Source organism: Apodemus sylvaticus, chromosome 6, assembly GCF_947179515.1.
Source record: "Apodemus sylvaticus chromosome 6, mApoSyl1.1, whole genome shotgun sequence".
NCBI classification, from domain to species: Eukaryota; Metazoa; Chordata; class Mammalia; order Rodentia; family Muridae; genus Apodemus; species Apodemus sylvaticus.
The window spans coordinates 95,317,750-95,387,800 of record NC_067477.1 but is presented as its reverse complement, the minus strand read 5'-3'; the positions used below and the strand labels follow the sequence as shown (position 1 = coordinate 95,387,800).

The 70,051-nt window shown below is 46.8% G+C and overlaps 3 protein-coding genes across 3 annotated transcripts; 2 read left to right on the top strand and 1 right to left on the bottom strand.

The window, feature by feature from the left end:
* Positions 1-14,197: 14,197 nt before the first annotated feature.
* On the bottom strand, positions 14,198-19,589 carry Rps7 (ribosomal protein S7). Its single transcript, XM_052186020.1, has 7 exons — positions 19,531-19,589; positions 19,255-19,338; positions 19,097-19,168; positions 17,861-18,004; positions 17,471-17,535; positions 14,770-14,920; positions 14,198-14,305 (listed from the first exon to the last, which is right to left on the bottom strand). Exons 2-7 carry the CDS (start codon positions 19,327-19,329, stop codon positions 14,228-14,230), a joined length of 585 nt encoding a protein of 194 aa, XP_052041980.1. The 5' UTR covers positions 19,330-19,338; positions 19,531-19,589; the 3' UTR covers positions 14,198-14,227.
* Positions 19,590-31,742: 12,153 nt separating this feature from the next.
* On the top strand, positions 31,743-39,222 carry Rnaseh1 (ribonuclease H1). Its single transcript, XM_052186017.1, has 8 exons — positions 31,743-31,946; positions 33,797-33,912; positions 34,819-34,980; positions 35,352-35,451; positions 36,854-36,908; positions 37,241-37,325; positions 37,763-37,887; positions 38,573-39,222. The coding sequence occupies exons 1-8, from the start codon at positions 31,819-31,821 to the stop codon at positions 38,657-38,659; spliced, it is 858 nt and encodes a 285-aa protein (XP_052041977.1). The 5' UTR covers positions 31,743-31,818; the 3' UTR covers positions 38,660-39,222.
* Positions 39,223-54,584: 15,362 nt separating this feature from the next.
* Adi1 (acireductone dioxygenase 1) lies at positions 54,585-62,258 on the top strand. The gene is made up of 4 exons (XM_052186016.1): positions 54,585-54,756; positions 57,399-57,518; positions 59,193-59,372; positions 61,386-62,258. The coding sequence occupies exons 1-4, from the start codon at positions 54,637-54,639 to the stop codon at positions 61,503-61,505; spliced, it is 540 nt and encodes a 179-aa protein (XP_052041976.1). The 5' UTR covers positions 54,585-54,636; the 3' UTR covers positions 61,506-62,258.
* Positions 62,259-70,051: the final 7,793 nt, after the last annotated feature.

The following is a 70,051-nucleotide window of genomic DNA, read 5'->3' as shown; positions in this document are numbered from 1 at the left end:
GAACGCAAGGCCTGCCCAGAAGGCCCAACTTATCCCAATGGCGGAGACTTAGGTTAGAAGAAGACAATGACCCAGACCATGACTGGGGAAGGGAGTCAGGGACATCTGAGGACAAACAGAGATTCACACTAGATGGCTTGAAGGCGGAAAAGGAAGAGAGGGAACGAGAAAGGCCAACCATAGTGGCAAGAGAAAAAGAAAGAAGGATATATTAAAAACTGGGTCTGGAAACTTGGTGCACCAGGGCCACACAACGGTATCAGCATTATCTATCCCAGGAGAGCTCTGATGCTTCCTGCCACCTATCCCCCGGGTCAATCACTTAGCAATATTTCCCAGTGCCAACCCTTCTGCTAGGCACAGTTCCAGGTGCTGGGGTAGAGAAAAAGTTCCTTTCCAGTCAAAGGAGACAGACAGGGGCTGGGGAGATGGTTCGGTGGTTAAGAGTACTCTGCACTTGCAGAGGACCCAGGTTCCGTTTTCAGGACCCCCATGGTGGTGCAAAACCACCTGTAATCTTCCACTCCAGTGCCTTCTTCTGGCTCCTGTGGGCATTGTGCATACACACATGGAGGTGTACACAGACATAAAAATAAATAAATCTTTTTAAAAAGAGGCAAAAGGTTGGACAGATAAACCAGAAGCAACAAAGAAGAGCAATCTTCCCCTGGGTTCAGGCAGGGCAAGATGGCCTGGACATGCATGTGCTGCTATCTAGAGACCGTGTGTGTGTGTGTGTGTGTGTGTGTGTGTGTGTGTGTGTGTGTGGTGTGTGTGTGTGGTGTGTGTGTGTGTGTATGTGGTGTGTGTGTGGTTTGTGTGTGTGTGACGTGTCTGTGTGTGTGTGTGTGGCGTGTCTGTGTGTGTGTGTATGTGTGGTGTGTGGTGTGTGTGTGTGTGGTGTGTGTGGTGGTGGTGGTATGTATGTGTGGTGTGTGTGTGTGTGATGTGTGCGGTGTGTGTGGTGTGTGTGGTGTGTGTGTGTGTGGTGTGGTGTGTGGTGGTATGTGCGTGTGTGTGTGTGTGTGTGTGTGTGTGTGTGTGTGTGTGTGTGGTGTGTGTGTGTGTGTGTGTGTGTGTGTGGTGTGGTGTATGGTGGTATGTGCGTGTTTGTGTGTGTGTGTGTGTGTGGTGTGGGTGTGGGTGTGTGGTGTGTATGGTGGTATGTGTATGTGTGTGTGTCTGGACATGAATATGCTGCTATATAGAGGCAGTATGTGTGTGTGTGTTTCTGTGTATGTGTTTCTGTGTATGTGTGTCTGGACATGAATATGCTGCTATCTAGAGAGGATGTGTGTGTATGAGTGTGTGTCTGTGGACATGAATATGCTGCTATATAGAGATGGTGTGTGTGTGTGTGTGTGTGTGTGTGTGTGTGTGTCTGTGGATATGAATATGCTGCTATATAGAGACAGTGTGTGTGTGTGTGTGTCTGTGGACATGAATATGCTGCTATATAGAGACAGTGTGTGTGTGTGTGTGTGTGTGTGTGTGTGTCTGTGGACATGAATATGCTGCTATCTAGAGATGGTGTGTGTGTGTGTGTGTGTGTGTGTGAGTATGTGTGTCTGGACATGAATTTACTGCTATCTAGAGAAAGGGTGTGTGTGTGTGTGTGTGTGTCTCGGGAACTGCACTCCTGGTGAAGCATCAAGAGACACAGCCTCTGCATGAATGGCGCTGGGGAGAGGCTGCCTGGCCTTGTGAGCACAAAGGAGAAACAGCTCCATGAACAGAATGAAAACTCAGAGCTGGTGTTACTGTGAAACCTTTGGGGGTCCCTGAAAACAACATAGAGGCTTTTGATCAGGGCATAGCTTTATAAGAGGGCTGCCTGGCTCTTCTTTGAGACTATTTATTGGAATAAATGGGAGTGAGGAGTCCAGATAAAGGAGACCACAGTATGCAGTGGCAAGGGCTTGTGGGAACACCATAGCTGAGGCAGAGAAGAAAGGCATAGTGGGGGTGGGTTGAGGGGGCAAGGCTGATTGGTTTTCACTGGATGCCATGGAAAATACGAGGGAAATGAGAGAGAGAGAGAGAGAGAGAGAGAGAGAGAGAGAGAGAGAGAGTGAGAGTGCTGGGGCTACTGAAAGGAGAAAGCATGGGGAAGGGTCAGGACTAGATTTGTCTTTTCCATGGCTAACAAGCTACAAAACTTGGGTGGGCAGAGCAGGGGTTTAGCTTGCCCAACTCAAACATCAAGATGCTCTGCATCCCTTCTTGACCCCAGCCGTCTAGTCATCAGAGGCAAGGGACAAACACAGCCAGTGAAACCACAGAGAACAAATCAAGGCAGTGAGGGCACAGACCAAGTCCCAGGAGCCATTACAATCTGCAGAGCCCTGTCTGGCTGTGCTGACACCCACTTTGTTAACACCAAGCCCCTGCTACATTTGCTCCCGAGGATGGGTTCTCCCCCAGATCTGTGGAGTCAAGACGTCCACAGACATACAGCCACTATCGTGTCAGACAAGGAAAGCTGTATCTGGTGATGAATCAAGTGTCCCCGCAGGGTGGAGGGACACCATGTGAAACTCCTCTTTCAGCTCTGAAAAGAGTCCCACAGGAGGTTCAGTGACCGTAGATGGTGACTGCAGACCTAACACACACACACACAGAGACAGGGCTTAAGAATGGGGTGGGCAGTTAGCATTGAAGGGTAGAGCATAAGCAGAGGTGAGGTGTAAGGATGGGGAGGCAGGATTAAAGGGTATAGTATTTAGGGTATAAACCACGAAGATTGCACTCACCGACCTTGATATCGTGTGACCTTGCTAAAAGTCCAGCGGTATATAATGAAAGGCACCTCCATCCTTCAAGGTTTCAGGGGAGGAAGACCTTGTACAGTCCAAACCACAAAGACAATGTCCTGATCCTGCAGAGCACGCGCTCTGCTGATCTCAACGCTGGTCTGACCTTAGGAGGCTGGGGTTTGAGGCCCGGCTCCCACTCTCCAACCTCCCTCACCCTGACTCTGAGCTGTTGGTGATTGACAAGGTCGTCGTCCCTTGGCATGCATGCCCATGCTCGCAGAGTGGTAGTGAAGAGGGAAAGTCAATTCATGAGATACCCACTCCTGCAATAGTCGAATCCTCAAAAGCTGTGAGGAGCCAAAGGGCAGAAAACTTGGCTGTGTGCAGAAGGGCTTAAGAGGAAAGGGTAGCCTGGGAAAGCACCGTGTTCCTACTGAACCGCTTTTATTTATTTGTTTGTTTGGTTGGTTGGTTGGTTGGTTGGTTGGTTGGTTTTCTCAAGACAGGGTTTCTCTGTGTAGCCCTGGCTGTCCTGAAACTCACTCTGTAGACCAGGCTGGCCTCGAACTCAGAAATCCGCCTGCCTCTGACTCCCAAGTGCTGAAATTACAGGAGTGTGCCACCACCACCACCCGCCCCTGAACTGCTTTTATTAAGGAGAAAAACAAATCAAGGTTTGGGAGCAGAGGATGGCACACACGGCTAGGCTTGTGGGGTAGGGTGGAAATACATACACACATATACACATACATACATACATACATGCATATACACATACATACATACATACACACATATATTTATACATACATACATATACATATATATACACACATACATATACATATATGAGAGAGAGTACACACGTGCGCGCGAGCGTGCGAGCTGAGGAAAATCAGCATGGACAGGAACCAGCACCCTCCAGAGAGGCCTGGGTACCCACGGCTCAGCTCCAGCAGGCGTGTGCATGCTGGAGCACTATTTAGACTCTCTTCTAACTTCTCATTTTTAAGAGTTACCTACACACAGCTACATGCATAAATGCATGAGAAATATAATGCTAAGCTTACGGGGGACTCGGCAGATGCAGGGGTTGTCACACATGGATTATTGCTCTGTTGTCGTTGTCCTGAAATTTCCGGCAATTTAAGAAACGAGGGATTGCAAAGCCCACGGGTGAGCACGCTTCCCCACGGCGCTCTTCACTCGGCAGCACTCCCGCTTACCTAAGCAGCCTCCTCTTCTGTAGAGCTGCAAAGGTTATAATAAGCCATGTATGGTGGAACACAGCCGTCAGCCCAGCACTTGGGAAGCAGAATATGAAGTGCATGAGTTCCAGGCCAGCCTGGGCTCCAATAGTGAGTTCCAAGCCCAGCACTTGTCCAGGGACACAATATCATCAAGCAAAAAAAGAAGGGCTTGAGGGTGCTAAAGAGATGGCTCAGTGGTTAAGAATATGCACTGTTCTTGCAGAGCTCCTGAGTTTGTTTCCCAGCAGCTGCCTATAACCCCAGATCCAGGAGATCCGACACCTCTGACCTCCACTGGCACCTGCACACACATGCACATACGCACAGACAGACACAGACACATACACATAGTTTTTAAACAATTCCAAAGGCTGGGCATGGCGGCCCCTTCCAAACACATGAGAGGCAAAGAGAATTCCTGTGAGTTTGGGGCCAGCCAAGGCTACGAAAGGAGACCCCATGGAGACAAACAACCAATCAATCAAAGCAATGCTAACCCTTGCTGCACCCTCTGTTTCTTAGATTAAAAAAACCATTCGGATGTTTGTGTTTCTCAGTGCTCCCAGGATGGCGCAGGAATGTATTCCGGAGAAACAAAGGCTCCTCCAGAGACAGCAGGCATCCAGTGAGACATTCATCACGTTCTCACTGTGAAAGGCTTTACAAAAGATCAGGCCACCGCAGACAAGCAGGGAGAGCAGAGATGCGGAATACTCCCGAGTCGGCTTCCCTACCGTCTCCTCTCTTACGGACTCTCCTGCCTGTGTGTCCTTACCATCAGTCCTATCTAAGCTAGCAGAGGTGATGGGGCGCTGTCCTCCAACTCTCTCAGATTCTGCCCCAGACCTGCCCCAGAACAGGGCAGGTGAGCACATGGGGAGGCACCATGTCCACCAGGAAGTACTGGCTCGTATTCTGGTCAGTTGGCTCTCAGGAAAGGAATTTGGTTTTATAAACGGAGACTACGCAGCAAGACCAAAATCTTTTTTAAAACAACATCCTTATCTCTTAGCCAGGGTCCAAAGACTGGGGCCCCACTTCTATCAAAGAGACAGCTTTCTGGGGAGAGATTAAATGTGGAATTCACAAAAGAAACATAAGAATGAACTGGCAGCAGATTCAGGGGAAAACACAGTAGCCAAACACACATCTTGACAAGTCCATTAAACACCTACAGTGAAGCCCTGGATCTCACAGACTGAACTATCTGCTGCGAACTGCACTGTCATTTGGAAGCCTCCTCTGTCCTAAAGTGACACTCCCATCCCTGCCACAATGCTACAGGGAGGGTCTTACCAACACTATGGTAAGGAGAGATCTGCCTCTTCTGCTGTCTCTGGCAAGGATGTCTCAAGATTGGAGATAAAGCCAAATGGGAAGGTTTAGAGCTCTGCTCTCCCAGGCAAGATCTCTCATCAAATCAAGTTCCATTACGCCATGCAATGGCCTGCAAATTTGACCATTTTCATATGGAGCTGCTAGCTGGGGTCACTCGGACACAGCAGCTAGTCCCAAAGCCTGGTGTCAGGGCACAACAAGCAACTGCCCTTTGGAGTTATTCCCCTTCCCAGGGTGGGGAGGCTATGTCCACTGTTAGATGGTTCCCCTGAGGGAAATGCCCCTCCCTCCCGGCCACTCCCCACCCCACCTAAAACCCACAGCTGAGTATGCCTGGGTACTGTAAGTCCCTGAACAGGGCTTTCTTAGCTGTTAACCCATAAATGCTGCCCACTGCAGGCCTGGAATATGTCACTCCCCAAGATTGGAGTTAGAAATGATCTATGCAAACTCCATCTCTTAAATAACCTAAATGACTATAATTCCATCATCTATAAACTGATTGATCAGAATATGCCTCTGCTGGCTTCTCGAAGATTCCACTTTTAACTCTGAGCTGAATAAACTCTGGAAACCTGGCATCTGACTTACTGATCAACCCCAGGATACTTTTATCTGAGACTGAATCCCACCTTGCCAAATTCCACAGCCCGGGTCTATCCTCCAGCCCTGTTTGGAAATTTGCCCCGCCCCCCATCTGTGCTCAACACCTGTCCAATCCTGGCCTAGTGTCCTGGGGCAGCATCTCTTACCTGGACACACACTAGGCGAAAGAGCTGTCCTGACAGTCACCGGCTGGCAGAGACACTGCTCCAAGAAGCCTCATGGCTGTTATTTACAGAGACCAGCTGCAGTCCAGCTCAGAGAGAAACCCTGCCTGGGATGTCAGACAGCCCAGAGATTCTGCTGGAGGCTGCAGCCTTATCTGCAAGAGCTTCCTGCCTGAAACCATCAGCTGTCCTGCAGGGCCCTGTGGAGTGTGGGAACTCGGCCCCTGCTGCCAGGCTGGGGGTGCGGGTGCCTGGAGAGCCCAGCCAACCCCACCCCAAACAGTCTCTGTCAGTTTTTGGTTTCTTTGCTGTTCTCCTCTCTTTTCTTTTCTTTTTCTCCAAGTAAATGCATATGCCAAACTTGGTGGTGGATACCAGCATTCCCTTGCACCCTGAAGACGAAAGCAGGAGGATTGCTATGAATTAAAGGCCAGCCTGGACTATGTAGCAAGTTCAAGGCCAGCCAGGTTTACAGAGTGAGATGGTGTCTCAAACCAAAAAAAAGAAAAGAAAAGAAAAGAAAGAAGCAAAAAAAGGGTAGAGAGTAATGGAGAGAGACAGAAGACACCTAACATGAATCTCTGCACACACACATGCACCTGCTTACACACACACACACACACACACACACACACACACACACACACTACAAGTCATTACCACACAACTTGGAGAGATCAACAAGAATTCTTGTGCTGTAGCAAAACAGACTCCACCATAAGTTACCCACTGTGCAGTTCCAGCTATAAATACTCCTGAGAGCCTGTTTGGAGGTTGAGCGGGGAAGCACAGACACTCTAACACCATCAAAGAAACAACAGTCCTCCTCCATCAGGGAGGGTCTAGGTCTACTGCTGGTGTGACGCTTCGGGACAAACCCATGGATCCGTGAGGGAGGTAGCCAGATCAACCAAACCAACTTCACGATCAATGGAGCGTGTAAAGTCGCAGCCATATTGTCCTGACATCCTGTTCATGTAAGACTCTTAAAGTGATAAAACTATGAAAATCAAGGACAGATCAGTGGTTGGCTAGGACATCGTGTGCCTCAAGAGTGACATACATGACTTGGCCTGCTTATGTTAAAATCTGGGTTGCAGTACTGTGCCAGACTGTCCACTGGGGAGACTGGGTTCAAGAGAACTCTGAATTGTTTTCTACAACTGCATGTGAATCTGTAATCTCCTCCAAATACAGCTTAACTTTTATTACATTTTGTTTCTCAAACAGAGTCTCATGTAGCTGTCCTCAAACTCAATAGAAATGGCTTTGTTCACAATTCCAAAGTTCACAGAAGTACACAGAGCTAGCCAAGAGTTCCAAGAATCCTTCCTAAGGCTTACCCAAGCATTGGACGATGGTAGTGCATGCCTTTAAGCCCAGAAGTCAGGAGGCAGGAGCAGGGGCAGGGGCAGGGGCAAGGGCAGGCAGACCTCTACGTTCAAGGCCACCCTGGTGGACAGAATAAGTCCCAGGACAGCCAAACCAAGGGTATGCAGAAGAGAAACCCTGTCCCAAAAACCAAAATAAAACAACAGCAACAACAACAACAATAACAAAAAACCCCGCCCAAGCAAACTGTCAGTCATCCTCTTCTGCCTCCTCAAGGTTGGAGAGGTCCCAGAAAGCCTAAAGATTATTTTCCCTCCAAGACATATTTTTGTTGGTTTGTTTGCTTGATTGGTTGGTTGGTTGTTTTTCAAGACAGAGTTTCTGTCCTGACTGTCCCGAAATTTGCTCTGTAGACCCAGCTGGCTTCCAACTAAGAGATCTGCTTGCCTCTGTCTACCAAGTGCAGGGATTAAAGTCATGTGCCGCCATACTCTGCTATATTCATTTTTTAAGCAATATATTCCCTAATTCAGGCTGGCGTCAAATTAGAGGCAAGCCTCTTGCTGCAGCCTCTTAGTATTGGAATGGCATGAGCCAGTATCAACTGATTCATGTCTCCAGCCCACCCTGAGGGGTTTTTAAAAAGTGCCAACAGTTTCAAAAATACTTCCCACTGCAAAACCAGTACAATTTAACTTGCTTTTGCTGAGTAGATTGTAAGTTAGGACTCTTGTATTATGAATTCCTCCACTGGCAGCAGACCACTGTTTTCCTCTGCCCTGACCCTGTAGACCATCCCATTCCCGTCAGAACAAGACTGGCCCAAATCCAGTGACTGTTTACATCTCTCTGAGATAACCATGGAGTTTGGAGAGAGAAGTCACATGAAACCCACTCTGCTCTGGCTGGGAAACTTACTGGGGGTCACATCGGACGTGCTGCAGTATCTGTGGAACACTGTTCATGAGGACATTGACCATGGCCACCTCCCCAAAGGCTCTCATCACTGGCTTCCTCGAGAGGGCACAGCACTTCCATCCCTTATCCTGAGCCCAGTCACTCAGGGATACAGAGGAGCAGAAAGACCAGGGTGTGGGGATTGAAAAGCCCTCTCCTTGCCAACTAGTTAAAAGTTCTTAACCATTTAAGATATCTATCTAGTGTTAAGATTCTGGATTACACCATTTAAAGGACAGTGTCACAGGAAAGTGGACATCATCAGATGCCCAGAGGGTCTGCCCAGATGTTCTCACAAGCAGCCTGCACTGGTGGTGCCTACAGAAGCCAGAAAGGGCTATCAGATCCCCTGGAACTGGAAATACATCCCCGTGTGAACTGCCACGTGGGTGCTAGAATCAAACTCAGTCCTCTGCAAGAGCATCAACTGCTCTTAACCACTGAGCTATCTCTCCAGCTCCAGGGCCTAGGCTTTCTGAACTGATGATTGGGCAGAGGGATCCTGCTCATTTGTATTAAATTCTCAAGGTTGAGGCAGCTGGTCTAGAGACACTTTGGGAACCACTGTCAACCTCACAGTGGATGTCAGGACACTACGGAAAGTCTACTGCAGTATCTCGGCAGCCCCATATGGGCTGGGACTGGCCTTACTCCTCACCCTTCAAGAGCCTTCCACACAGGTTTATGCTTCAAACTGCTTTACAGCCCTGGGGCAGAATCAGCAGACTGATGGGACAGAAGAGAGGACTCCTTGTTGGGTATAGTGACTGTCCTCGCAGAACCATCAGCCAAATGGTGACCACTAGGAATAAAAAACAAACATAGAAACATGACAGCATGCCACGGGCATGACAAATCACAAGGCGGTTTCCTCACATAGACAGAAAGCCAGACTAACATGTGCTCCGGGAGCAACTGTAAAGTGGACACTGTCGAACATGGACTCTACATGGGGATCCTCAGTCTTCTCACTGTCCTTCCAAGCCATCTCTGAGGAAGGTTTGAACATCTAGTGAGGTCAACAAAGGGCCTTCCCAGGGCAGCTAGAAAGTCGGCAATTCCTTCCAAAAGCATACTGAGTCACTGGTAGACTTATCTTTTTAAAAAAAATTAAAAATTTTGTCTTTGACAATTCTACTGTTGCAGGGACTCAAAACAAATGTCTACCCCTTCCTCATAAGGCTCCCAAGACAACCCCAAAGTCCAACCTGTGGAGCCAATGGGTTTATTAGGCTTACTGATATTACAGCATGAAGGAGCCTGGGTGACAAAGCCATCGAAGCGTCAGAAAGTCACACCAGCGTCGATGACAGCTTCCCCATAGAGGCAGAGATGAAGCTCCTGTCCACCAGTCTTCTACTTTATATAGCACTACAGCCCATTTTTCAGCCCTTGATGCTGTATGTAATTATGGCAGAATCACATATAGCTGGCCGGGAGGTCATATGTGACTGAGATTCACCCCTTCTGTGAAGAAACATCCGCAATCAATAGGTCTGATCCTCAGGGTCTCTTGGTAGTCTCTGTTGCTCGGATGAGGGTGGCAGCCATGCTCAAGAGGACGATTCTGTACAAGTCGCATGTATTTTACTCACATTCGTCACCCATGACCCTCTTACTCTTCCCACTCCTGACAGTTCCATTTTCTCAAATGCCCCACAGCCTCTTAAAGATTTTTTTTTTTTAATTTTGTTATAGGTGTTTTGCCTGCATGCGTGTCTGTGCACCATATGTGTGCAGTGCCTCAGGCCAGAAGAGGGTGTTAGATCACCTTAAACTAGAATTACAGACAGCTGTGACCTGCCACGTGGAGGCTGGGAAGTGAACTCCCAACCTCTATGCAAGAGCAGCCAGTGCTCTTTACCTATGAACCATCTGTCTTAGTTTGGAATACTATTGCTATGATAAAACACCATGACCAAAAGCAAGTTGGGGAGCAAAGAGTTTATTTGGCTTATACTTCCACACCATAGTCCATCACTGAAGGACGTCAGGACAGGAACTCAAGCAGGGCAGACATCTGAAGGCAGGAGCTGATTCAGAAGCCATGAAGGGGTGCTGCTTATTGCCTTCCTTGCTCAATCTTCCTTCATATAGAACCAGAAAAAGCCATCAGCCCAGAGTTAGCCCTTCCTCCACCAATCACTAAGAAAAAATGCCTTACAGATGGAGCTCACGGAGGCGTTTTCCTCTTTTCAGATGACTCTCACTTGTGACAGGTTGACAGTATTTCCATTTTTTTTTTTCCGTTTTTCGAGACAGGGTTTCTCTGTGTAGCCCTGGCTGTTCTGGAACTCACTCTGTAGACCAGGCTGGCCTCGAACTCAGAAATCCGCCTGCCTCTGCCTCCCAGAGTGCTGGGATTTTAAACATAGAGTTTACTTGCTTGCATGAGATTGGGTGGCACTGTTTACTGGAGCATGGTTAGCTTTGGAGTGGCTCCAAACTTTAAGATGATGCCTTCCTGTACCTATCAATCTCCTCATACCCAACCAACTGCTAATTGTCAGAAGCTCAAGGAGGGGTGGGGCTTCAAGAACCCAATTTTATGATCAAAATAACAAAAGTAACTACAATTCATATACTTTCCAATGTGTCCTGTACACTGTCATGTAACTCTTGAGGTCCTCACTGGGCAGTAAAAACCACAAACAGCTCAAACAGCTTCATCAGCATACGGTAATGTCTTTCCTAAAGATTTTGAGTGTTTGCCTTCATGATATATGCACCTTCTATGTGTACGACTGGTGGCCCCAGAGGCTAGGACATCAGCTTCCTGGAGCCTTAGACAGTTGGAGCCAGCCAGTAAATGTTGGGAACTGAATATGACTCATGCCTCTAATTGAACATGCCCATTCCTCTCATGGAAAAACCTCCATTAGATTTGTTCACATATTACGTCTGTAACTCTATTTGTGGTATTTCAATCCTTAGTTGTGAGGACAACTCACTGGCAATCAAACCTAGGGTTTTGCACTATAGAAACCTGTACTTTCTATCAACATAACATCCAGTAAATTAATCCCAGTGCTATGGACACAGGCAGTTCATCTACAAGGCCTCAAGGACAGCCTTGCCTACATAAAGTCCATGTCCCACACAAAAGTTTAATAAGCCAGGAAGATGACTCGGTTTTGAGTATTACAAACTGACCCTCAAGTGGACAAGTGATCAGCTCCCAGGTGTCCTCTGACTCCACATCAACACTGGGACAAGAACACATCTGGATGCCATTTTGTTTGTTTTGGTTTTCAAGATAGGGTTTCTTTGTATAGGCCACACTGGCCTTGAGATCCACCTGCCTCTGGAATGCTGGGATTAAAGGCGTGTACCACTACTGCCCAGCTTTTTAAAGTTTATTTTTTTATGATTTATTGAATTTATGTATGTGAGTACACTGTAGCTGTACAGATGGTTGTGAGCCACCATGTGGTTGCTGGGATTTGAATTCAGGACCTCTGCAAGTAGTTAGTGCTCTTAACCATTGAGACATCTCTCCAGCCCCCCTTTTTAAGGTTTTGATGGATAAAAGTAGTTAACACTGGACCTTTATTGACAAGATACTTTTGTTTGGTTGTGGTTGAGACAGGGTCTCATCATGTAGCTTTAGATGTTCTGGAAGTATGTAGATCAGGCTGGGCAGTGGTGGCACACACCTTTAATCCTAGCACTAGGGAGGTAGAGAAAGGCAGATTTCTGAGTTCGAGGCCAGCCTAGTCTACAGTGAGTTCCAGGCCAGAGCCCTGTCTGGAAACCTTCCCCACACCCCTACCCCTGCCCAAAAAAAGTATTAGATCAGGCTGGCCTAGAACTCACAAAGATCTGTCTGCCTCTAAGTACCGGGATTAAGATACTAGTCTTGTTAATATGGTTAGTTCAGGAAACTTGACAGCCATGTGTCCAGCTGTTTAAAAAGCTAATAACTTTAATCTTAAATCACCTCATCTACGAGCATTCTTGCTTTTGAGATAGGGCCTCACATTGGAGCTGGCTTGTGTCGACATGTACACCAGGGTGCCTCTGCCTCCAGAGTGATGATGGTTAGTATACACCACCACGCCACGCTGTTTCTGAGGGCTCCAACTTTTATCTTGGGGATGACACTGATGATCTTCCTGCCTTCATCTCACATTCTGGGACTATAGACATTACAGGTGTGTCAAGCCTATTCGAGTCCTAAGTATAATCTCCACATACAGGAGGCAAACAAAGCAGCACTGTCACACATCCAAGGCCAGCGTAGACTACAGACTAACAGAAGCAGAGCTAGCTGGTAAGGGGGCTCATGCCTTGGACCCTAGCAGCCATGGAGGCAAGGCTCAGGAAGTCAGTGAGGCCACACAGTGTGAACTCCACTTAGCGCTGGAGAGCACAGGGGCATGAAGGATGAGGCTGGGGGTTGGGGACACAGGGTACACAGATCTTCCCACTGTTGGTCAGTGGGACCAACTGGAAGCTTGACTTTGGTGAACTGATCACTTTCAAGGAAGTCACAATATTCTTGAGGCTTATATTAAGTTCTACAGTCACATCCTGTCTTACTAAAAATTCCCACTTAATAACTCAAATGTCCTCACAAATGTTTAAAACTGCAATTCTCCCCAGCACTGCCCTAGCCAACTCCCAGATAACCTGTTACTGTCTAAAGTATCTATCTCCGGGGTGGACTCCTGCTCACCTCAGCTTCTAGACTAACAGTAACATTCATCGGGCATGTTCTGCTTGGTAAATGCTACTTAAAGAATTACTTTTATGTGTATTGATGTTTTGTCTGCGTGTACTAGGAGCTCAGAGAGGCCAGATTAGTCAGATCCTTTGGAACTTGAGTCAAATGCAGTTGAGCTACCGTGTGGGTCCTGTTAGACCATGCGGGAAAACCCAAACCACTGAGCCATCTGTTCAGCTTTTTTTGCTTGAGATTTCCTTTGAATACCGGCTAGCCCCAAATTCACTATTATGCATGAAGAGTCTACTGCAGACCCATGAGCAGGCGTCCACTGTGACTAAGGGAAGCTGAGGAAGCGATGCTTCCCTGCAGAGGAAGCAATACCACAGTTGCAGCTCCCACAGCAAGGAGGGCAGACAGCAGGACCATCAGGAACAGTCCTTCCTAGACAGATGTTTTGCACATCCACATTTCCACCAAGATGGTGAAGCCAAGTTTAGCCACACACCAAATGCCTAAAAACTGGCCTCTAGACAGTGCCTGTCAGCTTTTAGAAGGCCAGAGCAGGAGCTGCTCCTCACAGAAGGTGCTAAGGGTCATGCCCAGCATTCGGGCTGCCTCTTGTTCCTTTGTCTTAGCACTGAGGCCATAGCGTACCCGGCTCCACCTGCCCTGCAGCCCGGGACCTGTATGTATGGGAGCTTCCTCACTCGAGGCCTTGACTATACCTGTTCCCACTTAACCGGATGGGGACTTACTAATCCTAACTTGCTGAGCTCATGTGAAACAATCCCAGGAGACCATCTTTAGGCCAACCTGCACTAGAGTGAGACCCCATTCCAAAGACAGACTTTGGAAAGTGGTAGTTAGAGGTCAGTGATCCTGCAAGGCGAGTACAAACCCAGACTGTTTCACAGCAGTGCCGATGCAGGGCAGCACTGAGCTAACAGTCACCTGTTTGCTGCAAACACACCCCAGCCCCCCTCCCCACATGTGATCACAGCTGTCAACGTGGCAGGCTTCGGTGCACTTCTCCCAGGCTTCTCTTGAGAATGTCAGCTCATTCAGGAAGCTGCGGCTGTCATGTACCTATGGCCCTGAGATTTTGAAGAAGATACAACCGAATACTATGAATGATACTTTATTCAGTCATTTTCTTTACAACTGAAACTCTGGGAATTCAAAATTAACATCCTTGCCTGTGAGCTTCTTGTACACACCAGAAAAAGTTTCAACCTGCAAAAGAAGACAGAATCCATCACTAACCTTTAAATATGCAATAGACCTGAAAGCTAGTGTACCCCTGTGTGGTTTTCCTCTTCAACAACCCTTCAATGTTTGACCTGGGCACAAGCCTAATCCCAACACTGAGGTAGGACTTTACAGCCTGCTCCTCCACACCACTCATCAACCAAGCTATTCGGGGATGCAGGGAGCAACAGGTGTCAAGACAGCACTCTTATTCTACTAGACCACTATCCATCCAAGTTGTCAGACTCTCTGTCCTCCCTAAAACTAGAGGCCACAGACCCAGCATGCTTCCTTATCTCCTATTAAGTTAAAGTGTTCCAGTTTCTAAAGTATCTCCAAAATAAAACTGACACAGAACCTGACAGGGGACAGGAATGATGGAGACCATGGACCATAAACTGCTTTTCCTAGTGGCAAAGCCTTCCTGTGAATGATAGTTAGGCCCTTACCTTGTGTTCCACGTTGTTCTGCTGTGCTTTGTCTAAATGAACTTTTATGAGCCGGCTGCCATCCAGTTTCACCCGGATCCTCTTGCCCACAATTTCACTTGGGAAGACCAAGTCCTCAAGGATGGCGTCATGCACTGCTGTCAGTGTGCGGCTGAAAAAAAATGACAAAAGTAAGCTACCTGGCAGAAAGCACCCTTGGAATAAAGGAAAACCAGTCCAGATTCCTGAAATCAAATTAACACTGGAGCCAAGTGTGATGGCTCACACCTGTGAAACAACACTTGAGCAAGTGAGATAGAATTCCCTATGACTTCAAGGCCACCTAGGAGTCCTTGTTTGAAAAAAAACACATTTGGCTCCTACACTGATAGCTATTTAGTGTCCCAGAGACTAAAAACCTGAGTGGCAAACAAGCCACGGCTGATTCCCAAAGCCCTATGCACCCTGACAATCCACATATACAAGCCATCTGAGTATGGGAATCTAGGAGGGGCGTCAGCTCATCTTTTCATACCTTACTATTTTAATCTGCAGTAAGCTCTTTTCAAGTCCACATGCAGCTAAAGTCTATTTTTTTTAAACTTCTAGATGTAATTCATCTAATCCAAACCTCTCAAGCTTTCCCTGGCCTCCAAGAGACCACTGACCTCATGTATCAGTCAGGACCAAACAAAGACAGTGTCCTATCACAGCTCTGTGATTCTGGCCCTGACATTAGTACAAGTTCCAACTGACTCTTGCTTCTCAGAGCATCCCAACCTCCCCAAGGCCAGGCAAGCTCCACAATGATGTGCTGATCTATAATCATAGGTGGAAACTTCTCAGCCAGACATTTAACACAGCTGACCTACCAAGTGCCCTCCCTAGCTTCCCAAGAGATCACCGTGGGCACCACTTATATCTGGCGATTGCAAGGCACCTGGGAGCTGTGGCTCTTCATGATGACACAACATTGGCCTAGAAAAAGACCTAAGAACACAACTAGCATCTCCAGAATGCATGCCACTTCCACACCACTGAAAAGTCAACCTTCCCTAGTTAGAAATCACCTTGGTTCCAAACTTTGGGGAGACTGATTGTTAGGGCTTTCAGTCTGAATAGCACATACCAAGTAGCAGACATTTTGCTTCACAAAGAAGCATCATCTGGTAATCAGATGGCTTCTCGCTAGTATTTCAAAGCACATTCTCACCACCCTAGTAACGTGGACACTTGCTACCTTAAAACAGAAAATTAACAAAATCAAAGTAATCCTAAGAGTTGCAAAATTCCTGCATAACAAAGCTGGAGTCTGGAGCCGTTAGTATAGGACCACCACACCCTGCCAGGGTTCTTCAAGAGTATGCACTGGGCAGTGGAGCTGCACACCTATTTAATCTCAGCACTTGGGAGACAGAAGCAGCTGGATTTCTGAGTTCAAGGCCAGCCTGGTCTACAGAGTGAGTTCCAGGACAGCCAGGGCTACACAGAGAAACCCTGTCTAAACCTTTCAGTGATTTAGAAACCACTCAAGTCACTGGGAACACTGCAGCCATGGTAGGCAGTCTTAGCCCCCCTATGCACCAGGCTACTTCAAGTACAGTCATGACCAGGCTCCAAGAACCCCTATCATGGGTTTGTTTATCATGGAAAATCCCACTATTACAGCAGCTCACCAAACACTGTGGCTTCATCTGTGACCCTGCCCCACTTCCTGCAGACACAGAATTTATCCACACTCCCAATTCCCAGCTATTTTCCAATGGCTTTCAAAACAGGACTGAATTAAGGCAAATTTTTCCATCACCACACAGGACATAGTAGCGTGCACCATAATCCAGTACCTGACAAGACAGGAGTCTAAGGGCAGTGCTGGCTGCACACAAGTGCATGGCTCAGCCTGTCTCAAAACTAGACTGCCTTTAGTAGTTATAAGGGAAAACCACACTTAGGCAGTGAGGATCTGCGGGGACCCACAGTGCAATCTGATAGAATTACAACCATCAACCGTAGGCCCAAGTCTAATGACTGATGTGTGAAATGACCATCAGCACCTTCAAACAGCAATGATACATAGCCCTGTCATCCTAGCACCAGGAAACCCACCTGCAACACAACAAAACCATCCCAGCACCTCTGGTACACACAACAAATTTTTATCCCTAGTTAAGAACTAAATAGTTAGCCAAGTGGTGGTGGCGGCATGTGCCTTTAATCTCAGCATTTAGGATGCAGGGGCATCTCACAGTTTAAGGCCAACTTGGTCTACAAAGCAAGTTCTAGGACACACGGGGCTACATACACAGAGAAAAAAGATACTTAAAAAAAAATGCTTTCTCAGCCAAGAGATGGTGGCGCACACCTGTAATCCCAGCACTCTGGGAGGCAGAAGCAGGCGGATTTTCTGAGTTCGGAGGCCAGCCTGGTCTACATAGTGAGTTCCAGGACAGTCAGGGTTATACAGAGAAACCCTGTCTCAAAAAAAACCAAATCAAAAAAAAAACAAAAAACAAAAAACACACCTTCCTCCTTTGACCACAGAATAAATCAAGCCTCACCCGTGAGGCACAGTGACCTACAACAGCATGTGTATGTGAACCCACCAAACCTTTCTACCCAGAATGGTAACGTAACCAGAGAGGACCCACATGAGAGCTGCACTCACATAAATCAACAAGCAGGGAAGGGGGCTGGAGAGCCTGGCTGAGGCCACCACACTCACCTTCTAGGGCGCTTTTGCTTATTTTTCGTACGGCTTTTCCGGGTTGGCTTGGGCAGAATCCTCCTCTTTAAAGAGAATTATAATAAAAATAAACACAAAAACAGTGAGCCAAGAAACTAGTTTAAGTATAAAAATACCTACGCCGGCACATTCACAACAGCCTAATACTCAGCACACTGAAATGACAACAGCATTCCTCTTTCCAATCATCCTGCAGACTGCACCCAACAAGTGAACTTAAAGCACTGTCACTTCCCAGCCCCCCCAGACTGCTACTCCCAGACTTCAGCGCTCACCCCACACCAGGCTTCACATCAGCGGGCCTGTCAGCATCCTCACCACCAGGTCTTAAACCCTGGGAATGCAGACTACAGGGAGCTGAGCCGATACCTGAGCGATGAAGACTACATGCTTCCCACTGAACTTTTTCTCCAGTTCACGAACTAGCCGAACTTGGATTTTCTGGAAAGATTTAAGCTGAGGAACTGGTACAAAAATTATGATAGCTTTCCGACCACCACCAACTTCAATTTCCTAGGAGGAAAAATATGTGTCACTTTTCAGTCCTTAACCTCCATCTTCCCCCCACTCAAGTACCACCTGAATCAAGGACCCAGTCCCTTCTGAGACAGTCCATGCAGACCTGGCAATGCCTTCCCAAGAGCTAGGATTAATGTCACGCTCTGCCACAACCAAGAACAACTCCCCCCTCAAGCATTTTCCTATGGTCTGGACACAGCGTAAGGGTTCACAAGTTAAAGCCTGACCCTCATGTTGAGGTTGTATGTTCTAAGGTGGAATCTCCACCCGAAGAGGTCCCTAATTGTAATCCCACAATCTTGTGGCCATCATCATAGCACGGGAGAGGTAGAGGCAAGACAGAGTTCAAGGCCAGTCTCAACTACAAAGCAAGTCGGGAGGCCAGCCTAAGTTTGAAGAGATTCTGTCTGGTGAGTGGGGTCAGACCGTGACTCTGGCCTTGTACTACCTCAGGATCTCCCAACATGCCTGAACCATCTACAAAGGTTAGCTTTAAATTCACCATGGTCTGGGCATCTTCGATGTAAGACTATTCTCCAAATTCAAAACTGTCCAACGCTAAGAAATTGACCCCCCCCCCCCAAAAAAAAACCCAATAAAAACACTATTCCTGGGTTTAGAGGTGGCGGCTGAGCAGTGGTGGTTTAGAGCACAGAAGCCAGGTTCAGTTCCCAGCACTCACAACCATTTATAATTCGAGTTCCAGGAACACACACGGCGCATGTACACCAGCAGAAACAAAATACTAATACTTACAAAATAAATGTTAAAACAGAAACAAAACGCCTGCCAAACTCGAAACCCAGAATACACCCACTGATCCTCAACCGACTGTCCAGTTTGGAGCCTTACTGGGTCTAGACATTTCCAAGAAGTAAAAGTTTCAAGCCAGTGAGGGGAGAAAAATCCAGCAATCGGGTGAAGAAACCAGCACGAACTTGAGAGAATGCCCTGCCCTGGAAGGTCCCCTGTCTGCTTGCCTTCTCTAAGTCCCTTGCTCCGGGAACGAAGGCCGGCCACGCCCGCGCCCACGCCGCCTGCCACCCTCGTGGGCAGTGAGCGCGCCCCGCGACAGTCCCCGCTCACCTTGGCTGCGGTGATGTTGAGTTCCCGCAGCTGCGCCTTGAGATCCGAGTTCATCTCCAGCTCGAGCAGCGCCTGTGGATACAGAGAACGTGGGCGCCACGCCGGGGTCAGGGGACCCGGAGGTCAAGAGATCAGGGGGACCCGGGAGACAAGCTCACCTGAGAGATGCCAGACTCGAACTCGTCCGGCTTCTCGCCATTGGGCTTCACAATCTTGGCGCTCGAGCTGAACATGGCTTCGTCCTGAGGAGAGGAAGGTGCCACCGGTCAACTGGGGCGCGGGCCGCCAGACCGGGGCCATCTACGGGCGCAGGGTGGATAATCCACTGCATCCCAACAAGGGACGCAGGGCCTGCCGCCCCGGAGGCTCCCCCGAGAGTCTTTTCCCCCAAACTCTGCAAAAAACCACGGCCACATTGCGGGCCATGAACCTACCTTACGGAGTGCCGGCTTAGAAAGAGGGACAGCTCTCGCGAGAACAGCTCATATCCGGGTGGCGGAAGAAAAGAGGTGGGAACAACGGAAGTAGATGGGTGGAAACCGGAAGCTCTTCTGAAAAGTGGTAGAACGCCTAGAGTGTACTGGGAAATAGTTCTGTACTGGGAAATAGTTCGGGAGGATGACCGTTCCGGTTTCGTTTGTTCCCCGAAGTAGTCAGCATTTGGCTAGGTTTCTGAAAATGTTTAATTAGTACCGAGCTAACTCTACGTTTCCTGCTAACAAAATGAAAAGGAATCGCAGACGTGCATTGCCTGGTGCACGCCTTTAATCCCAGCACTTGGGAGGCAGAGGCAGGCGGATTTCTGAGTTCGAGGCCAGCCTGGTCTACAGAAACACAGAAAAACCCTGTCTCGGAAAAAAAAAAAAAAAAGTAATCAGACTAGCCTAGTGTGGTGGCGCACGCCTGAGGCCAGCCTGGTCTACAGAGAGAGTTCCAGGACAGACAGGGCTACAAACAGAAACCACTAAAAGAGGTGCATGGGTAGGGGTGGGGCGGGAATCAGACTTGTTCAGTTCTTCCTATAGGGATTCAAATCAGTGAGGTAGGGTTGAATAATAGTCACTCATTCCGTTTCTTACATATATTGCTTGGTACAGCAGAAGGTTCTAGAACATGGCCAGGAACCCCTGTCTTCAAAAATATGAAGCTGCTTTGTTGAGCATTTGAGGAGAATGCTAAGTATGGTGGCTGATGCCATCTCTCAGGATTCAGAAGTGGGGGATCACTGTGAGAGAGAGAAGGCAGGCTTGGGCTACAAAGCCAGTGCCAGAGCTGCAATAGAGACCCGGTCTCAAAAAACCAAAACAACAAAAGTCCATTTACAGAAAGTACCCATAACGGAAGCTGATGGTCGGGTTAGCTCTAGAAGGCCAGGCTTCTGTCTGCTTGGGCTACCCGCAAAACAGGGACAGTTATGCCCTAAAAGGTGGGGAGAGAAGGAAATTAGGTCAGTGAGAACGCACTTCAGTGAGAACCACGAAAACAGAATGAACCTTTAATCTCAACACTTGGGAGGCAGAGGCAGAGAGATCTCTGAGTGTGAGGCCATCCTGGTCTGCAGGACAGCCGGGGCTCCACAGAGAAACCTTGTCTCGAAACCAAAAGGGGGTTGAGGGGAGGAAAGAAGACGATGCTGGGAGAGCACTTTCTATGGTGGAACAATTTCCTTTAGTGAGAACGTTATCAGAAAAAAAAAAATGAAAGAAAGATGGGTCAGGAACAATAAGTCTTAAAGATCTGAGGATGGAAAATTGCTGTGGAATGAATCAAAACAACAAATTCATCAAAGCATTATTTATTGAAGAAATGCCTACCTCTGCAGACTGTCATCTTAAATTCATGTGCCCCGTGAGCCTCTGCTCTGGACAGGCAATCCAAGAACATCTGATTCATGCATAATTAAACATGCCTGCTTTAGCCTAGAAGTGGGTTATTAAAACCAAGTGAATCCTTGCTATCATGGAGAATGCAGTTGAGTAAGGACAATATGGAACTATTTGATGAAATATTCAAGTTTTTATGACTTGCATAACAAAAAAATGTGAGAGAGTGTAAGGAGGAGAGATATACACTTCCGGGAGTTGGGAAAGGCTTTCACAGGGATGATCGTGCCCTGGGACATGAAGGAGCAGTTAGGACCCAGTCACTTGGCATGAGGTACGTTTCACCCTTACTCCACATTCTCCAGCTACAGAAAAGATTATTTAGCCTTGTGAGTTTTACTATCTGTCAAGGTTATTGGGGATATTGCTACTCAACTGCAAGCTAGATACTTTGTTTTGTCCTGTTTTTTCAAGACAGGTTTTCTCTGTGTAGTCCCTGGCTGTCCTGGATCTTACTCTGTAGACCAGGCTGGCCTTGAACTCCAATAGATCAGCCTGCTTCCACCTCCTGAGTGCTGGGATTAAAGGCGTGTGCCACCACCACCTGGCGGCGGTCTTTCTAATTTTTAAAGATACAGGTAGAGGATAGTAACAGTCAACATTAGTCCCAGAATTCAGGAGGTAGAGGCAGGTAGATCCCTGTGACTTTGAAGCCAGCCTGGTGTATGTAGTGACATTCAGGACATTCACAGCTCTTTGAAAAATTTAATAATCAAATTAAAGCTTTTTCTATGAGAAAAGGTTATATGTGTGTGTGTGTGTGTGTAATTTAAAACAAATTTAAACTTTAAATTTATTTTGATTCTATTCTTCTAATTCCTTCTATACTTCATCCCCTCCCTACCTATCCAACTTTAAGTTCTTTCTCAAAAAACTAAAATCTCAATATAATAACAAAGCCCCCAAAACAGGAAAACAACCTCCACACAGGCACACCAAAAAAATACACCAAACTGTAACGAGATAAAAGCACACACCAAACTGAGGAGTCCATTATATGTTAGTCACCTACTACTGAACATGAGGCCCGCCCTGCCCTGATTGAGACACCTAGTGTCACTTCATTGGAAAAAAAACAAATTTTCCCTCCCCCAGAGTTAACCATGACAGGAAGAAATGTGTATTTGACTCTACAGTCTTGTCTGAGCAATCCTCGTGACCGAGGAAGAACTGTGTCCACTCCCCTTACTCTATGTGCCTCCCCGAGTGGATTTTGTCTCTGTTCTTATTTATGTAGAGACTCTGTTTAGTGGGAATTGTAGCGGAGACTTCTGGGGAAAAACAATTGGTCTCTAAGGATGGTATTATTGGTTGAAAGGTTTATACATAGATGGGTGGATAGACAAAGAGATGGGTGTTCATTATTGTTAGGGAAATTCTTTCCTGTTGCTGTATTTCCAGGAAGTTTTTGACATGCATGAATGCAGGATTATATCACATTTTTTTATTTTTTATTTTTTGGTTTTTTTGAGACAGGATTTCTCTGTGTAGCCTTGGCTGTCCTGGAACTCACTCTGTAGACCAGGCTGGCCTCGAACTCAGAAATCCACCTGCCTCTGCCTCCCAAGTACTGGGATTAAAGTGTGTGCCATCACTGCCCGGCTTATATCACATACTTTAACTATCAATTAGTATTATCATGTAGATTTTCTTTGTAGCTTGTTAATATGGTAGACAGCATTGATTGAGTTACAAGCATCAAACCAGTTATCCATCTCTAGAAAAAATGTACTTCAGTCATGAAGTAACTTTGTTTTCGTGTTGGTTTCTTATATTCAGGCTTGTAAATGGTATTGGGCGGTGACTCACATTCCTTCTCTCCCTCTGTTTGATATGTTGAGACCGAGCGCCACTTTGATCTGGAGTCAGGCTGGCCTTGAAGCTGTGGTGATTCTAACTTCAAGTGCTGCAATTACAAGTGGCCATCTCGCTTGGCGATCTCTCTCCCTCCCTCTCTCTGTCCCTCCCTCCCTCTTTCTCCCTCCCTTTCTCTCTCTCTTTCCCTCTCCCTTTCTCCCCGCTCCCTCCCTCTCTCCCCTTCTCTCCTCTCTCCCTCTTTCCTTCCCTCTCTCTCTCTTCCTCCCTCTCTCTGTCTTTCTCCCTCCCTTTCTCTTTCCCTCCCTCTCCCTTTCTCCCCCTCTCCCCTCTCTCCCCCCCTCTCTCTCCCCTTCTCTCCCTCCCTCTCTTCCTCCCTCTCCCTTTCTCTCCCTCTCCCTTTCTCTCCTTCTCCCCCTCTCCCTCTCTCTCCCTCCCTCTTTCCCTGTCTCTTCCTTTCTCCCATCCTCTCTCGTCCCCCTTTCTCCCCCTCTCCCCTCTCTCTCCCTCCCCCTCTCCCTCCCTCTCTCTTCCTCCCTCTCCCTTTCTCTCCCTCTTCATCTCTTTTCCCCTCTCTCCCTCTCTCTCCCTGTCTCTCTCTTTCTCCCATCCTCTCTCTTCCCTTCTCCCCTCTCCCCTCTCTCTCTCCCTCCCCCTCTCTCTCCATCCCTCTCTCTCTCTCCTCTTCTTTCCCCCCCCTCTCCCTCTCCCCCTTTTCTCCCTTCTCTCTCTCCCCCCTCTCTGTTCTGGCTTCAATATCAAGTTAATTCTAGCATCATAAAACAGTTGCACAATGTTCCTTGTCTTCTGTTTTCTGAAAAACACTAGGGAATGGGCATTAATTCTAATTTGAGCATTTGATTGAATTGCCCTGTGAAACCAGCCAAAACTGAAAATTTGTTTCTAAAGTGTTTTTTTAATTACAAGTTCTATTTTGTTTTCTGTTTGTTTGCTTGTTTGTTTGTTTGAGACAGAATCTCATTATAGCCCAAAGTGACCAAGAAATTACTGTGTAGCTGAGAATGTCCTGGAACCCCCGATTCTCCTGCCTTCACTTCCCAAGTGCTCGGACTATAGATGTATGTAGGTTGTTTTGTTTTGTTATTGTTGTTGTTGTTGTTTTAGTGATCATTTGAATAGTTTTTTAATGATCATTTGGCTATTCAAATCTGTTTCAGGGCTAGGGAGATTTCTCAGTGGTTAAGAACACTGGCGGTGGGATTCAATACCCAGCCCTCATATGTCTCACAAACCCTCTGTTACTCCAGTTCTAAGGTATCTAATGGCCTTTTCTGGTCCCATCGGGCACCAGACACCCACACAGTACACAGTCACACATGCAGGCAAAGCATTAATCCACATAAAATAAAACATTATAAACATTCCAATTATCTATTTCCTATTAGCTGAGAAATTATAGCTATGGTTCTTTATTTTTGAGGAAATTGATGAATTCTGTAAGTTATTGAATTTATGTGTGTGGAATTGTCGATAGCATCCCCTTCTCATTCTAATATTGATAAAATTTAGAGAAAAGGCTTTAAAAAATGTTTTAAATGTATTGTGTGGTTTTGCCTGCATGTGTGTGTGCATGCGTACTGTGCGCATGCCTGGAACCCAGGGTGGACAGAAGAGGGCATTAGATCCTCTATAACTGGTGTTATAGATCATTGTGAGCCATCGTATGGATGCTGGAAACTGAACCTGGTTCTCTGCAAGAGCAGTAAGTGATCTCAATCACTAAGCTACCTCTCCAGACACATCATGACTACATTTCACAGGGTAGCAAGCCACTAATCTACTCCCTATGGTAGTCCACAGATATGAAGTACAGGATCACAGTATTGTGGAAAACTGGGTCAAACACATGGATGACAGATAGCAATTGAAGCAAACCATATCAGCAGTGGTGGCCAAGCTAGTCTGGAACCTTGGGGACACATGAAAACTTCTGCCTTTTTGTCCTTTAATAGGCACAATATGTAGGGTTGTTTGTTTTGGTTTATTGAGATAGAACTTCTTTGTCTAGGCCTGGCTGTCCTGGACCTCATTGTGTAGACAAGGCTGGCCTTGGACTCACAGAGATCTGCTTTCTGAGTGCTGGTATTAAAGGCATGTGCCACCCCTGCCCAGCTGCTGATGTATTTTTAATATGCCTGTGTGCTCATATGGTACCAGTCTACTTCATATTTTTTGGAATAAGTGGTTAGTCTGTGCCTCACTTAGGTGGTGTCCGTGTGTGTCCGTGTCCGTGTGTCCGTGTCCGTGTGTCCGTGTGTGTGTGTGTGTGTGTGTGTGTGTGTGTGTGTGTGTGTAAGTTCAGATCTGTCTCTGCATTTGCACTAAAATGGAGCCAAGTGTTGTCTGTAAAATAGAAGTTGTCTATAAAATAGAATTGCCCAGGCAAGGTACAGACTGAAAGGTTGTTGTTCATATCTAATCCCAGCACTTAAGAGGAAGAGACAGAAAATTAGGAGTTCAAGGTCATCTTCAGCTACTTACCAAATTTAAGCCAGCTTGGGACACATGAAACCCTTTCTCCACTTTTAAAATATTGTCCTTTACTGTGTGGAATACTATTAAAAAGTTCCCTGCAGAGCCAGTGAAATGGCTCAGTAGATAAAAGTGCTTGTCCCCAAGCTGAGGACCAGAGTTCAAACACGCAGACTCATATGGGAGAATTAAATGACTTCCACAAGTTGTCCTTTCACACAGGCACACACATGTACACATGTACACTCACACACACACACACATTATGACACGGACACATACACACACAATAAATAACTGTAAAAAAAAGTTTTAAAAATGCCCCTGTGTCAGTAATGTGTCATCTCAGGGTCCAAAAATCAAAAAGTCTGAGAGCTTCAAAGTGATTCCTTCCCCTCCAGAGTCGTGTCATAATAAGCTTCAGAGAGGTGGTGATGAACCTTTGCACAGGAGATGAATTTATGCACCTGTCTTTGATCAAAAGTTAATAGACTTCGCTCCCTCCGCTTGGGGCTGGCTGGGCTTTCATCACGATCTTATCAGCCTGGGATGAAGATGACAACTGTGGGATAGCAGGTGCTTAGCAAGCTCGAGGTCACTGGCCTGTATTGTGAAGCTGCAAGGTCACTTGCTCTGAAAAATGACACGAGCAAGTTCATGATCATCAGACACCAGAGCCCGTCCGGTGGAGGGAGGGTGATCACTCTTTAGTTTCATATCATAAACTGAGAATGTGCTGATCACTTACATATTCTACCAAGGAGCACACTCTCCGTGTGAATCCTCAGGACTGAAGTGAAGGATGCGGGGGCATGCGGCACTGGGCATCGGATGATGGCCCGAGAGGCATGGCACAGAACCTTAGTCCATATCTGGCCACTGCCGGCATCATTAGCTGTCCTCTGTCACAGGAGAAAGGGAACATAAGCAACTCCCTGGATCTGCAGAGCTGTCAAACGGTGGGCCTGGGAATTGAAGTTGATGCTTAGGAACTTTGGAGCTCAGGGACAGGAGAGCAGGGGAGACTGGATGAGAAACGAGCCCTGTGCTTCTCCCACACTGTTCTTCAGGGGTTGGCATAGACGGTTCCACAGCTGTCCCAAGGATGGAGTGGATGGGATACCTGATCTCCATTTTTCCAATGACAAAACAAGTCTGACAGGGTAAAAATGAGTGTAGAGAGGGCTGAGCATTCAGCCTCTGTCTTCTTGAGTGGGGACTGTTTCAAGTTCCTGCCTCAATGTCCCTGCAAGAACTTTATTATAATCTGGGTGGGATTTTTAACTAAAGTAAATCTTTCCTTCACTAAGTCTCCTTTAGTAGGGGTGCTCTATCACAGCAGGAACAAAACCCTTCTGGCCTTCCTCACTGGCAAACACCACATGCGTGCACAGGCTGCACACTCACAGACTCACGCTGCATGCATCTGTCTCTGCAGTCATCCTGTTCTTTAGAAACAATGCACATGACTGACTGTGGGAAAACACAGTCGTAAGCCTGGCACTCATGAGACTGAAGCAGGAAGTTGTCCTGGGCTACATGGGAAGATTCTGTCTGAAACAAAAGAAAACAAAAATAAAAGGATGGCCTTGTATAATGTATATTCCAAGTGTGCAAGCTAGATGGAATGGCGTGGTAGTGCATGTCTTTAATCCCAGCACTTGGGAGTAAGAGGCAGGTGGATCTCTGCAAGTTCCAGAACAGCCTGGTCTACATAGTGAGTACCTGGGCAACCATAGCTATGTAAGGAAATGCTCCCTCCAACCCCACCCCTACCCCCAGCAAGAAAAAAATAATGCTTCTATCTATCTATCTATCTATCTATCTATCTATCTATCTATCTATCTAATTTTTCCAAACAAGGTTTTTCTGTGAAGCCTTAGCTGTCCTAGAACTCATTATGTCTATGAGACTGGCATCAAATTCAGAGATCCACCTGCTTCTGCCTCCCAAATGCTGGGATTAAAGGTGTTCATTGCTCCTCCCCCCATAACACTCATTTATTAACTGTGCTATGCCCCAGATCCTGTGTAACTGGGCTCTTGGAATAAAGCCCTTAAAGAACAATGAAATATCTCCACAAACTCTAAACCTGGGCATTTCAAGACCCCAGACCATAACACAGGTTGTCAGGTGGAGCCCAACAGTCCGAAGTGGCAAGGCTTCTCCATTGGCGAGGAGGCTGAAGATACGGGGGGACTGTGGCTCTCCACAGCAGCTTCGGCCCAGAGGGTCTGTGCCATTCTTCTAGCTTTAAGCTGCAGTGGTGAGGAGATCATGGCCTTACTTTGGTTTCAACCTGTGGTTCTCAAACCCTTTGGGGGTCAAATATCAGATATACCATATATTAGATATTATGATTAATAACAGTAACAAAATTACAGTTATAAAGTAGCAACAAAGTAGTTTTCTGGCTAGGTCAGTACAACATGAGGAACTGTACTAAAGGGAAGTGTATTGCTGCACTGGGAAGGTTGAGAAGCACCAGCGTAGACAGATGGGGCCTTGGGTAGACCTCTCCAGGCTAGCTCAATGCAATGTCCTCCCTTACGGATATTTTCAGGGCCCAGGCATAGATGGCCTCCTCCTGAGGCTTAACTCTTCACTGTGAGATCCAGTCATTGCCCTAGAAGTTAAACCCAGACAAAAATCTAGATGTGGATGCTTGGATGCTGTATTTCCTGTGCATCCACTTCACAATTTCACCCTTCTAATGTTCCATCCACCACCTACACCTTCCTCTCACCAGAACCAGTAGCTAGATGGTGAAAGATTCACCCTGGCACACACCAATCCAGGCGCATTATCTGTCAAAAGAGTGCAAACTCAAAGGAAAGCCAGGCTGGAGCCTGGGGAGAAGCTGGATGTGGAGTGTGCGTCTTAAAGCCCAGCACTCCCGAGGCAGAAGCACCAGATTTCTGAGAGTTTGAGGCTAGCCTGAGCTACATAGCAAGTTCCAGGACAGCTAGGGCTACATAGACTTTGTCCCAAGGAATAATTTTGTTTCTATTACTCTCCCAATCTCCAGCACCTCTAAGGCCTGCTTACATTGTCGGTGATAAGTACAACTTTCAGGAAAAGCTTTCCTTGTTCAAGAAGCTACCGTACTTATTGCTAAATTTCAACTTAAATGAAAGCCTATCTTTTCTCCTTTAAGTGATTATATCTGTAACCAGAGTTTTATGGTAAAAGCCTGACTTTAGAAACCACAAAAAAACTATGTCTTGTCACCTGATCCAAAGTATCAACTAAAGAAATGAGCGCTGAGTGCTGGAGAGACGGCTCAGAGTTTGAGAGCACATAATACCCTTTCTGGATCCAGGTCTCAGGGCCTGTAATGCCAGCTCAGGGAATTTCTCACAACCTCTTCTGGTCTCCTCAGACAGCTTTAAGACACCCCCCCTCTCCGCTGCCGCCACCGTCACCATCCCCACCATCATCACCACCACCACCATCATCACCACCACCACCATCATCACCACCATCATCACCACCACCACCATCATCACCACCACTATCACTATCACCATCTTCTTTAAAATAGTACTGAAAGAAAGCAGAGAGAAAATTTAATGAATTTGATTCAAATAGGAAAAAACAGATAAAAGAGGTCTAATGATTCCAAAGTACATCTTCAGGGTACCATCACAAGCTTTAGCCAGGGAGGAATAAGATGGAGTTAGTTAGACCAGATTGGTGTGTGTGTGTGTATCAATAACACAATAGCCATCAAATATACTGGGAGACACATTCTGGATCCTTCCCTGTGTACTCCCCCTAGAGCCCACTAGGTAGGACACTTGCTCACTCTGCCCTCTCACACTATCTCCATAAATGCTCTTTTGTAGAGGAAGGATAAATATGTTGATATGTTAATAACATTTTTTTTCTTTTTTGTGTTTTTGCAAGACATGGATTCTCTGTGTAGCCCTGACTGTCCTGGAACTCACTCTGAAGATCAGGTTGGCCTCGAACTCAGAGATCTGCCTGCCTCTGCCTCCTGAGTGCTGAGATTAAAGTCGTGCACCACCACCCTAGCAAGGTAAACTTTCTTAATTACTGAGCCTTCTCTCCAGTCCCACCAAGGAGTTTTGTCTTCAAAACTACACATATTGGAAAATACTAACTTTTTTTACAGACTACATTAAATGTTAATTAATCTTTAGGGAAAATGTAATTTGCAAGAAAATTAAGTTGAAGTTAAAAATTCAAAGTTGGGACGCGTTTTTGCACATTAAGTTTTTTGTTGACTTTTAGTTATTTTCAAGGTCAGCATGCTTTTATTAATGCTTGCTGGCATGGGAGCACATGCCACCGCATTCCTGTGATATCAGAGGAAGACTGCGATGTCAGTTCCCTCCAAGACAATGTCTCTCTCTATAGTCCTGGTTGTCTTGGAGCTCACCCTGGAGACCAGACTGGCCTTGAACTCACAGAGATTCTCCTGCCTTTCTCTACAAAGTGCAGTGACTAAAGGCTTGAGGCAGCACACACAGCTTCCCATCAGCTTTTATTTGAGTTCTGGAGATCCAATTCATGACACCAGGCTTGCTCAGCGAGCTTCTATACCTACTGAGCCATCTAGCCCACAGCCAGCATTTATTAAGATTTTTTGCTCTTAAGTCCTCTTATCCTTTTCAAATTGTTTTTCTTGAAAAAGCATCTCTTGGCCGGGTGGTGGTGGCGCATGCCTGTAATCCCAGCACTCTGGGAGGCAGAGGCAGGCGGATTTCTGAGTTGGAGGCCAGCCTGGTCTACAGAGTGAATTCCAGGACAGCCAGGGCTACACAGAGAAACCCTGTCTTGAAAAACCAAATAAATAAAAAAAAAAACCAAACAAAAAAAGAAAAGAAAAAAAGAAAAAGCATCTCTTGCATCTCAGGCTGGCCCCCGAGTTTGTCATGGATGACCTTGAAGTATTGGTCTTCTTACCCCTGCCTCCTCAGCCAGGACCACCACACCTGGTTTCTGTGATACTCGATATATACCCCCTTTTAAAACTTTAGAATATTTTTGGCACTTTGAGGTTTTATTTGAGTTGATACCTATTAATACTTGCTACATCAAAATAAAATGAAGGGATGAGAGGAAGTTCTGGTAGGGCCTGTGCCCAATATCTGTGAGATGAGACCCCAATGTCAGTCTCCAGTGCCAGGGTTCACCATGGAGCCAAGACAGCCCTTGAACTTGCGGTAATCCTCCTGCCTTACTCCACACAGTACTGGGATTATAGGTTTGAGACACCATGTCTGGCTTCAAATATTTAAAAAAAAATAACCCTGCTGGGGCTGGAGAGATGGCTCATTCATTAGAATAGTGGCTGCTTCTGCAGAGGCTTGATTCCCATTCCAAGGGATCCAATGCCATTTCCTGACCTCTATGGGCAGAAAGTATGTCTGTGGTACAGACATAGATGCAAGTGAACCGCCCATACACATGAAATAACATACAAAAATAAACAACTGATTTCTAAAGAAAAGAGACGAGTAGAATTGCTTTACATTCTACAAACCACACTGACGTCTGGCTAAAGGGCAGACAATCAGAGGCAACTATTACAAGGAAATTTTTCCTTCCTTATTTTTTTTTTTTTATATTTAGAACTCTTTGCATACCCATGACTTCAAGGAGTATATTTTATTTTAAATTTATGTGTTTGTGTGTGTGCACACCAATACCTGCATCATTGGCTCATGTGTGAAGGTCAGAGGACAACTGTGGGAGTTAGTTCTCTCCTGCTAATGAGTGGGTCCTGAGTATGGAACTCGAGTTGCCCAGCTTGGTGGCAAGTGCCTTCTCTTTCAAAGTCATCTTGGTAGTCCCTCAGGAGTATATTTTTAAATTTTAGTTGGTTTGGTATTATAAAAGCGGTGGTGGCACACGCCTTTAATCCCAGCACTTGGGAGGCAGAAGCGGGCGGGTTTCTGAGTTCGAGGCCAGCCTGGTCTACAAAGCGAGTTCCAGGACAGCCAGGGCTACACAGAGAAACCCTGTCTCGAAAAATACCAAAAAAACAAACAAACAAACAAAAAAAACCAACCAAACAAACAAACAAAAAAAACAAACTCAAGACGGTTCCCCAGTTTTCAACAGTGACTTGCTTCATTCCCTTAATTATATGGCCAAAATGCTGTTGTATATTCATGACATTTCCTCATTCGTTGCTGGCAGAGGAAAGGGAAACCTTGTCCTGCAGAGGTGGGCAGCCTAGAATATGGGGTGTATGTAGTTTCACAGGGCCTCATTGTCTTCACATCTATTCACTCATTCGGCCATCATCCTTCCATTCCTTTTTTTCCTCTCTTCCTCCCGCTTCCAAATCAGTTTTGCTGTGCACTTGGCAGCTGGGAAGGACCTCAGTCTCCAGGACTACCACCTCCACTGATGTCTAAGAAACTACAGATGCAACCTAGGCCCCGCCCCTGTCTGCGACGGACTCCTCGTGACGTCACATCCCTGAGCCGGAAGTGTGTCGGCTCGCTGGCGGGAGGCTTGTGGGCGGCAATGTGGGTTGCCGCGCTGGCGTGAGTGATGCGCTGGCTGCTGCCTCTGTCCCGCACAGTGACACTGGCCGTCGTGCGCGTGAGGCGAGGCGTTTGCGGGCTCGGGATGTTCTATGCGGTGAGGAGAGGCCGCAGGACCGGAGTCTTCCTGAGTTGGTGAGGCGGAGCCCGGCAGAGCCCTTTATTCTAAACACCTAACAGTTTAGCCCTTCCTCGTGGCAGTCAAATCCTCCCAAAGAGAACACATTATCACTGAAGCCAGAATTTACACAAGGACTCCCGTGTTCTGATCCTTCCTGTGTGGGGTTGTTTTGTTTTTTGATAAGGACCCCACGTATACCAGAGTGCTGAGCTCATTGGTTTGGGCCACCACGCCCAGCTTCCTCGTGTTTTCCTCTTTTAAAAGGTTTTCTTAGGGTTTCTTTTCTCGAGCTGATTATATACCAAATTGAACTGGTCGTTCTGACTTCACAAACCAAATGTAGGGATTGCAGATAGGCACCGTTATGCTCAATTTTTGTACTGCTGGGGTTCGAACTGGGACTTAGTGCATTCAAGGCAAGCAGCTGAGCTACATCCTCAGCCTCAACTGTTTTTAAGAAGGAAAATCATTGCCAGGTGTGGTGGCACATGCTTGTAATTCCAGCACTAGTGACGCTGAGGCAGGAGGATCACTACACGTTAGAGGCCAATATGGGTTATGGAAGAGAGGTGGGAGGAGGAGAGGGGGAGAGTCACAAGCTAGAAGCTAGTTTTTTCTAGTCTTTGGATCCTTGTTGAAGTCCTTGGAGGCAAGATGAAGTTTTCAGTTTTACTGGCACTGGCAGTTCCCAGGTCAAGTAAGAGGCAGGATCGGAGTTTACATTCAAGTTTGGGAGTATATGATAATAAACTTCTAATATCGTCGTTTGTTGTCCCCGTGCACCTGGATGTTTCCCTAGGCAAAGCTGGGGAAACATAGGACAGCCAGTACTACACAAAGAAGCCCTGTCTCGGAAAAACAAAAAAACAAAAACAAAATGTGGATACTGAGTTGTATATTTTAAAATGAATTTTATTAGTTTAATAAAAAAATTGTAATTCAGTTAATTTCTGCTCTAGAGAAGACACTGGGCCAGACTTAGTGGCACAAACCTTTAATCCCCGCATTCAGGAGGTTGGGAGGTAGAGACAGTCTATCTCTGAATTCAGGCTAGCCTGGTCTACTGAAGGAGTTTCGGGACAGGCAGGGCTACACAGAGAAATCCTGTATTGGGGAAATAAATGTTGAAATGTTGAAAGCTATGTCCTCACCAAAAAAAAAAAAAAAGTTGCACTTAATCATGTATGGAGATTTAGTTCATTAATTGACAAACCTTGGAATCGAAGTTTCCAGTAGACCTTGGGTTGATAAAGTAATGGAATATTATGCCGGCCTGAAATGAGTTATCAAAGATGAAATAGTATGAAGAAGCACTAACTATACCCTGCTAAAGGACAAAGCCAATTGAAATGATCTGCACTGTGGGATTCCAACTATCTGAAATCCTGGAACTAATAAGGAGATTGCAGAACAAGTCAGTGGCTGTCAGGGCTTAGAACTGAGGAGAAATGATTGAAAGCAGACAGGCTCTGTTTCCTGACAGGGTCGTGTGTATCTTAGGTTGGCCTTCAGCCAAACTAGCAATAAATCAAAGATGACCTTGAACTTCTGATCCTTTCAACTTCCCAAGTACTGAGATCACAGGTAGTTTTGAGATTGAGTTTCTATGAGGCTCTGGCTGTCCTGCAACCTGCATATAGATTCAGGTGGCGTTCAGCTTGTTCTTCTCCTGCCTCTGCCTCCAGAGTGTGGGACTGTAGGCACGCACCACCCCCATCATCCTGCAGGGGGTTTTTAAGGAATGAGATTGTTCTGCATGGTGTGGTAATGTAGACCACTGTCGTCATCTGTTGACTAAACTGTAGACTTAAGGATGTAAGTTGAGGAGGAAAGGAAGCCTGGGCTAATACACACACACTTCCAGGAGTGAGTGCCGAGCACAGGTGGACCGGTTTCCTGCTGCCAGGTTTAAGAAATTTGCCACAGAAGATGAGGCCTGGGCCTTTGTCAGGAACTCTTCAAGCCCGGATGGTTCCAAAGGTATGTTACTTCACATCAGTGTAACATTTTAACCTATGAAATGCCCTTTCATGTCCAGCATCACTACATTTGTAGAGAGGATGACTGTCTATTTTCCGTGCACATTAAAGGTGTTAATAGTGGTTCAGAGGCTAGAGTTATGGCTCAGAGGATTACAGTTTGATTCTTGGCACCCATGTTGGGTGACTCATAGTCTCCTATAACACATACATATAAATAAAAATACATTAAAAAAATAATTTCGAAAGAGTGGCGTGGTTTGGCCAGGTGTGTAGTACCTAGGATTGGGAGTTTGAGGCATGAGTGACACAGTCAGTTCCAGACTTGTCCTACACAGGAGGATCCTGTAGGAGTGAACTAAATAGAATCCATTCCTGCGGTAGCAGTATTTTCAGTTCTAGGACTCAGACCTCCATTCGATTGCTCAGAAGCGCTCACAATGTCACTAGGCCATAGTCCATAAGATGACACCACTGAAGTTTCTTTGCATTTCATGTGTGATGGAAAGTACCGGAAGCTGGAAGCCTACTATAAGAGACATCAGCCTTAAAACACACGCAGGACTCAGATCAGCATGCTGACTCTATTTAGAACACTGGACAAAAACAAAACAACAAAAACAAACAAAAAACTGTCTGAAACCCAACTATCTGAACCTCCCTTGGGAGTGGGGTTTCAGGAACTTTTTATTTACATATTCATTTGTGAACTGTTAATATCTATGGGATCCTAAGACACTATGGAGCTCCTTCAGGTACCAGAGTCTGGGATGGTTTGTTCTCAGTTACTCCTTCTGGTAGGTCCACATCTAGAGTGCCCCAGTCTGGTGCAGTAATGTTAAAAACTCTTTCAGAAGTTTTGGTTCTTAACATTCATATACTCTCTGGCTTTGGAATCTTCTTTCAGGGCAAGAAAGTGCACATGAACAGAAGTTAGAGGGGAAGACCAGCAAGCGGCCTCGGGAGCCTCTGGGTGAGGGGGAAGACCCTGCAGAGCCAGGGGCGAAGCACACAAGGCAGGACACAGAGCCGGCTGCTGCCGTGAGCAAGGAGACATTTTCTTATATGGGTATGCCTTTCTTTTTCAGGGGGTGAGGGTGGTCCAAGACAGGGTTTCTCTGTCTAGTCCTGGCTGTTGTGGAACTCATTCTGTAGACCAGGCCTGGAACTTAGAGATCTGCTGCCTCCTGAACGCTGAGATCTAAGGTGTGAGCTGCCACTGTCCTGCCTGAACCTTTCCTGAGTTCAGAATTTTTAATACAATTATAAGAAATTAGAAATCTTTTCTAACTTTTTCCTACCTTTAACTCCCTTGGTATAGGAACAAGCAAAATGTGGCCACACCCCATAGTGGGAAATCCATGTTGTCTTGAACAGAAACTCTAGCAGTGGTCAGTGCTCGGCAGGTCAGTGCTGTGGCCTCACTCTTTCTTCTTACAGGAGAGTCAGTCGTTGTCTACACGGATGGCTGTTGCTCCAGTAATGGGCGGAAGCGGGCACGCGCAGGCATTGGCGTTTACTGGGGGCCAGGCCACCCCTTGTAAGTAAACACGGCTGAGTGAGCCTCCCATTCACCAAGTCTTGGGCAGGCTTTGCTTATTTATAGATTTGCCGCTTACTGATGTATTCTTCTCTAAACCTGCTAGATAAACAGTGTTGGCTAGGAATACAAGAGCCACTGACTGATTTATATTGGTGCCAGACAGCTTGGTTGTTGACAGTGCTAAGTACTGAGACTTGGTGCTGTTTCCCTGGGTCTGAACAAGTCATAAGGCAAACAATGATGCAGGGACAGGGCACCAGCTCAGAATCCGTCCCATCACTAGACTTCTAGACTTGTTTTTGAGACAGGGTCTCATTACATGGCTTTGGTTAGCCTAAAACTCACCATGAGACCAGCCTGGCCTGGCACTAATGGACATCCTCCTGCCTCTGTCTCTTCCATGTGCTTGGGATGAAAGGCATATACTATTATAGGTGACATTTAGACTTTTTAGAAGATGCTTGACTTCTTCTAAAGTCAGAGGACACAGGCAAAGGTGTGAATCTGGACCATTCGCATATACCCAGTCCCTGTGGTGAACAACATGAAGTAATATCTGTCAGCCACCCCATGATCTTACACCAGGTCTGATGTTCATCAGGAACTGTTGACAGACACAGTTCATATGAATTGTTTATTAATTAATTTAAAAAGTATTTTTATCTTTTATTTTAAATATTTGTACATACTCAACATATTAACTAATTTAGGTAATGAGGGTGGAATTTTTTGATTGTTTTATCTCATTGTGTAGCCTGGGTGGTGGTAATCATGGAGATTTTCCAGCTTTAACCTCTCAGGTGCTGGGATTAGGAAAGGCACCAAGGCAGGCAGTTGCTCCGTTTTCATTCTACTACTCAGGAGGCAGAGGCAGGTAGCTCTCTGAATTTGAGGCTAACCTGGTCTACAGATTGAGTTTCAGGACAGCCAGGGCTACATAGAGAAACCCTGTCTAGAAAATAAAAAATGTGCACCACCATGCCCAACCTAGCATGATGAAGTCTTTAAATCTTTAACTTGGATCTTTTTGATTGTTTTTGTTTTTTGAGACAGGGTCTCAATGTAGCTCTGATTGTCCTGAAGCTCTCTATGTAGACCAGGCTGGCCTCCACCTCACACCACTCTTGCCTCAGTCTCCTGAGTTGCTAAGATCGCAGGTGTGTGGTTTTCTGGGTTTGTTGTTGTTTGCAGGTGTTGCTATGTGGGCCAGTGTCTTGTGGGTGCTAGGCAAGCATACCACCACAGGGCTGTATCCCAGCCTTGGTTTGGTTTTTGAGGTTGTTGTTTATATTTAGTTTTTATGTTCCAGTCGAAAGTGAACATTATTGTTATCCATTGAGAAGAATTGCTTTGGGAGTTAGCATTGTAATTTATTTTTCTTTTTTATGTTCTAAAACAGAAATGTAGGTGTAAGGCTTCCTGGGCGACAGACAAACCAGAGGGCCGAAATCCATGTAAGTTCCCAATAAACCTGCGTCTACCTCCTTCCATGTGACCACAAGTCCAGCCTGTTCCCTTCCTCTCCTGCCTTAGGTAGATGGTGTTGAAAGGCCACAAGAAGCTTCCAGGCTAGTAACAGTCTTTAAAGACAGTAATTCTAGAAAAAGTTGTGGAATCATGTTATGTAGGTGCCATGGGCTTTTGTAGGATTACTGTTCTTCACATAGAGAAGACAACATGGTGGTCCAGAAAGAGCAGTGGGTGCTTCGGTCTTGAAACACTTGATCGATAATGTAAAACAGCAAGCACTTCCTATATAGCATGACCGTGGACTTGCTCTTTCAAGGCAGCCTGCAAAGCCATCACGCAAGCCAAGGCTCAGAACATCAGCAAGCTGGTTCTGTACACCGACAGCATGTTCACCATCAATGGTAAGCTGTCCTACACACTGGGAAGGGAAACCAGCCTTCCTTCCTAGTAGTGGGTAGTGGGACAGTCCTGGTATCATTGGACTCTTCAGGTTCAGAGAATAGGAGTCTAGGTCTGCTCTTTTAGGGAGCTGGGTTCCTTGGCTCCATAACTAACCTGGGTCAGGGTGTGAGCAACTTCAGGTCACAGGGGTGGCTGCTTAGAAGCTCATGGGGGAAGCCTCCCTGAAGAAAACCCGTGCCCCACTAACTGGATGCAGCTAGCAGGAAGAGGAAAGGTTGGGGTCTTGAGACTATGCTTAATAAGTAAGGGAGGGCACTGAAGGAGGGGAAGCATACAGGCTTTGACTCAGAACAGGAGGAGCCATTGTGAGGGGAGACTATGGAGCAGGAGAGGTCGTCCCTCCTGCCGAGTGAGCCTGTGAGCATGTGTCCCCTAGGGATAACTAACTGGGTTCAGGGCTGGAAGAAGAATGGCTGGAGGACGAGTACAGGGAAAGCCGTGATCAACAAGGAGGACTTCATGGAGCTGGACGAGCTCACCCAGGGCATGGACATCCAGTGGGTGAGTCACCTCACATGCATGGCTGACTTGGCTGAGAGCATCACCATTGGAGGGGCTTGGTGACTAGGTTAAAGTAGCAGTTTCCATAAAGTTAATGTATGGATTTGTTAGCATGTGTTAGTTACATAAGCGTGGGTTTCGTTTCAGCATCTTTGTAAATGCACGCCGTGTGTTTTAGTTGTGCTCCCCTCCTCCTCTTCCCCTCATGAGTGCAGTATGTTTCATTGGTTCCTAAGAGGAGCATAGGCACCTTGGCAGTATCTACAGCACTGAAGAAAGTGTCTGTTCCTCTCTCGTCAACCATTAACTGCCTCCACAACCATTAAAAGCCCAGGGAAGGGAGAACTTCCCCGTCTGTTGACTGATCCAGTCCTGTAGGCCTGCGCTACATGTGTTCATGAGTGCAGTAGCCACGTCTTGCTTGGCAGATAGCTTCCTATAACATCCACTCTTTTCTCTTTAGCTTGATCGTGCTGGTGTTGGGATTGTAAGCACATGTCATCTCACCCAGATTAGATGCCACTGAGGATTGAGCCCCAGGCTTCCTCTGCTACCTGAGCTATGGCTCCAGCCCCAGTGTGTGTTACGGTTGTCCCCCAGTCTCTTCTGATACATGAGTTTTTCTGGGCGTGTGCTGCACCTGTAAGGATTGGGAAAAATTAAAGGGGAATTTTTGTTTTAACAGATGCACATTCCTGGTCACTCAGGATTTGTGGGCAACGAAGAAGCTGACAGACTGGCAAGGGAAGGAGCGAAGCAGTCTGGGGACTGAGCAGAGTAGTTGCTGCACACTCGGTCCCAAGGCAGTGGCTGTTTCTGCCTTGGAGAACACATGGAGGACACAATGTAACCTGTGACACAGCTTGATGAGAAGTGCTTAAATGATGGAAAGGAAGTGTTGAGTCCCACTTTTGTGAGATTTCAGGGACTGTGCCTTTTGTGTCAGTCTTAAAATGTTCCAGCTGCATTTTAGTAGGAGTCAGTAAGACACCGGTCACTGTGTGTGGCCTAAAAGTTCCAGAAGGTTTATTTTCCTTCCAGTTTGCACAAGTGCAAGACTCTTGCCCCTGCAGGGGCCCTGGGCCTCTGTGCATCAGAGGTGATGTGGTCATGTGGGACCCCAGGGTGCCTTGGGTGGGCAGAGCCTGCACGCAGGCGACCGTGACTCCCGAATCACCTTGAAGTAACAGCTGAGACTTAAGAATCAAGATGCATAAATATATTGCTAATAGATTTCTTTGCCTATTTTTTCTTAAAAATTCTGAATATAAATATAAAACATATTTGAAATTGTTATTTATTTTTTTAATAAAAGTATACAGGAATGACACAGAACACGTCTAGTCTGAGTTACTGTTAAAGGTGAGTGTCCTTTGCTATCTAAAACTAGAAACTGAGAAAAATCTCTGTGGATGGATGGTCTGGTCAGTTCTCATGCAAGCCCTCATATTGCCCTTACGCAATGGAAGGTCATGGAATGACAGAAATACTAAGACAGTGCTGCCACTGGGCTGACTCTGAGTTCCTTAGGATCTGGGAAGCTGGGCCATCTGCTGGAGCCCAGGATGATAACACCACCTCTGGCAAGCAGTGACAGCCTGCCCTGCGGATTGCCCTGTGACAGCTGTACGTTTGCATGTCACAGAGTAGGCCTCCCAAAGTTCTCAGGAAACACTGTCTCTGGCAGTGCAGGCGGTGGCCCGAGTGACGCTAGGATGCCATCTCTGCCGACTGGGTGTGTGATCTGTGGAGTAATACAGCTCAAAGTCCTGGATGAGGGCTGCGGAGAGGTGGCTCAGTGGGTGGGAGTGCCAGCTTCATTAGCTCGGGGACCTACCCTGAGTTGAGAACCCCGGCAGCATGCAGCAAGATGGGAATGGCCAAGGCTTGCTTGGAACCCCAGTGCTGTGTGGGATAAAGACATCCTTGCAGAGTTGGAGGACATCCAGCCTGGCCAAATCTGAGCTCTAGGTTCAGCAGTGAGAGCCTGTCCCTAGGGAACAGGGCAGAAAGTGATAGAACAGGACTTGTAGTGTCTGGTGTCTTCTGCTGCACCTCCACACGCATATAAACACAAAAATCCTACTTTAGAACCCGGTGTGGTGGCACACACCTTAATTTCAGGGTTTGGGAGGTTGAGGCAGGAGGTCAGGAGTTCAAGGTCAACTTAAGGCTATTTTGCACCTGGCTGTGGTGGCGCATACCTTTATTCCCAGCACTTGGGAGGCAGAGGCAGGTGGATTTCTGAGTTCGAGGCCAGCCTGGTCTACAGAGTGAGTTCCAGGACAGCGAGGGCTACAACGAGAAACCCTGTGTCGAAAAACAAAGCAACAGGCTAGCCTCAAACTTGCAAAATAGACTAGACTTCCCCCCCCCCCCCCCCCCACTGGGTTTCTCTGTGTAGCCCTGGCTGTTCTGGAACTCACTCTGTAGACCAGGCTGGCCTCAAATTCAGAAAACTGCCTGCCTTTGCCTCCCAAGTGCTGGGATTAAAGGCGTGTGCCACCACCTCCCAGCGCCTTTTGTTGTTGTTGTTGTTTTTGGTTTTTTTTGAGACAGGGTTTCTCTGTATAGCCCTGGCTGTCCTGGAACTCACTCTGTAGACCAGGCTGACCTCGAACTCAGAAATCCGCCAGCCTCTGCCTCCCAAGTGCTGGGATTAAAGGCGTGCGCCACCACCGCCCGGCTGCCTGTAGCCTTCTTGAGGCTTGTCTATTACAGTGCACTTCCGCCTAAGATAGGGTTTTATATGTACACCCAGGCCAGTGAGGCTTGAACGGGGTTGTGCCTGCCAGAGAGCAGTCTTCCAACTAGCTACACCCCCAGCCTCTTAGTGGAGCAGTCTACCAACTAGTTACATCTCCAGCCTATCAGTGGCTCTAAATTTTTTCTAAGTTATGTCTGTAGTACTTTCAATGAGATGTCACTACAATCAAGGGCGTTTGAATGCTTGGTCCCCATTTGGTAGCTCTGTTTGGAAGGCTAAGGAAAGGTGACCTTGCTGGAGGAAGTTTGTCCCTCGAGGTGAGGTTTAAGAGCTTAAGGACTGGCACTTTTTGAGTCTGCCCCCATGGTGATTTGAATGAAAATGGCCCCCAGAGGCCTAGAGGAAGTGGCATGAGACAATCAGAGTTGTCTTGGTCATGGCATCTCTTTACAGCAGTACAACACTGACAAAGACATCCTTTCTGCTTCCTGCTTGCTTCCTCCTTGAGGTGTGAGCCCTCAGCTGCTCCTGGTGCCAGCTGCCATGCTTTGCCGGGTGATGGTGGTGGGTTCATCCCACTGGAATCCTAAATCCCAAATAAGTCCTTCCTTCTATGGGTTGTCTTGGTCATGATGTTTTATCACAGCAGCGGACAAGTAACTAAAACTTGGGGTTAGGGAGCTATGCCAGGTGCCAGAGGGGGCCAGAAGCCATGGCTCCCCGCTGCAGCTAGAGTTGCAGGTGGCTGTGAGCTGCCTGATATGGGTGATGGTGAAAGGATAGAAAAGAATACAGCCTAACTCTAATGACCCCAAGAAGTCAGAAGTTTAAAATGCTATCTCGCTTTGTTAGAAACTAGGTAAAAGGTCACATTCCTGAGCCCGCCCTTTGTTTAGACCTAGTAGAAAGGCCTTGAATAGGAGATCCTGGCCCCACAAGGTAACAGGAAATGGGCTAAGCTTATCTTGCTTCTGTAAACTGCTTACGCCATTACCCCTAAGCAGGAGTTCACGCAGCTATAGATATTCAAGAAAGTAGGAAACTAATTGGTCCACTGAGCGCTATAATTTAAACTGATTGGCCTAAAAACTATGGAGTGATACAAATCAATTGGCTCGCATTTCGCGGGCTCTCCATGCTAAGAAATGATTGGTTTGTGAGTCTCAGGCTTTGTCGTTTTTTTGTTTTATTTCCAAGACAGGGTTTCTCTGTATAGCTCTGGTTGTCCTGGAATTCACTCTGTAGACCAGGCTGACCTCGAACTCTTATAAGTGCTTATAAAACTTATAAAAGCTGTCGCAATTTGGCGCTCTTGGTCCACAGTCCGCTAGCCCTGCGTGGTGTATGGCTGTGGAACCCAGAATTCTGGAATAAAGAAATCCTCATGCTATTGCATGGAGACTGTTTCTCACGAGTGATTTGGGTGTCGCCTTCCAGGGCGTGGGGTACTAGGGCACCCTCGGTTTTGGGGGTCTTACAATGGGAACCAAACTCTGGTCCTCTGCAAGGGCAGCCAGTATTCCTAACTGCTGAGTCATTTCTCCACACCCCTATTTGTAGCTTTTTAAAAGAGGAGAGATCTTCACTGATGTGTACCCACTCCTCATGAGAAACATCTGTCCCTGCCTGTCAGGTATGCCCTATCTGTATTGGACTTCCCAGCCACCTTAACTTGGTCAAATAAAATCATTATATATTTTTTAATGGATTATTTAATCTATTCTGGGCCTGGTGGCACAAACCTGAGGCAGGAGGATTCCCGGTTCAAGGCTAGCCTGAGCAACTTAGTGAGAGTCCTGTCTTACATATAGACTAGAGGACTGGGTGCAGGAGGAAGGACGTGGTTTTGGAACTCGTGGAATGCAGCCCACGGGTTACCACAGCCACATGGGGGAACATGCATGTGGTACGGCCCCGAGGATCATACACATGTCTTGAGGACTTTGAGCTGTTATGGAGTTCTGTTCTGCTTGTTGCCCGCACATCTCTTTTTGTTTGTTTTTGTTTTTTGATACAGGGTTTCTCTGTAAACCTTGGCTGTCCTGGAACTCACACTGTAGACCAGGTGATGGTGTGTGCTACCACCGCCCAGTGAGCACATCTCTTTTTATCTAAGAATTATAGGAAAACTCTAAGGAGGCTTCCAGGTCTTCATTGGGCAGTCACAAAAATATTTCTAGAACTCAGAATAGTAATGCTGGTTCTCCTTCAGGCTTTGTTGCTGGAGCAGATTAATGATTGAATCACCACCCTAGGATAGAACTTAGAGATGTGACCACCAACCTTAGAAAGTATTTGGAAAAAGAAAATTGTTAGTGAAGCTACATTGAGTTTTTTTGTTTTGTTTTGTTTTTCGAGACAGGGTTTCTCTGTGTAGCCCTGGCTGTCCTGGAACTGTAGACCAGGCTGGCCTTGAACTCAGAAATCTGCTGGCCTCCAACTCAGAAGTCTGCCTGCTTCTGCCTCCCAAGTGCTGGGATCAAAGGCATGTGCCACCACCACACAGCTGAGATGTTTTTGCTACTGGCTCTGATGTAGAAAATCTTAGGAAAGAATTTGAAGCTCAGAAAGGCACACACTTACTAGTTAACTGAGGGACCTTTATGGTCAGGGACCAAGAACAACGGCAGCACTGGCTGACGTGACTCTCTGAGGCTGGACTGGTGACGATCGATTTCTTACACCTATTTTTTTGCCCTCAGCTTCCTGATACGATTTACTAAGAATTGCTGATGAGGGGCTGATGAGATGGCTCAGTGGTTAAGAGCACTGGCTGCTCTTCCAAAGGTCCTGAGTTAAAATCCCAGCAACCACATGGTGGCTCACAGCCATCTGTAGTAGGATCCTATACCCTCCCTAGTGTGTCAAGGATAGTATGGTCATATACATAAAATAAATTAAAAAAAAATTTTTTTTAAAAAAAGGAGGACCAGAGCATCCATACTTTTGCTGGGCGGTGGTGGCGCACGCCTGTAATCCCAGCACTCTGTGAGGCAGAGGCAGGTGGATTTCTGAGTTCGAGGCCAGCCTGGTCTACAGAGTGAGCTCCAGGACAGCCAGGGCTATACAGAGAAACCCTGTCTTGGAAAAAAACAAATTCAACCTCCCCCCCCCCCAAAAAAAAAGAATTGCTGATGAGTAGATATGCATTCTGAGGATTTAAGGTAGATATGATTATTTTTATATAAAAGTTTAGATTTGCGATTCTCTTAAGATTTTTACAAGATTACTTTTAAAGATAAATAACGAAGTAATTATTCCTTTCTTTGTAGCCACAATTTGCAATGTGCCAGCAAGAGAAGCTGGCTGAGAAAACTCCCTTGAGTGCTCACAGTTTGTTAATCTATAACAAGTTGCTTAGCTACAAATATAGTGAGTTTTTGGGATTAATTTGTTTTCTTTACCTGCACTACATAATGTTATTTCTTGTAACGGTATTGGCGAACACACTGTTTTTTTCATAATCATTTACTAGAAGAAAAGTAAGACGTAATCACATTGTAATTTTATACTGCTTGAAAGATTTTGCTGGCATATATAAGCTATGGAAGAAAGATAAAGTGTGGGGGCTGGAACACTGTTTCTTCAGCCATCGACTATGTTGGCCTCTGTAGGTATCTGGATCCACTCCTGCCAGCTGCTCTCCATACTGACCCCTCATCGGCTACCTGCCTCAGTTTACCCACCACATGGATACCAAAGCATGGGCAACTGGGGATAGAGCTCAGATAGATAGAGTTCTTGCCTGGTGCATGAGGTCCTGGTTCAGTCCCCAGGACCGCAGTGAGTATGGAAGGAACACCCTAATTGGTGGACTGAGGCAGCTGCACGAAACGGACTGACTGGGTGGGTGTGCTGGGGAGTGCACTCAGGGATTTAGACATGCTAGGAAATCCTGAAGCCGGTCAGCGATTCCAGTTTCTAATGTAATTAAGAGCCAAGAGTATTGTTCCCTGCACAGGAAAGCGCTGTCTTGCAAGCCATTGTCAAAGCAGCGTGTGGCGCTCTCTTAGCATTCCCCTGCTAATTGCCTTGCACTTTCCAGGGCGCAGCCCAGGCAGCCCGATCGCCTGCCACCTGCGCCTGCGCCTGCGCCAGCCGAGGACACTCATTTCACTCCTCCCAGTACTTGTGGCTCTCGCGGCTGCCTGCTAGAGCTAATTGCTCCTCTCACTTCCCGCCCAGGTGGGATTGACTGGAGAGCATCCGAGAGAGCCCGCTAGGGGTGGGATGGGTCTCTCAACCCTCACCATTTAGGATGCTTTTCTTTGATTAGCTCTTGGCATCCAAAAAAAAAAAAAAAAAAAAAAAAAAAACCTATCGAGTTAATATACATTCCACAGTGAGGCTCGGCCTGCCGCTCTCCATTTAAAGCCCGTTGTTTAACCTGGTGACCAAGTTTTGCTGGCTGCTTATCCCGTTACTGTCCACATGCCGCCGACACCTGCTCCCCTCGCGGCTTTCTTTGTCAGTGCTCTGTCTCCTTACCATCTACCTGGCTGTGGCTAGGGTCCCCATGTGTGCAGGAGACATCTCTGTGCGTTTGGTTGGTTGTGTTACCTAGTCCAAAGGAAAGTCCATTTCCCCAAATCCCAAAAGGCAAAAGGGACAAATGGCTCTCTTTGGTGCCCATGAAGATATCAAAGTCCATGCTGGCCTCCCGCTCCCCCAGTATCCTGACTGTTAGCTCTCCTCTCCTCCCCACCACCCTAAACCTTTCCAGCTCATGGGCTTCCTTTCTCCCCACTGTTCAGTTCTCCTTATGACCCTGATATTTTGGCTATGCGTTCTCCAGCTGTCTGTCTCTGTCCTTCCCCTCTCTGTTCTGTGTTCTCCCTCTCTCCGCTCTGTCCCTTCTTCTCTAATGGCCAGGTCCAGTCACCTGGCCATGTTCAGGCTACTACTGCTCTGTTTCTCTGCTCTGGACTTGTCCAGATGTCATCGGCTGTTCTTCCTCTCATATCTGCAATACAAACCTCCCACTTAACTCTACCATGGCATGGTCATGTTGTCAGGCTAGACAGTGTGAACTCAAAGGGTGCTTAGGGCCTCTCCAGATCTGGAAAATGGTAAGCTCCAGTCCCAGGAGTCCTTATCTTCAGTATTAGGCTACAGGTCCTTTCCATGATGTCACTTTTCTATGAAGCAAACGGTCTGGGATGACTTTGTATAAGTAGCATGAAAATCTAGCCTGGAACAGGTAGGTAGGGTTACCCTCACTCCAAGCTCTGAAAAGGCCTCTGCAGGGGAGGCCTACTGGATGGCTCAGCAGATAATGTCACCTGCTGCCCAGCCTGATGACCCAAGTTCCATCCCTGGAATCCACACAGTGGAAGGGAAGAACATACTCATTCAAATCTTCGTCTGACCACACACATGCCACGGCATAAACACACCCCTACATGTAGACACAAACAGACAGCAGACATATACGCACACACACAGACATACAGATCAACAAACATTGATTTATTTTCAGAAATTGCACCGGGTTTGAGTCGTACACATCCCACTAGTGAATGAAATATATTTTTCTTCTTCCTATGTATATTATGTTTTTCAATGGCTACCAAGGTGTTAGTATGTTGTGCTGTTTACTTTTGTTGTGAGTTATTTACAAAAGCTATATAAGCAGGTATTTATTTTGGCTCATGGTTTGAGGCAGTACTGCCCATCAGTCCATCACGGCAGGGGAGACATTGTGGAGGAATATAAGGCAGCTGGTCACACCGCCTCTGCAGTCAGGTCCAGATGAACGCTAGCACCCAGTTTGCCTTCTCACTCCTAGCTCTTAGCCCACAGAATGGGTTGCCCGCATTCAGGGTGAGTTTTCCTACTTCACTTACCCCAGACCAGATACTCCTCCGCAAACACAACCAGAGCTGTGTCACACATGGCATCCTTGTTTGGCCTTTGTGTGCCTCGTCAACAGAGCGGGGAGGCTCACCGGGAGGCTCACGCGGAATGGAGCCGGCTTCAGACGCCCTGATGGTGCATCCTCCTGACCTCTGGAGTCACTCCTGGCTTGCCTCTCTAATGCGAGTCCCATCTCCGGGCAGTTTTAAACAAGCTGTGTCTCTGCAGTAGGTTGAATCCACTCCACTAGGATTTAGACACCTCCTGTCACAGCTGAAGCCCCGCGGGGCTGTCAGGACGGTTCTGATGAGGACAGCGGAGGCTGAGAGCTCTCTGGAGGAAACTTGTGTGACAGGAAGGAAATGTCAGAGCAGGCGCCCTTCATCAGCTCGAGGGCTCCTGTTTACATTCCAGCCGCAGCAATCAGCATCTCCCCAGAACAGGGAGCAGCCTGTGCCCTCCCTGCTCAGTTGTTTCCCACGCCTAAGGGCACACACCTGACAAGATTTTTAAAACCGGGTGGAGTGAATATGGCTGAAATGTGTAGCTGTATCCAAAGAGTCCTAGTTTACAGTTGGCCAAGCTAGGCCTCTTGAAAAGTAGCCCACAGTTTGGGAGGGCCAGCATGGAAAACGACCTGAGTGCCTGCACCCAAATCTCTGCAAAGGCTGGGAGTAAAGTGAAAGGGGCAAAATAGGCCAAGGGTTTCCTCCTTGAACTTCAGCAGATTGCTGGCCTGTCTCAGGGACCAGGTCACAGAGGTAGGCTAGAGGCCTCTCACAGACTGCCCACAGCTGAGGACACGGGGGTGGGGGGGGTGGGGGTGGGGGATGGGTGGGGTGGGGGTGGGGGGTGGGGTGGGGGGGGTAGTGCTCATGATGCAGAGTGAAGGAGAAGCCAGGCAAGGCCAGGCAAAGGCTGCCTGCGTTGTACCAGGGAACTCTTCAAGCTGATGGGCTGTGTAGCCAGTGAGATAGGCTGGAAAGGGGGAGAGTGCTGTTCCTGGGGCTTCTACTTTCTCTCTAATTTTAAATTTTTGTGTGTGGATGCTTTGCTCGAATGTATGTTTGTGTATCATGCACATGTCTGGTGCCCTCAGAGACCAGAAATGGATTTGTAACCCCTCAGCAGCAAATGCTCTTAACCACTGAACAATCTCTCCAATCCCACTGTGGGTCTTAGAAGTCAGGTTACCCCTAGTGAAAGGTGACACAGTGTAGAGGATTTGAGATTAGGATTCTACTACAGAGGCTGAGGCTGGGGGCAGTGATGGCTTGGCCACCTCAGACTCATGGTGTTGGGTATTAGCTTTTTCAGTGTGGGGACCTGCTAGTCATTGACCTGGCAGCCAGGTACCTGCCGGGTGAGAACCTGTCACCGTGAGAACTGTTCTATGAAAGTTTCTGCATAATCCACCTTCTCTACCAATTACTTTTACATTCCCTTGCTTGGTTAGGACTGGGCTATCAAATTCCTCAGAGCCTCTGTCTTAAGAGTTTCTGCTTTCCTTCCATGGCCTCATTACCCAAGGCCACAACATAGGGTCTATCACAGAATATTTTGTGGAACGTTCAGAAGTAGTAGATGCCGTGACACCTCCCCAAATAGCAAAATGAACAGTTTCTTCACCTAAGGTGGTTAGACTGTCTGCCATTTCACATGTTGGAAAGTAGCACCTTCGAGAGGCCACGGGGATTAGAAGTGATCACAAGTCTGAGGCCTAAAGGTATCTGTAACTTTATGCTAATGTATTTTTGTTTGTTTATTTGTTTATTTGTTGAGACAGGTTCATTATGCAGACCAGGCTGGCCTGGAACTTACTAGGGTGGCCTTGAACCATTAGAAATCCTCCTGCCTCTGCATCTGAATGCTGGGGTTAAAGCTGTGCACCAGCACGACCCAGGGCACCAGAAGTTTCAGAAGGTGATGAAGAGACCTGCCATTTCTCTCAACTAATGTGACATGGAAATGTTTCACTGCATGTTTGGGGGACAGTGAAATCCTGACTCTGAGGACAAGTGAGGTCTTGTCAGGTATTTGTCCCAGGGGCATAGCTGATTGAGATCATTCAGCATCTTGACCATATGCCCCTATTCTTTTTTCTCTAGGAAAAGAACCTAGAGTTATATTTATGTCATCCATGTTTCCTTCAGAGACATATTATTAGGATCAGGAGGCAGCTTTTCCTTTTAATTAGTTTGAATAACATTTTGCTGAATGTGGCCTCCAAGCAGCTGTTTGTAGGCATGGCTTCCTTGGTGAGAAATCTAGCCCTGTCCATCCCTTTTTTTCTCAATTAAAAATTGCATTCATAAATGGCCTGCCCCATCCTCCTTTTTTTTTTTTTTTTTTTTTTTAATTTTTGAGGCAGGGTTTCTCTGTGTAGCTTTGGCTGTTCTGGAACTCACTCTGTAGAGCAGGATAGCCTCAAACTCACAGAGATCCACCTCCTTCTGCCTCTCAAGGTCTGGAGTTTAAAGGTGTGTGGCCCAGTTGGTTTGTTTGTTTTTTTATATTTTTTCTTTATTTTATTTTATTTTGGTTTTTTGAGACACGGTTTCTCTGTGTAGCCCTGGCTGTCCTGGAACTCGCTCTGTAGACCAGGCTGACCTCGAACTTAGAAATCTGCCTGCCTCTGCCTCCCAAGTGCCAGGATTACAGGTGTGTGCCACCATACCCGGCTCACTGGTTTGTTTCTTAATACACAGATAATAACTTAAAAATCTCATTGGGGGCTGGGGAGATGGCTCAGAGGTTAAGAGCACCCGACTGCTCTTCCAGAGGTCCTGAGTTCAATTCCCAGCAACCACATGGTGGCTCGCAACCATCTGTAATGGAATCTTATGCCCTCTTCTGGTGTGTCTGAAGAGAGCAATGATGTACTTATATAAATAAATAAATAAATAAATAAATAAATAAATAAATCTTTAAAAAAATCTCATTGGATACTTACTTTTTTTTTGTTTTAAAGATTTATTTATTATTATATGTAAGTATACTGTAGCTGTCTTCAGACAGCACCAGCCAGAAGAAGGCTGTCAGATCTCATTACAGATGGTTGTGAGCCACCATGTGGTTGCTGGGATTTGAACTCAAGACCTTTGGAGGAGCAGTCAGTGCTCTTAACTGCTGAGCCATCTCACTAGCCCTGCACTGGACACTTTCAAGTGAACATAACTATCTCTCTGTCACTTAGCTTCCACAGTTACAGCATTTGATAAGCTAGTTTCGAAAGGTATTCTGGGATTGTTCCTTGTTTAAGCCAGAGGCAGGAATATACTTGTTTCCCGCCTGGTAGGCACTTGCTGGGTTTCCTTGATGTGTGGGATGCATGTCAGTCTCAGTGATTCTCATTATCCATGTCTTCTGGTTACCTGTGCTTATTTATAGGTGGGCCCTTGAGTTTCAGGGCGCACTGTTATTTTCCATTCTTTGTTGTCCAACGCCAACTCCTGTACCCCGGAGTCCCACATAGCTTCCAGCCATTGCTGCATCTTCAATTAGTTATTATGCCCACCCCACCCCCTTAGCATTTTTTCATTCTCCACAAAGCCCTCCGGGCTCTTCCAGTTTGAAGACATTAATTCAGTTCTGACCTTAACAGGGAAAGTAGTTTGAAGCTAAGCTCTGCAAAGGGTGGGCTCCACATTTTTCTGCCTGGGTCTGAGTAGAACCGGCCATGAAGAGGGCCTGAGGACCTGGGGCAAGTGCAGTTCTGCTTGCCTCCTGTGTCCCCTGAGCCCCTGTCCTCTACTGGACACACAGGAAGCCAGAGGTTTAGACAGCCTGGCAGTGGGTGTGGACATCTGCCTCAGAATGCTTCTGTTTGGCCTCTCCTGCCTGATCCGAACCTAACTGGCTACTTAGAGCAGCATCTAGTCCTACAGATATCCACAGGTGGTGGGTTTTTTGTTTTTTTGTTTTTTTGTTTTTTTTGTTTTGGTATTTTGTTTGTTTGTTTGTTTGTTTTTGCTTTAGCTGTGCTTTCTGGAATTTTCCAGAAGACTGGATGCCAGATGTTACATAAAGAGCCCTTCTTCTGAATTACTATTACGCTGCAGGGACAGTTGCTGGTGGCTGTCCTGTGGTTTGCATCCATCCCCAGAGCCCATGTGTGGAAAGCTCATGCTGGTCTTCAGCAGAGCGGGGGCAGGACCTTTAACCGGCAGTTAGGCCACTGTCCTCACAAGGACCCATTAGTTTCCTCTAGATTCCACATACTTCCTGTGAGAGGAGGAGACAGAAGACCCAGACTCCAGAACATCTCTGACTTCCTGTGTCCCTCAACATGTTCCTACCATGCTGCTGTCTCCTGTGAAGCAATGCAGCTGCTGGTCTTTACTAGAGGCCAAACAGATGAGGCTGGCTAATACTGGACCCCAGACTTACCAACCTGTGACCTAAATAAATGTTTTTCTTATACAGAACAGACAGAGCATCAGGTTTTGTATTATAGCAGTGGAAAATGGGTTAATACATTAATAAATTTTGTGTGTGTGTGTGTGTGTGTATGTGTGTGTAATTAATACATTAAATAAGCCAACACACAGAGAAAAGAGGTTGAGGAATGGAGTTAGACAGGAGAGGATACAAGATACAAGGAGGGAAGGAGAGAGAGGAGAGAGAGAAATGAGGATGGGAAGAGGGAGAACTGGGAGGGAGGAATGTGCTGGAGACAGACTGGTTAACATCCGAGAGCGGCATCCAGCCACAGTGAAAGCCACTGTAATCCTTCTCAGGTGTGTGAACTGAAAAAACTAGTTGGACATGTCCTGCCATCTGAATCCTAAAGTGTCCAAACAGTAAGGACAAGAAATAGGACTCTCAAAGTGTGGTGAGTCTTGGAGCGACTGCGGCATAGTAGAAGCAATAGGAAAATGGTCCGCGGGAGGCTCAGCTGTCTGCTCTAAGGTGAGGGAAGCCATGTGACTGGCTTCTAGGCAGTCACTGTGGTCTTCACACAGGTTAACAGGTAAGAACAAGACATTTAAAAAACAAAACAAAACTGCCCTTGCTGAAGCAGGAAAATGCCACCGACCCTGTTGAATCACAACCAGAGGACAGGTTTCAACACTCACTCTGTATACAGGAAGCATGGCCCACCCCACCGCTGCACACCTGAATATGACCCCAGGAGGGGCAGACCTGGGCTCCCTCAGCTCCAGGTCCCTCTTCTCTATTCAGCACACTGGGCACTGGGATCAGGAACCTGTGCAAAAATGCTGGCAGTCTGGCAATGTTTTCTGCTCATCACTGTGTGAGGTCTCTCTGGGTTATTACATCCATGCACTGGGCAGGACTAACATGTTAGCTTGCAAACAAGGTAAAATCTCACGACTATGTATCCCTACCCCCACCTGGTCAGGAGATGTAGGTACATGGTGATCAGATAAAAATTATTAATAGCACACAGCAGGACCCACAGTTAAGCAGAACCAGGTACATCCTGTTACCTCTTTGGAATGCTCTGTGAACTAAAGGTTTTATTGTTTTTGAGAAATGCTCTTACGATGTAGCCCAGGCTGGCCTCAAATTTATTATCCTTTTGTTGTGGCCTCTATAGTGCTGGGATTATGACTTTCCGGCTTAAGAATATTTTGTGAGCCTGTACAGTGGTTAAGGCCTCAGGCTACTCTTGTAGAGGATCCTGGTTTGGCTACCAGCACCCACATGGTGCCTTACCACTGTTGGTAGCTCCAAGTCTAGATCTAATGTCGTTTTTCTGGCCTCTTCAGGCATTAAAGACTTGTGCTGCATATATATCCACACATGCAAGCAAACATTCATACACATAGAAAAAAAAACCCCAAAATCTTTTTGTTTGTTTGTTTTTCTTTTTTCTTTTTCCAACACAGGGTTTCTCTGTATAGCCCTGGCTGTCCTGGAACTCATTCGGTAGACCAGGCTGGTCTCGAATTCAGAAATCTGCCTGCCTCTTCTTCCCAAGTGCTGGGATTACAGGAGTGCGCCACCACCGCCTGGCTCTTACAAAAACATTCTTAGAGATTTATTTTAGGCAGGCAGATTTCTGAGTTCGAGGCCAGCCTGGTCTACAGAGTGAGTTCTGGGGCAGCCAGGGCTATACAGAGAAACCCTGTCTCGAATAAACCAAATCCAAAAAAACCCCAAAAAACAAAAAAACAAACAAACAAACAAAACAAAAACTGAATGTTTTTGTAAATCATTTGTGGTGGTGCAGGCCTTTAGTCCCAGCGCTTGGGAGGCAGAGACAGGTGAATCTCTGTGATCTTGAGGTTAGCCTGGTCTACACATCAAGAAATCGAGTCCAGGACAGCCAGGGCTATTACACAGAAAAACAACAACAACAACAAAAAGTTTTTGTGTTTTGTTTCTTTTTTTAGGCAATACTGACTAATTCCCAGCGTGCTTTTGTTACTACTGCTGTTGTTTGAGTCTTGCATCTTGCTTATTAGCCCAGCCTGGCCTTAAACCCTTAGTCCTCCTGCTGCAGTTTCTCAAGTTCACACGAACATATTCTGTGCTCAAACCTAAGACTAGCCTTTATCTTTAAAAATGACTGCTACTGGGCTTGGTATGGTGGCACACACCTTTAATCTCAGCACTAGAGAGGCAGATACAGATGAGTGTGAGGGCAGCTTGGTCTGAAGGTTCCAAGCCAGCCAGGGCTACATAATGAAACTCTGACTAAAAACAACAGCAACCACAAGAAAGACTGTTATATAGGAACCTACACACTACCCTCACATTCTTTCAAAGCCTGGGAGTGGGGGTTGGGGTACCAGCCTGGGCAGATTTGCAATGATGGAGACTAGCTGTCTTTTAAAACATCTGAACTGTTGTCTCCTGGTTCTTAACTGGGGCAATAAATTCTGGTCATGAAACATGATTCTGGGCTGCTGCTGGCTATTCTGGAAGAAACAGTTCAAGTTCAGAAGAGTCTCCTTCAAAGGAGAACTCTCATGGGCAGGAGGGCTGCAGGAGATCGGCGGGGCTGCTCTCCACGATTCTGCTTGAACTGGTGCTGGTGAATGCAGAGTTTCCCTCCACAATTCCTTGGGGCATCTCCACCGTCTTACTTTTCTAAAGTATGATGTTCTTGGCATGAACCTGCTGCCCTCTTTCATCCCAGTTGGGACAGAAAAACATCTCTGAGTCAGACAGAAGCCAACTCCCAGCGCTCAGGATCCTGCTGTGCAGCTCTAGCCTGAAGCAGGCAAGGGCAGCCTTCCTGACTCCCTGTTATTTCTATGGCTGAACAAAGGTTGCCTCTTGCTCAGTATTTTAGCAGCTATGTGCACAGAGTTTTAGGTAAGGCTTCCTGAATTCAAACCGCTGCCTTAGCACTTCCTGTGGACAAAAATTCCTTAAAGCTATTGCTATTGCCTCAGTGGTCTTACTTTTAAAATACGGTACTTTTTTTTCTATCAGAGATGGCTATCCCACCAAGGGCCATTCTGAAAGCATGTGTTGCACATTCTGAAAGCATGGAGGTTAGTTTTATTTATTCAGATTTATTTAGAAGTGTTTTGCCTTGGATGCGCAACACATGTGAACATACCCACAGAATTCAGAGGAGAGCATCAGATTCCCTCCAGAACTGGAGTTATGGGTGGTTGTGAACTACCAAGTGGCTGCAGGGAATTGCACCTGGGTTCTCTTTCCAACTCCGTGACGTTTGGTCAATTTTAACTGTCATTTCGACATAGCTAGAATCACCTAGGAGGTGAGTATTAGTGAGAAACTGTCTAGATCAGGTTGGCCTGTGGCCTGTCTATGGAGGACTATCTAGATCACATTAATTCAAAATGAAAGTAGACAGGGGCCGAGCATTAGTAAACACGCATGCATTCATTTCTCTCTGCTTTGGACTGTGAACTAGGTGCTTCAAGTTCCTGCTCCGACAGTTCTGCTGCCTCCAATCACGGAATTTAACCGGGAATTGTGAGCCAAGTAAACCCTTTCTGCCTGAAAGCTGCCTTTGTAAGATTATTTTATCATAGCATCAGCAAGGAAACCAGGGTAGACACATAACTGCCAACCAAGGCTGCGGATGTGCTTTCTTCAGAGGGTGTAGATCCCTTCCTAGTCCAGGATTCCATCTGAGCGGCCACGCCCTCCCGACAACCCCGCCCCACACCCCGCCCGCAAAGGTTCCGGCTTGCTCAAGCCAGGCCCCCTCCAGCCAGTCCGTGGAAGCTGCCACCATGGTGCAGGCCTGGTACATGGACGAGTCCACGGCCGACCCGCGGTTGCCCCACCGCGCACAGCCCGACCGCCCCGTGGGCCTGGAACAGCTGCGCACGCTCGGAGTGCTCTACTGGAAGGTACGAGGGCAGGCCGGAGCACCACGCGCCTGCGCACGCGCCCGCCGCGAGGTGGGCTAGGGCGCTGCGCAAGCTCAGCAGGGCCGCTGTTTCCAGAGATTTCTGTAACTGCAGAGAAGGCCATGGGCAAGTGGCGCCTGCTTTCCTCATGGCACTCGCTCGTGCTCACAGCTACTGTTTGCAAACGTACGGCCGGCCAGCTGCCAGTCACATGGTAGTGTCACGGGTAACACAGTCCAAACACAGGAAAGCCTCAGAGAATCTGGGGTTAGTTGAGGGGTAACTGGATCTAGCCTGTCTGTATTGGTATGGTCCAAATGGCAAACCAACTGGCCTGGAGCCATGCCTGAGGAACGTTTGATGACTCCTTTGCAGGGTCATGTCCCTTAAAACTGTGAAGGCCTGCTCACCACATGTTGTGCCACAGCTGAAACAACGACCTGGGGATGCAGCAGAGGTGGGGTGGTCACATTAAGGTGGGGGCGACGCTCAAATCCTTGTCTGCAAGTAATAGGATATTTTTTGGGAAGCAGGGGAATAGGTGATTGGAGAAGAATCTGCAGTGTGCATATACGAAATCAAGGCTCAGCATGGGACAGATGTGGTGATGCAGTTTTATCCTTCTGAATCAAAAGGTCACTTGTGGGACACCAGCTGAAGCTTGAGGAGTGGTTTAAAAAAAAAAGCACAGCCTTCCAGTTTCTGAGAAGTAATCTAGGCATCCACGGCCCAGTGGCCTCCCAATTAGTTAATTTTAGTTAACTGAAGCCAAGTGACCTAATGCGATCATTATTACCTCAGGGTTATGGGGGTGGGGTGGGAGGTGGGATGTTTGCTTAGCAAGGCCTGTTGAGTTAGGCTTTGCTCCCACAGCAGAAGTTGCTAGGAAAAGGGGACAGAGCAGGGTGAAAGAAAGGCCCCCCCCCATAACTACAAAGTTGGAGGGAGAGAGCTTTCCTTTGGAATAATGCCTTTGTCCCTTCCTGCCGTCATCATGGATACCTTAGATTAGGAATCAAACTCAGGACTTTGTATCTACACCGGATAATCTGTAAACAACAGAAACTGGCTGCACAGTAGAGACTGGAGCCCGATCAGGTGCTTTCAGTGTCTGGTGAAGGCCCACTCATAGCTAACTTCTCACTGAAGTCTTAAACAGCTCCCCAGTAAAACCACTCAATCAGGAGCAGTTGCGACACCACCAGGAGGCCCACCTTTTATGTCATCCTATGTATGGGTGATGAGGTTCCCACACAGGGATTAGGAAGGAGTACATTCAGCACCGAAGATGGCATTATGCTGCAGTGTTTTATATATATGTATATATTAGGGGTGGAGAGATGGCTCAATGCTAAGAGCCCAGGTTCCTTTGCCATTAGCTCATAACTATCTGTAACGCAGTTCCAGGGGCATCTCATGTTCTCCCCTGGCCTTTGTGGACATTAGACACTGGAGTGGTGCCCAGACATAGAAGCACTCAGGACACCCATATACATAAAATACACTGATGCCTGTGTGTTCGTGTGCTGTTCCCTGATAATAAAATATGCACTTCATCGTAAAACAAAAGTAAATGTTACACCGGGAGGTGGTGGCTAATGCCTGTAATCCCAGCACTCTGGGAGGCAGAGGCGGGCGGATTTCTGAGTTTGAGGCCAGCCTGGTTTACAGAGTGAGCTCCAGGACAGCCAGAGCTACACAGAGAAACCCTGTCTCGAAAAACCAAAAAAAAAAAAAAAAAAAAAAAAAAGTAAATGTTACTAACTTCGTTGCCAGTAGTTTCATGTAGGGTTTCAGATTAGTTCTGCCAGCCTTTGGAGATCCAGTGAGGAAGAGGGTGCCCTTGGCTTTGGATCTTAAAGAATAGGTCAGATTGTGATAAATCACAAACTGTGAGTGGGACCTTGAAATGTGGGACCTTGCCATGAAAGGATATGAGTGTCTATTACTATTATTACTTTTTTTTTGAAATGAATTGTTGCTATGTAGTACAGGCTACAACTCATAATTTTCTTCTGCATTCTGAATAGCTGGAATTACAGTCATGGGCCACAACATTATTCAGTAATATTTAAGAGTAGTGCATGGTTCTTTTTAATTTAGAATCTAGGTTTCTCTTGCAGTAGAAGGATGGGGCAGAGAGAAGCAGAAAAGTCAACTGGGGCCCGAGGATTGCTGCTCTCTCCGTCCATCCATCTGCACTTGAGCTTAGTGGAGGATGCTGACCACAGGGAGCCTACTGAGACTTGCTGCATGGAAGATGGCGGAGTGGCCACACACACTTAGTGAGCTGTGTCTTGGCATCTGTGAGGAATAAGAGCTTCATCTGTGGAGGACCCAGCAGGACTGCTGGCAGAAGCAGGCAGGACCCCAGCAGAACTACAATTTCCACCTGGCGCTGTGAAAACGGACAATCCTTCAAGAGAGGAGGTGGAGGGCTGTGCTAAGCAGGGCTCTGTTAGGATGATCCAGCCATGGGTCCCGAAGGACCACGTTGCTCTGTCTCCATCACAGGGCTGGGAAGCAGACCTAGAGCCTTGTGACCTGCTAGGCAAGCACTGTACCAGGGAGCTGTACCTCCCAGCTCAATTGCTATACGTCCTTGTGCTAAAGTGACCTCCACTTTGCTTAAACTTATGTAGCTCGATGCTGACAAGTATGAGAACGATCCAGAACTGGAGAAGATCCGGAAAACGAGAAACTACTCATGGATGGACATCATCACCATATGCAAAGACACACTTCCCAATTATGAGGAGAAGGTGAGCAGGCCCTGCTTGGAGATGATCTTTGCCTTTTTTTTTTTTTTTTCTAAAGATTTGTTTAGAGCTGGGAGGTGGTGGCACACGCCTGTAATCCCAGTCCCAGCACTTGGGAGGCAGATTTCTGAGTTCAACACCAGCCTGGTCTAGGACAGGTTCTGAGTTCCAGGACAGCCATGGCTACACAGAGAAACCCTGTCTCCAAGAAACCAAATCCAAAAATCCAAAAAAAGAAAAAAAGATTTGTTTATTTTATGTATGTGTATACCATTACTCTCTTCAGACACAGCAGAAGAGGGCATCAGACCCCATTATAGATGGTTGTGAGTCACCATGTGGTTGCTGGGAATTGAACTCGGGACCTCTGGAAGAGAAGTTGGTACTCTTAACCGCTGAGCCATCTCTCCAGCCCAATCATTGCCATCTTGCCTGTTACCATAAGACTTTCTTTTCAGTGTGGTTTTGGGGCAGAGTGATGCTTTGTAATTGTCTTACTTGCATGAGGCTTACTGCTGAATACACTCACTCTAGTTCTTTCTGAACTCCTGCTGCTGCTTCAACTCAGCTGTTCTGGCGCAAAACTTTTCAAGCAGACTAATTCAAACTGGCTTCTCTTAGCTCCAGACTGAAAATCTCTGCTTGGTCTCCAACTAACTCTGGCAATCTTATGCAGCCTATCTCTGTAAAACTGCCTCCTCCAGAATCACCATGCACTGACTTCTTTCTTAAGTCACCTCCTTCCTCTGTTGTTCTAGTGAGAGTTGGACGTATCCTATCTCTGACTCATTCTGTGAAATCTTTCTCTGACTCCTCACTTTGTATGCCTCTCAGAGTCATTTTCAAACAGGGACTTCCTTCTGTAAACTAACCCTCCTTTCATTGTTTGGGATTAAAGGTGTGGACTAAGGGCATGTTTGTATTTCAGGTAGAGTGGTTAAAGGTGTGCGTGTGTCTGTATTCCAGCTGGGTCACACAGACCTAGGTCTTTGGATGTGATCCCTTGCCAGAGCAGTCATGTTGCTGGATTAAAATTCTTTACAATGCTGTTCTCATGGAATGAGCTGGGGTGATTCCCTTTCTTTCAACTCTTTTGAGGGTCACAAGTCTGGTGGTGGTGTGTCCCTTATATGTGGTAGTGATGCTTGGGTTGGCTTGGGGTTTTCTTCATGAGATTCACAGCTCTGTATCTGGCTCTTCCTTAGACTTGTTGTGGTTGGACAATACATTTTCCTGCGAGCTTAGGGGTGGTGTCTTCAGGGTGGGTACCTGACCACTTCACTAAGACCACTTGAGTTTAGTGGCATAGAATTATCACATGGTGGCTCACAACCACCTGTAAGGAGATCTGATGCCCTCTTCTGGTGTGTCTGAAGACGGCTACAGTGTATTTACATATGATAAATAAATAAATCTTTTATTAAAAAAAAAGTTCAAGGCCATCTCAGCTACATAGCAAGTTTGAGGACCCTGTCTCAGTTTGCTCCTACCACTTGGGTTCTGGGGAGTAAATTTAAGACTTTATCTTGGTGGAGGGTACCTTAACAGTAGTGTCATTTCCCTGGCTCAGCTCTTGATAATGTGTATTACTACTCACTGTAGTCTAGCTGTAAGGGCTACGTCTGTGGGATAGGTCTCCAGGAGACTCACAGTTTCCCTCGTTCCCTCTTGCACTAGATCAAGATGTTCTTTGAGGAACATCTGCATCTGGATGAAGAAATCCGCTACATCCTAGAGGGCAGCGGGTACTTTGATGTCAGGGACAAGGAGGACAAGTGGATCCGGATTTCCATGGAGAAGGGGGACATGATTACTCTTCCTGCCGGCATCTATCACCGCTTCACGCTGGACGAGAAGGTGAGCATGTATCATGCTGTGGTCTGTGCATAGACATTGCAGGTGACCATGAAGACCCATGGTGTGTTGTGTGAGGCTCATCGCCTAGACATATGGCCAATCACAGCTCGTTCAGAGAGACCCAGTGGAACCAGAAGAGCCTGTGGCCGCAGAGCCTGAGAGAGAAGGGTCGGAATTTCAAGAACTTTGTTCTTGTTGGACAGTGAGGCACCATTTATCTGCATGGCTTTGGTCAAGGGGCAGATATTGTCAGGATACTGGTCATTGACTTGTGGCTTGTGGCTGTGATGCACCTGTAGTGTGGGGGGTGCTCTCATCTGGGGAGCTTCTCAGCAGTTTTGCCGTACAGTCATTAGGATTGGAACTTCACAGGGATTAGTTCTTAGGGTGTCAGGATGATTTGGGCTAAACCTGACATTTAATTATTACTTTTGGTTTTTGAGACAGGGTCTCATGTGTTCCTGACTGGCCTCGAATTCACTGTGTAGTTGAGGACGAGATTGAAATTCTGATCTTCCTATCTAGACCTTTCAGTGCTGGGATTACAAGTGTTTACCACCAAACCTGATTTCTGTGATGCTGAGTATGGAACCCAGAGCTTCATGTGTGCTGGACAGACTGTCTAACAATTGAGCTACATCCTCAGCCAATATATATATATATATATTTAATTTTTAAATTATGTATATTTTCATTGGAGTATGTACATATGAATGCAATTCCCACAGAATCCAGTAGAGGGTGCTGGATCTCCTGGAACTGGAGTTGTGATTGTGGGCCACCTGACATGGGTGCTGGGAACTGAACTTGGGGCCACTCTAAGAGCATATGTACTCTTAACCACTGAGCTATCTCTCTAGCCTTCCAGGTGAATAGTAAGTAAATGCACATGGCTTAAAATTCAGAATAAGGAAGCCAGGCCTGGTGGCATATACCTGTTATTTCAGCATTTGGGAAGTTGATCAGGGAGGATCAGGACTTCAAGGTCACCCACAGCTGTATATCAAGTTTCAAGAATAGCCTGGGCTAGATGAGACCATGTATCAAAAAACCAACCAAACCCAAAAAACAAAAACAAAACAAAATAAAAAATAAAAATTATGAGATGGGTACAGAGTGTTTATCAGTAGTGCGTGTCCTCTCTGTTCCTCATGTCCCCAGTTTTCTCCTTGAAGGGCACCAGTGTCTATATTTTAATAGTTCTTTTAGAGCAGTGGTTCTCAACCTTCCCAATGCTGAGACCTATTAATACAGTTCCTCGTGTTGTGGAACCATAAAATTAAATTTTTACTGCTTCATGACTGCAATTTTGCTACTGTTATGAATTGTAATACAGTTTTCCCATATGCAGGATATCTGATATGTGACTCCTAAAGGGATTGTGACCCACAGGTTGAGAACCATTGCTTTGGAGGCTGTTTGTATAGCCAAGAGTCACAATTTTTTCCTCCTTTTACCCAGGAGGCAGTGAGCTCTACATGTTCTTTTTCCACTTGGTATGCTTGGGGTGGGGTATACATGACGAGCCCTTCCACTTGTTTACAGCTGCATTGTCAGACATGCTTGATCCTGATTTATTTAACTGTGATTTATGCACTGTGTGGGGAATCCCTAGTGATAGGCCTATTTCTACTTTGCTCATGGCTGTCAGTAGTTCTGTAAGGAACATGCATTTGTCATTTTTACCTGGGTATGTTTATTTGTAGGATGAAGGTAAGGGCTGCATGGAGACTGCATTTCCTGTTTAGACAAGTACTGACAAGTTATTCTCTTATCAACTAGCAGCAGGGCCTGGAGCTGGTCCCTAGGAGCCCTGTAGGAGGGTGGGTGGAGTCCAGATTTGTTTCTGCTCCAGTGTGGACCCTAATCAGGAGCTGCAGATGCTTATGCTGCCTGGCAGTGGTCACTCACACTGAGGTCAGACAGAGCTCAGCCCTAAGTAGGTGAGACAGCCTCCAGGGTTCCCATATAGATGAATAGAAGTGTTCAGTGAGATGTGGGTTTGTTTTCTAGAATTACGTGAAGGCCATGCGGCTGTTTGTTGGAGAGCCCGTGTGGACACCATACAACCGGCCAGCTGACCATTTTGATGCCCGGATACAGTACGTGAGGTTTTTGGAAGGAACAGCATAGCAGTGCTCTTCAAAGAGAAACCTGCACTGTGTAAATCTCCTGCTGTGGTAACCATTGGAAAGTTGCTCACCTCTCTGCTTTTATATATGGACTTGAGGCTAGACTAGCTTTCTTTGCTGAGATTGTAAGATCAGAGTCTTTTTAATGAAAGCATCTCTAAAAGTGATTTTTACATGGAAGCCACAAAAAATGTGAACAAGTGATCTTAATTTTCCCTAACTGTCAGGACTTAGAGGTATAGGAGCTCTGGGCTGGTATGTGCATTCATGCATGTCCAATCTTCATCTCCCAGAAGGTTCTCTGTAGGTGTCTGTTGGGGGTGTGAAGCTAAGCCTCATGGAAGAGGGCAGTTATACCCAGCACAACTAACCAGATGATGTTTTCCTCCCTTGCTGATTGTTGGGTGGGGAAGTGGGGTTGTTGTTCTTCTTTCTTCAAACTAAGTTACCTTAATTGTATGTCCACGGCTAAGCTGTATTACACTCATGTCTAATATTTTACTTGGTTCATTAAAGCCTCCCATTTAGATTCCTTATGTGATTTTATATGTGCAAAGTTAATATCTATATCAGGGTAGATATTTTCAGTGCAGTTTTGGATCCCTTTACAATCAAGATTCAAAAGAAGTGATACATAATTTTTCTACTTTAGCACCTTGGGTTACATAGTGTGGATGTAGAAATCTAATCTAGCAAATGCAAGGCCTTGGGAATGAGCCCTTGCACCACAAATAAAGAATAACTCTGAAATGTGTTTATGTGTAGTGTGTTATAGTTACAGAAAACTCCAATAATCTGTGCTATAGAAGATGGCTGTAGGCCATTCGCTGAGTAGCTCTCAATGTGAAGATGCCTGTTATCTTGATCACCGTGGTAGTTTGGGGACTTGCTTCCCCTACACAGACAGGGAAGCTTGGCCCATGGGGGGTGATTGAAGTTGCCTCAGCCTTAGAACTCAAATGTGTACAGGCAGCACATCCTGGGTCTCTCCCTTTGGAATTACTGTCAGTAAGGACCAATTTGCTAGTTTTTTTGTCAACCTAGTATTTTTGGTTGTTTGTTTTTTAAGACTCTCTTACTCTGTAGCAGTGGCTGTCCTGGAACATCATATGTAGATCAGGTATTGAACTCAGATATTCCCCTGCCTGTGCCAGCCTGAATATAAACCAGGCTGGCCTTGAACTTAGAGGTCCTCCTGCTTCTTCCTGAGGGCTGAGATTAAAGGTGTGACATCATGCCTGGGTTTAATTTTTTTTTTTAAAAGTTCATTTTGTGTTTGGGTGCTTTGCCTGCATATATATATATATATATATATATACATATATATATATATATATATATATATGCACTACATGTATGTGTGGTGCCCACCAGAAGTCAGAAGAGGGTATCAGATCCCCTGGGACTGGAGTTATATTACAGATGATTGTCAGCTGCTGTATGGAAGTTGGGATTTGGATTTACACTGAGGTCAGACAGAGCTAAGCCCTAAGTGTCCTCTGCAAGAGCAGCAAGCACTCTTAATTACTGAGCTGTCTCTCCAGGTATCTTTGTTGTTTGTGATAGGGTCTCTTGTATCCCAGGTTGGTCTCAAAGTCATCATTAAGTTGAGGATGACTTTGAGAAGGTAGGATGGTCTTCAAGTCCTTATTGTCCTTCCTGAGTGCTGATATTGCAGGTATCAGCCACTATGCATGGTTTATACAGTGGTAGGGATGGAACCCACAGCTTCACGCATGCCAGGCACGCACTGCACCAACCGAGCTTCAGCCCTAGCCTCTGTTCCAGTTTTCTAGTTCCAGGCAAGTTGGGCTTGACCTTCCTGCCCTTGTTGCCTAAATTCTGATTACAGATGCCACCACTTGCTTTGTTTTTATTCTTTGTGACTCATGTTCTAATCGTCCACGGTGAATGGTCTTGTTCCTGTTGAAGACTGAAGTTCTACATGCTGGCAGGTCTTGTATGCAAGCCATGACTTCACAGACTGAGGGAAGATTGAGGAAGGTATCTTAGGGTTTCCATTGCTATGAAGAGACACCATGACCAAGGAAACTCTTAGAAAGTATTTAATTGGGGCTGACTTACAGTTTCAGAGGTTCAGGTCATTATCATCATGGTGAGAAGCATGGCAGCATCTAGGCAGATGTGAGGCTAGAGGAGGCTAAAGTTCTACATCTTGATCCAAAGGCAGCCAAGAACAGACTACTCTTCCATACTGGGCGGATCTTGAGCATAAGACCCTGAAGCCCACCCCTATAGTGACACACTTCCTCCAACAAGGCCACGCCTCCCTAATAGTGTCAGTGTCATTCCTTGTGGGCCAAGCAAACATATGAGTATATGGGGCCAAACCTATTGAACTACCAATGAAGGTAACAGAAATCTGTCAGTATACCTAAGTGAGGTAAGTTTCATAGCTCTCCCAGAGTATTCATACTTTTTGTTTGTTTTTCCAAGATTGACTCTGTGTGTGTGTGTGTGTGTGTTTCCGTGTGTGTCTGTCCCATGGTACAGAAGTGAAAATCAGAGGACAACTTGAGGGAGTTGATTCCTGCTTACTGTGAGTATGAGTGATTGACATTAGGTCATTAGGTTTGATGGGAGGCCCTTTTTTTTTTGTTTGTTTGTTTTTTTGTTTTTTATTGGGGCTCAATACATAGCTCTGGCTGGCCTAGAATGTAGACCAGGCTAGCCTCAAATGCAAAGGATCTATTGCATCTGCCTTCTGAGTACTAGGATTATAGGCAAGAGCCTCCACACTGGACTCTAGAGTAAGTTTTTAAAGGTAAGTCTGGGAGTCCTGGGCTTGTGTGATTTCTCTGCCTCTTGCCTCTTGAGTAGCTGGGATGCAAGTAGACTAACACTCTGGCTCTGGGATGGTAAACAAGGCAGTTGGGTAGGTCATCAGAACCAATGAGGGTATGTAGGCAGGCGTGGGAGCACGAAGTCTTATCATTGCATCTTCAATCCCCACTTCTGATTAAGTGGCCTCTGGCCCAATTTGTACAGACTACATCTAAGTCTGGAGAAGGAAAGCCATTTCTAATGGTGGGGTTGTTTCCCCAAATTATACAGTGAGGCTCACAGCTTCAGACACATGCTCTTCTCTTGCTCTCTCGGGTTTGGTGCTGGGGTAGAACCCATTAAGCTCCTTATTTCCTTAATATAGCTTTGACATCTGAAGTGGAGCCTTTTGCTTATGCTGGACTGGAGGGGCTGCAAAGATCCAGGACTCTGTTGGGTGTCCTGCGGGCTCCACCGAGTTAGTGCTGGGCTGACCACACAATGATGTAAAAGCACAAGTCTCATGTGGTGGACATAGAAAGTGGGAGGGTTTTTTGACAGGAATTTTCCATAATTTGCCACTGTGAGGATTTTAAGCATTTTCCAGTGGTAGAATTGTGAGTAGATAGGTGAAGAGTGTTGGGGGAGGGGCACAGGAGTAGGTGGGTACAAAAAGGGTTGAAGGGGTTGGTGGATGTGGGAGTGGCTGGCTGGTAGTGGGTGGGTAGACGGATGTACTGGATTGATGAGGGGGAGGGTAGGAAGATGGGTTGAGTTGATGAGTGGGCGGGTGGAGGGTGATGAATATGATTCTTGTTCAGATGTGTGAGCTGGAACAATCATTTTTCTGAAAACTGTTTTCCTTTGGAAAGTACACTATGTAAAAGGTTTTTAAAAACCTCAAATAATTTTATGGCTTATACAATACACACACACAGCAGTATCCTGAAGATGGCGGATGACAGAGGAGAGTCACACAGTTCTCATCTGGTTTTAACGCTTTGGCTCTGGTTGCTCAGGACCTCTGAAAGCTTTCAGTAAGCTGCAGGATTGGGTGTTTGTTTTAGAATGTAACTTCCCAAGCAACAACAAAAATAAAACAAAATGCAATGGGTTTTGCTTAGGTCTCTTCCCTGAGTAGAGCCTGAGCCATTGGTATCTCAGCTAAGAGTTCTTTTTGAGGTCGGTTTCCTCTTCTGTCCGAAGCTTCAGGGTGCTGTGGGCAGACTGTGCAGTCTGGTGGCTTGCGGTGGACAGGCTGTGTGGCACTGTGGCCTTGCTACTTTGATAGTAAGCAGAGTGTGAGCTGGAGGCTCTTGAGCATTGCCACGTGGATGTCACTGGATGCCCTGAAACCTACAGGTGTTTATAGGCCAGTGAAGTCAAGGGTTGTCTGCACAGCTGTCTGGTAGAGGTCTAGGTGTGTGCCATCCCATCTGTCAGGTATTCAGCTTACCTGTAGCAGTACAGCCCTGTTGAAGGTAACAGCTAATAAACCCAGCTCTTCCCATCAGCCCTTGTTAAGTCTGGAATATACTATATCCCAAGACTCATAGATGGAAGACTCGATCCCTAGTTAGTGGTATTGTTGAATGATTTAACCACATGGGCTCCTAGCTACACTAGGGAATGAATGATCACTGATAGTTTCCAGCATGGAGACTGAACCCATAGCCTTGAACATGCTAGGAATGTAGTCTGCCTGAGCTATATACCCAACTTACTGCTTTCCCTCGTCTTTATGCTTCAATGGGTTAAATGTGCTTGTCTGTGTCAGCTGTTATATAAAGCTCTCCTGTCCAAAGTCCACACACCTGTCTGGCAGACAGATCGATGCAATCAGCAATTGGCCTTGCCGTCTATACATCTTTCAGCCTGGCCAGTCGTTCATTAATCCTGATGGCTCTCAGGCGCCCTGGCATAATTGATTATTGCTTCTCTAGGAGAACAAAGGAGGCTCATCATCCAAGAACACAGGGCTGCCAGCAGGGCCAGGGCCAGAGATACTTTCAGAGGCCTGCCTTCCACCCCGTGTCTCCCCCAGAGCAGGACTTTGGACCACACAGAGATCTAGGACACTAGTGATACTAGTGGCTGTGTTGACTTCTCTACTCCATGATTTCTGTGAACTTGCTGAGGGGAGGCATTGCAAATTCATTCATGCCTGAGATGGTCACTCACGAGCTTCCAGGGCTGTGAATGGTAAGATCATGCAGCCATGTTCCAGATAGGAACAAGGATGGGCAACAGAGCAAAGTTTGTGGGAGAGCAGAGCCAGGACCCCAGTGAGTGGGTGCAGCCTTGCGCCTCCCAGGAGGCTGACACACCAGAAGTGAGGCAGCTCCTCTGCAGTCAGGGCGGCTTGGGTTGTCAAAAGAAACACCGCAGACTGGGAGACTCATGTGAGACTGGAGGCTGGGTAGCTTGAGATCAACATTCCTATCACAGGGTTGGGCCTCTTGGGGTACCCTTGCTACTGTGTCCTCCAATGTGTGTCAGCACTTCAGCCTTATACAGGGTCTTACTTAATTCTAATTAGCCCTGCCCCATCTCCAAATCCAGTCACCCTGAGCAACAAGGACGTCAATTGTATGGCTATTGTGGATATTTAGTTCTAACAGTGGAAAGTCCAGCAGACCAAGCCCTGGGGAAAGACCAGGGCTGATGGCCCATGTGGCTGGGATGGTAGGGAGGGAGAGCTGGTGGAAGCAGACTGTGTAGGCTTCATAATTTGCCATGCAGCAGGGGCTTGGCTCTTCCCCCAAGGTAGAACCTGGGGGGGCTCAGGGAGAGAGAAGGCATGGTCTGACAAAGCAGTGGGTCGGGACGGGACCAGGTAAGAAGTGGTCCAAGCTGGGTGTGGTGGCACATACATGCCATCCCAGTCCTCCCGAGGCGGAGGCAGGAGGACCCAGTGTTCCATGTGTGTCTGGTTTCCCTACGTAGGGAAAAACTGTCTCCAACAACAAAAGTAATGGTTATGCTCACTGCAGGGGAGTGGTGTTCTTTCCAGTCACTACGCTGGTGGGTCCGTGTCAACTTTACAAACCCAGACTTTTCTGGGAAGAGGGAATATTAATTGAGAAAGTGATTTTCTAAGATTGGCTTGTAGGCAAGTCTGTAGGGTATTTTCTGGATTAACCATTGGTGTGGGAGGGTGCATCTCACTGTGGGCGGGAACACCCACGGACAGGTAGTCTTGGATGGTGTAAGAAAGCAGGCTGAGCAAGTTGGTACACCAGTGTTCTTTCGTGGGTTCTGCTTCAGTTACTGTCCCAAGGTTTCTGCCCTAATTTCCCTCCATGATAGACTGCAACCCTGGAGATGAAATAAAAGTCTTACCTTCCCAAAAGATTCTGGTGTTTATTATAGCAATAGAAACCTAATTCACACAGGTTTCCCTTTTCATGTGTGCTGGCTTTTATGCTAGATGAGTGTCCATAGGCCAGTAAGAACTTTGACCTGTCTGCACATCCTGTAGCTTAGGTACCGAACAACATGTAGCAAGGATAGTGTGTGGCACATCAAAGTTTTGGTATTGGCTCTGCTAAACCCAGACCTGGGTGAGCTCCAGAATGGATGTCCCCCCTCCCCCAGTGGCTACCTAATGGTGGGTTCCCTATGAAAGGCTGGTCTTACTGTGGCCTGTTACTCCTCACCGTGAAGCCATATGAAGGGCGCCAGAGGTGCTGCTGTTCAAATGGGTCCCAGCCCTGCAGGGACCAACTCCCTAGGAGGAGAAGAACAAGAACAGGGGATTGCTCCTGAATGAGGCAGTTTACTATGACTGATTACAAGAATAATGGCCGTTCAAAAATTGGCATGGCGAACCTTGAAAAGTAGCCTGTCACTTCTGGTGCCAGAGTGATGACAGCTTGGGTTGCCAGGGTAACTGTGGTTCCCTGTGTGAGAGAATGCATTTTAGTTGCCCTAAGAGTGACATGTGTGCCAGCATCTGCCCTGATTTACTCAGAGGCCCCATGCTGAGTCAGATGCTGAAGAGAAAGGTGGGGGGGGGGGAGGGAGGGTGTGTGTGGGGTGGGGTGGGGAACCTGGGGTCTGCCCATTTTTCAGGTCTAGTGTGTGATGTCTTCTGTGGGTAACTCTAAGACAGAGGCGCAAAGCTGACCCACAGAATGGTCGAAGTCTTGGGCCATGATTTCAGGACCGCCAGAACAGCCTCCTATGTTCTCTGGCCCTTGCCTCTCAATGTGTAGATGAATAGTCTTGGATTTGAATGTTTAGTGACCTGGAAGAGGCACTATTTGAGGATTAGGAGGTATGGCCTTGGAGGAAATGTGTCACTGCGGGTGAGCTTTGAGGTTTCAAATGCTCAAGCCAGGCCCAGTGGCTCGCTCTTCCTGGAGAATTCTCGGCTATTTCTCTAGCACCATGTCTGCCTGTGTGCATCATGTTTCCCTCCATGATGATAATGGACTAAACCTCTGAAACCAATCCATGTTTATAAGCGTTGCTGTGGTCACGGTGTCTCTTCACAGCAACAGAATACTGAGATAATGGGGAATGCAGGCTGGGAGAGTACTGGGTCCACCTTACCTGCAGATGCGAGACCATAACCTAGGATGCTGTTTGTGCCTGGACATCCAGTGGCTCCTGCCATGCTGTCTGTTGATGTGGGACCCAAAGGGAGCAGGGTGAATCTGCCAGAACAGCCAGAGCTGCGGGCCCTGTGCTTAGCTCTCACACCCCTGACCCTATACAGGCAAGCTCTCATATCCCCTGGGCCTGGTTTCTGCTCTGCAAGACTGTGGACAACTGTCTTCTGCCCTTGGTGGCAGTGACAGTGCACTTGGCCCCACTTCTCCCACATGCCACATTCCTAGTTCTAGCCTTAAGAACATGCAGTACACTGATCAGAAGAGATGGCTCAGGGTTAAGACTGCTTGCTGATCTTGCAAAGGACCAGAGTTTGGTTCCCAGAACCTGTATCATGTTGCTCACGGCCACCCGCAGCTCCAGCTCTAGGGGATCTAGTGCTTTCTTCTGGCTTCGAGTGGATTCTAAGTGTGCTCCCCTGGAGGGAGCTCAGTTTGGAACTGAAAAGCAGGGCACTCTGTGGCTGGGCAGGTCACAGGCACAGTGGGGTGGCCACTGCTCTAATTTTGTTAAGGCAGATGTGATGTGCCTGCACCACTGCCCTCTGAGATGTGTTTACTGCAAAGACGACTGATGAGACCCAGCCAGTCAAGCTCCTGAGAGTGACTGTTGCTGAGGCACAGTGGAACAATGTCCAGTCATAAACCAACATCTACAAAGCCCTGTAAAGCTCAACAAACACCAAGAAAGTGGGTGTGGAAAGAATGAGTTGATAAAGGGGTGGAGCGCTGTGTGGCTGCTTCCTCTGCAGTGAACTACAGCTTCCTGGAGGAACAGCTCCCGTGTAACTTGCTATGTTCATGAGACCCTTCCTTAAGGTTCCACAGCAGTAACAACAGCTGGAGCAGGAGGCTGGCCAGCTGAGCTGCCTCTAAGTTCTGTGGAGGCTCCAGAGAGTCAGCTTTTGACAGTCCCCACCAAGGAGGGGTGGCCTTTTCAGTGTCTTTGGGTATCCGTGCTCCTGTGAGTGAGCCCCTTAAACTCACTGCTTCTCTAAGCTAAGTCTGGGGTAAGGCCATTTGGTCTGTCATCTGTGCTGCATTTGAGATATTTGCTCATGTCTCCCCTGGAAATAACACAAGCGCTTTTCACTTTATTACAGACATGAAAAGCCAGCAGTTTTGTTCTGTGCCACTGACATTTTGT

What these genes read in the sequence shown, in the direction of transcription:
- Rps7 (XM_052186020.1), bottom strand. Translation starts at nt 19,329, where the DNA reads ATGTTCAGCTCGAGCGCCAAGATTGTGAAGCCCAATGGCGAGAAGCCG. An exon ending in TCAACATCACCGCAGCCAAG is followed by an intron (nt 18,005 to 19,096) that starts GTGAGCGGGGAC and finishes TTTTCCTCCTAG; the next exon opens with GAAATTGAAGTTGGTGGTGG. An exon ending in AAGCAAAAGCGCCCTAGAAG is followed by an intron (nt 14,921 to 17,470) that starts GTGAGTGTGGTG and finishes ATTTTTTTTCAG; the next exon opens with CCGCACACTGACAGCAGTGC.
- Rnaseh1 (XM_052186017.1), top strand. Translation starts at nt 31,819, where the DNA reads ATGCGCTGGCTGCTGCCTCTGTCCCGCACAGTGACACTGGCCGTCGTG. An exon ending in AAGCCCGGATGGTTCCAAAG is followed by an intron (nt 33,913 to 34,818) that starts GTATGTTACTTC and finishes ATCTTCTTTCAG; the next exon opens with GGCAAGAAAGTGCACATGAA. An exon ending in ACCAGAGGGCCGAAATCCAT is followed by an intron (nt 36,909 to 37,240) that starts GTAAGTTCCCAA and finishes TGCTCTTTCAAG; the next exon opens with GCAGCCTGCAAAGCCATCAC.
- Adi1 (XM_052186016.1), top strand. Translation starts at nt 54,637, where the DNA reads ATGGTGCAGGCCTGGTACATGGACGAGTCCACGGCCGACCCGCGGTTG. An exon ending in TCGGAGTGCTCTACTGGAAG is followed by an intron (nt 54,757 to 57,398) that starts GTACGAGGGCAG and finishes AAACTTATGTAG; the next exon opens with CTCGATGCTGACAAGTATGA. An exon ending in TTCCCAATTATGAGGAGAAG is followed by an intron (nt 57,519 to 59,192) that starts GTGAGCAGGCCC and finishes CTCTTGCACTAG; the next exon opens with ATCAAGATGTTCTTTGAGGA.